The sequence below is a fragment of the Lottia gigantea genome (assembly GCF_000327385.1).
Source record: "Lottia gigantea unplaced genomic scaffold LOTGIsca_47, whole genome shotgun sequence".
Taxonomy (NCBI): Eukaryota; Metazoa; Mollusca; class Gastropoda; family Lottiidae; genus Lottia; species Lottia gigantea.
Window position 1 is genome coordinate 1,125,865 of NW_008709640.1, and position 72,089 is coordinate 1,197,953.

A 72,089-nucleotide genomic window follows, 5' to 3' on the forward strand; every position below is an offset into this window, starting at 1 on the left:
AGACCACTAACACATTTTACTTGCATACGAATTTAGTCTGTGGTATTTTTTGAAATCCTCTTTCTCCCTTGCTTTGGGGGTTTTTGGCAAGCTTTTTATTGGCTTATTTTGGGAATTTGGTTTCTATAAGTCATGATGGATGGATATTTCTAAAAATAGTCCTTTTGTGAGCAGTTTCAATTTGACCCGCTCAAGATTTTTATGGCCATGATATATTTCCAGAAATTAAGTAATGGCCAAGCTTTCATGTGACACATTGGAAAAATGTCAACGATATTTCTGGAAAAAGTAAAAGGTTGAATTTCTTGATTTAACATGAAAAGAGGTGACAAATAAATTAGTGGTTTGGGTCCACAGTGCTTACAAATACTAGAGGTCTCATGTTGGGATATCAGATATCAGAAGTAAATTAATTAATACAAATCATGTAGATCAGATCTCAAAATTAACACCAAGAAAATCAAAGACTGTACATATTGAAATTTCATCAGCAACTTAAATAGAAATAATATGCTAAGACTACTGCCAAAGTTTTCCTGATTGCAGACTGCCATTACACCACATTACCATGTATATGTCCAAACTAGAACAATACAGAATTTTAAAGCGCAAACTTATGGGTAACAGGTAAATGGATTGAATTAAGCAGCAAAAGTTTTATTCTTTCCCTTTCAATAATAAACTCTGCACTAATCTACTTCCATTTATTGAGATTTATTTTGATACAATTGTCTAAAAAGTTAACTATACCTCTTTACTATACCTCAAATAAATAGGCACTTTTAGTTGATGTCCTAGATGTATAAAAAAAAATTGGCAATCATACTGTTAAAGCTTCCATTTTAACTATCAGTTTCCATGACTAGATATTAGATAATGCAATGAAATGATGAAGGCAAATAACAGTTCCTTATTCTATTCTAAATAATACACAAAATGAGACAAAAATTCAGTAAAATTCTCTGTATCTGTGTATGTGTATGTGGTTCCGTCATCTAACTTAACGAAAGTGACAATATGATAACAATGAATGATATGCTTTTTCCAAAATAAATAAATATACAGTAGTCATCTTAAATGATTTAAATTTCAGTAATTTGTATCACCTTCTAGAATGAAAATCTGGCTTACAGTTAGCTAACAATTATATAAATATACAGTCAGTGACAACAGTTGAACTCTACTAGTTTATTGTTAATAATGATGACAACCTTTAAACTGTTTATGCTTTTGCCTGCACTTGTTTAACAAATTGTAGACAAATTAGACATCGGATTTTCGTTTTGAAAAGTGATATGGATGGTAAGATTAAGCTATATCAGTTGCAATAAATATTTAGATGAGTATATCTTTTTAAAAGTTAATATAAATGGAGATCAATGAAGCCCATTTCCCAGTGAATGTTGATCTTTTACCCAATAAGTGATGACAATAGGATAAAAACACATTTTAAAACCAAATTTTCTCACACCACTAATCCAGCCAATGTCTCGACCATAATATCACAGTAACATCGTGTAACTTCATTTGAAGCAGGCTCCCACTTTCTACCATAACATTCTATAAGTTCCAATAAGGTACACCTGACTCTTGGTGGAGTTCTGAATAAAAATAAATAGAATTATATGAGGTCTGATCCTATATATAACATACAAATAGCTGAATTAAAAGATATCAAACTATTCCTTATAAAACCACAATATTTTTATTTCACTAGTGTAAAGTCAAAGTCGTTATCAAAATAGATCCTTAAGTCATTATATACAGTGAACCAAATCTTATTTGATCTATCTTAAATTTATTAATATTCTATACAAAAAATTGCGTCAGTACTTAGAGTTCACTTACTTTTCCATGACAATTTTCCTTCTGACTAGATCAAGAAAATCTGTCATTTTATCTGGTTCAATGGATTCTATTAATTTACCAACTGATTGCAACTGAAATTATATTATATCAATCTTCCACCATCTATATACTATGTATGCATGATTTTATAAAAGTCATGCTATAATTTCATAGAAACAATAGATATTAAAAGTTATATCAGAATGGTGCAAATAGAAACTATGATGTGACTGTATTTCAATTTCTCTTCGTAACTGATGTTCAACACTGGCTTTTAAGATATCAAATATCAAAACTTTCATATTAGATGTCTTTGTGTGGTAATTTGGGAAGAATGAATTAATTTTATAAAGCTATTAAGGGGAAATAAGTAGTGTTCACCTGTAACGAAATGCACTCAAATTCATCATCATCACATTTCTCATTTTCTGTATCTAGAACTAACTCACAAGTCTCTAATATTGGTCCTATTAAAGGCTTTATTGGTTCCCTATTACCCAATCTCACATTGCAGAATATCTGACATAAAAATGTAAAAAATCCTAGAAATCGACTAGTAGATTCAGCCCTTATCTCATTTTTCACTGAAAATATATAAGAGTAAAATATAAATGGCTTGTGTAAGAAATAATGCCAACAAGGTCAAAAAAAAACCATATTGTTATAAATACCACAACAAGAACCATGAATTATTATTTTTACATTGAAAAATTGTCATAATGTTAATAACATTCAAACAGCAAACAGTCAGAGACAGAATTTTTTTCCATAAGAAAGCAAGGATTCCTAACTGACAAAGAACACTCAACCCTTTAAAAAAAAGGCCATTTATTTGCTACGTATCTAGTAAGCTTAAGTAATAAATATTCACTGGCTTATAATTAAGAATAGTTCATAAAACTCTGTCACTTCAGCGCCAGAGTCAGAAAACGGGGGTTTCTGCTTAAAGTTTTCTCACCTTTAAAATCAGCTTGGACAAGACCCAATAAACTGGATCTAAATTTAACGCCATCAGCTTCTAAATTGGACATTTTTTGAGCAACAAATGATCCAGATTCTGCCAGCTCTCTATCTTTCAAACATTTCTCATAAATAATTTTAGCTAAACGAGCGATATCTTCACCACTCTTACATATCTCTTCTGATATTCTAGTGAGATCTTTGAGCTGTTTTTCATCAATATCTAATGATAAATTGGCTACAACTTCTTCTATATCAGATACAGAATTGTTCCTGCCTCGAAAGTCCTGAAATCATAATATTATACAAACGTAAATAGAGTGTTAATAAGAAGGAATAAGATTAGAAGACATTATTTAACAAAAACACCTATATCTAAGTTTATAGTCTGTGTATGAAAAAGAAAAGAGCAGTTGGTTGAAACAGAAGTCTGGAAGATAAGATCATAAATTGTGATTCAAACCTAGATGGACTTCAGTCTTCAGCTGCCGACAAAATTTGTCAAATGTGACAAAATCTTAGTGAGACAGTGATAGTGTGTTAATCTAAGTGAAATTAGCTTTGTCAAACCTTATATTTCTAAATTAACACAAATCATATACACTTGAATTACTTTTTGAAAATTTAATTGAATGCTTTTTTGAAACAGGAATGATTCCTTTGATAGTGGTCAATTTAACTATGTGCAGTGCAGATCAGATTCAAACAGATGTAGAGTGTGACATCACGGTGTTGGAAGGCTATATCACCTTCAATTCGCAGTTTTCCATATATTTTAAGAATCAATAAATTGAACTACCTTCTTGTTCGCAGCTGTTTCACCTGCTCCTCCAGAAATATGGTTTAAAATCTCAGAATTAAGCACCAATCCCCGTCCCCTACCTCTACCACGACCGGCCATGTTTGTTTTTGATGTTAACGTCCAGAAGAGTTATCTTTTCTTTAATCCGAAATCATCTACGTTAAAAGTTAAATACTGGTTAGGCTTCAGATTTTCAGCGAAGCTTGCAGGTTGTCAATTTGAACTAGAACCACTGGCTTCAAGAACGACTTTTTCACGACATGTTGAAATTTGACGATTTTTCGATGAAGGTTTTTATAGTTATTGCCATAAACTTTCATAGAGTTATATAGAGAACTATAATTATTGCCTTTAACTTAAAGATAGATTTTCTTGACCTTTCTTGATTGGTCACTCATTGGAATTCTGCAGGTAATTCTCCTCTGATATAGCTAATTATGAATTACTTATGCACATGTGAGACAAACTGGTATATATTGGTACCTCTATATACTTTCTATTCATAAAAGTATTAGTATTTTCTTTTGCATAAATGAAAATAAGGGAACCCATCTTTAAAAAAATGACTTTTAGCAGGTACTGTACTCTCTACTCTTAGTATCCCGTTGATTATCGATTTTAGCCAGTCCCTTGTGCTAATCCTAATAAAGTGGTTATTATTATCATTATTAATAAAGAGCATAATATTATTATAATTCTCAGCGTTATATTTCGGATTACCAATAAATAGCGGGGAGGCAACTCTTCCAACTATTCTAATCAGAGTAACTTCCCTTTTCAAGATTTAAGCGGAAGAAGAAATATTTAGCGAATCGCCCAATAGAAAGTTTCAAACAGAATAGTCACAGTTTTTGAATTGGTCGCCATTGATATTTGTGTTTACACAAATTCCCGGCATTTTTATTCAACTACTGGGTAATTATTATAAGTTTTTTTTATGCTTTCTGCTTAATGGCCTAGCCTGGAATAGAATACTGCTGGGAAATCTGTCGAATCTGATAAGTGAAAGAAAGGAATTCGAGAAGGTCAAAACATGATGAATGAATGAATTTGAAAACGAAATAAAGATTTTGAAATCATTCTACATCTAATGTTTTAATAGATATATTGTGCTCTTTCGACAGGTTACATTATATACAACTTGATTTCAGATCAGCTACATTAGGCCTAGAGGCTCAGTGAGGTAAAAACCTGAGCTTTCAGAGGGGTCTAGCCCAGCATGGGTCATTCTTCCTATTTTTCATCGGTCATTGCATCTTCATTTGCCCAAATAGGTGCAGGAACAGAAGATATTTCATTTTCACATTGTTATATTAATTTTAAAGGATGACATAAATGTATTATTAGGTTACACTACAGACTCTTGATGTTCTGTCGATATTGATAAGGGGCAATAGGCTTAGGAAGAAAGTACCGTCATTGGCTGGCGTCAACAATTTCCAACTATTCATTATTAGTACAACTTAGTTATACTGATATTTCAGAAATATAACGTGCAAAACTGCCCACTTGGCTATGAATATGAAATTTATTGAAATCAAAATATAGATGAAAACATTTTACAAAATGTTATAAAGAATGAAGAATGTGTGAATAAGGTTATATGACAACTTGTCCAAAGTACAACACACAGACCAAGATCAATGATATAATGAGATATTTGAAACAATATTGAAAGAGAAGAATATTTCTGATTACTTAATTAGTAAACCAATTACCCTCTGATTGTCATTCATTGTTCAATCTGAATCTGTTAATTTATAGCATTTTTCCTATTACTAATCCCATTTAGTAATTCAATATGATGAAAAAAAATTGGGGTCTTATCACAGCAGATATATCTATGATTTTTTAGGTTAATGTAATCCAAATAATAGTCGTTAGTTGGCCTTACTGATGATCCAGATCTGATAAGTCAGTTATGTTATAATTTCAGAAATTTTGGAATTTAAAAAGCCAAGACCATGGAACCAAAGAGAGTATTAAAGCCAGTGAACACAAGTTCAAGCTCTATGGATACTATGGTGAAAAAAGATCACACACATTCTACATCCAGTGAGTGTGATAATGAAAACAATCCTGGACCAAGGTGAGATCTTGTGACTTTTTTCATGTAGTAGATCACAGATGACGCTGTTAATGAAATACTTATGTTTCAAAGAATCTTTAGTCAAATAGCATGGCTGTGTTTTGAAGTAAGTTTAAAAAAAGTAATTTCTGACAGATGTAAAATTCTTTGTAGATCTGTATGGAGTTTGGAAGATTTTGATATTGGTAAACCACTAGGTAAAGGTAAATTTGGTAATGTGTATTTAGCTCGAGAGAAGAAGAGTAAATATATAGTAGCTTTAAAAGTAAGTTAAGATTTGTTTTGGTTCACAAGTCATACTCTGAGAAAGAGAGAAATATACACATACAATAACCAAATATTAGGAATGGATATGCTCACTATGTACATAAAAGGTTATTGTTATTGTAGCTCATATATGGAAAGGTTCATGTTGGTCGCTTTTTGTCATATTCATTGATAAAAGAACATCACTCTTCTTAACCTGTCATGTGTTTGTAGGTATTGTTTAAATCTCAGTTACAAAAAGCCAGTGTTGAACATCAGCTACGAAGAGAAATTGAAATACAGTCACATTTACGGTTTGTAGATAATTACCTATTAATATTTTTACTGAATGAAAAACATTTTAGCCTGTCTTGGTTTTATTTCCTCTTCAATTCCAATTCAAGTTTGATTAAGGTTAATACGGTTTATCATTCACATTATTTTGTTAAATTAATTGCGAGAAATTGGAACATAAGATTCTAATTTCAAAAGATGATTTATAAATGAAATTTAGACCTATAAGCTGTAAAGCGAGTATGGGTATATCACTATGAAATCATGATACAATGAAAAGAGCTTGCTTTAGCATACTAAAATCATACTACTAGAGGTGTATTATTTTATTATGAATATTGTTATTTCAGTCATCCCAATATTCTACGACTGTTTGGTTATTTTCATGATAAAACCAGAGTATATCTCATATTAGAATATGCACCTAAAGGAGAATTATACAAAGAATTACAGAAAAATGTCCGCTTTGATGAGAAAAGGTCTTCTAATGTAAGTAAGAATGTTTGATTTAAAAAAAAAGGTTGGTAACACAATCAATTTCTGGTTTTCACATAATGTTTGGAAGGAAATAGGACTAAATCATCCTAAAAAGGTGTTGTAGTGAAGTATTACTTGCATAATATACGAAACACCTGAAGTCCACAATTTCGATTGCCTTTTCTGGACAGTCTACACAGTTTATATTGTTTACTTGGAATGTTTATTGCTATATAGATAAGCTTGTAGTTATATAGGATTAAGCTATTACAAGGTTATTTTATTTTTCAGTATGTACGACAGTTAGCAGAAGCATTAATGTATTGTCACAGTAAACGTGTTATACATAGAGATATTAAACCAGAAAATTTGTTACTCAGTTTACGTGGTGATCTCAAAATAGCTGATTTTGGTTGGTCAGTTCATGCCCCATCATCAAGGTAAACATGATATTCTTCATTCTTAAACTTCTGTTTCTGAACTTGCTGACTTTTATCTAGACAAAGGTTGAATCCCAGCATAGGTGACAAATACACTGCAGATTTTTTAAATTAGTTTTAGCTTGTTAGTGATTCAGGTCGGAGTGGCTGACATTGAAAAAGCATGTAGTTATTCAGAACAATAAACTAAGACCCTTATGCTAAAGGCTTTGCATGTTTAAAGATCCCTCGACAGTTGAATCAAAAAAGAATTGGCTAATGCCACTGTCTGGACAAAATTTCCATCATTGCACACTGCCTGGCATTGGCTGTAGCCCAATTAGGTGCAGAAAAGGAGAGCATAGAACTCATTAATTTCTTTCTGTTTTAACTATATGATAACCATTTTGTTTTTCAGACGACAAACATTATGCGGCACCTTGGATTATCTGCCCCCAGAGATGGTAGAAGGTAAAATGCACAATGAAAAAGTTGATCTCTGGAGTCTGGGTATATTGTGCTATGAGTTTTTGGTTGGAAAACCCCCATTTGAAGCTGATGGTCACTCAGAAACATATCGAAGAATTAGTATGGTGGAATATACATTCCCTAATCATGTATCAGAAGGAGCTAGGTCTCTCATATCTTCAGTAAGTCATGGTTTTGTCTACTGTCGCCTGTGACAGCATGAGATATTCCAAGCACAATTTACACAGTAAATTGAAACATAAGATAAAAATCAAAATACATCATTTTATTCATCGAATCGCCATGACATCCAATAAAAAGTTGGAACAGAGTTCAGAACGCAATCCAACTGTGAAGAAAAAAATAACAGGTTCAGACAGAATTCAAAATGGAGAAGGGAAAATTTTGAATCTGGTTCCCTGCCGTTGATTGATGCCCTAATTGGGAACAAACAGAACTCTCCAATCAAGCACCTCCCTTGTTTTTCATTAGGCCTTGGTTGATGTGCACAGAATAATATATTGTCATTTATTTCATCAAAGTTTATTGCAAGCAATGTTGTAGACGAAAAAAGTTATACTGTACTGGTGGCTTATGATCTTCATTTAAACAGAGCTTCACAGACGATTAAAATAACTCTCTTTTTTTATCTTTTCAGTTGTTGCGTCATGATCCAAATAAAAGACTACCGTTGGCTGAAGTGTTAAGACATCCATGGATTACTGAAAACTCTATGATGGGTAGAACACCAGCTATGTCAACTTCTTCATGATTTACTCATATCTAACTCATGGCAATTTAATGTGATTCAAGAAAAAAAATAACTGACTGTTGTTATAGTTGACAATCATTTCAGAATCGGACAGGATTTTGACTATTTTCAAAAAAACAGTGATTCATGCATTATTTATATATCTATACTTTCTTGATCTTCACAATTTCAAGCTCTTACAAAGTTCGTCTTTATATCTTAACTCAAGTCAACTTTCTTGTGTCAGGAAAGTTTGTAAATGCAACCATTTGATTGGCTATATTATTTGCATACAATCCAATCAGAGGCCTCAACAGAAAGTCTGTAAACAATAACCCAAAATGGTTAGTCTTTATTTCAAAGACATTGAATGTCTTTATTTGCTTGGTTACAATTCAATCAAATCGCTGAATCCCATGATACAAGAAAGATAAAAGGTGAAGTTTGTAATAGCCTGACATTGTGAAGATGAAGATTATGAATTTAAAGGCATGCTAACCATAATATATATATATATGTTCTAAAATAGGTTAGGGTTAGGCATGTGAAGAAAGAAAATATTTTGCTGTCAAATTTTCTATTTTTTAACACATAATCTAAAGAAATAATAAAAAAAATTTTGATACTCTGAAATGAGTCGTGTATCTTAGTTTATGTAATATTTTGTTAGTACCTAAAATTTTTAAGAACTCGCTTCTCATTTTTTTTTCAAGCATTTCAAATTGATCTAGATTCTTGTGATAATTCTCTTGAAGTTTTGAGGATCTGATGAAAAAAAAAAAACAGTTTTCAATCATTAACATGTAAATAAACGTACTGCCTTCTATAAATATTTTTAACCTCTATTATATATGTATATTTACAAGATGTATCATAATCTGAATAGTGCTTTTCATTTTTTAGGTCTTTCTTCATTTCCTTATATTTCATTCCATTTTTGGTCATGGCTTACTCTAGCTCTTGTTTTTCGAATTTTTGAGCAAAAATCTTTGTGCACATCTAACAAAACATTATGTTTAGATTGTTTAACATAGTAACAAACTTAAATGGATTGTAAAGAGGTTTACTAAAATATTGTCTTTATTGATGACACTGATAGCATCAATTTGCACTATCAGACATCTGTGGTTATTGCAATTCCATTTAAACGAGTTTCTATTCTACAAAAGCCTATTTTAAGTGAAATTGCTGGAACCACAGATGTCTGATTGAAAATTGGAATGGTGCAAATTGATGATATCAGTGTCCCTAATACACATAAAAACTTTAGAAAACCTCTTTACAATCCCTTTAAATTACTAAATATTCTACCTCACAAAGAAGTGCACCATTTGTTTGTGCTTTGAATCTCCCAATACATGCAGAAATATCTTTACTAATTCTTCAATTACTTTATAGTCTTCTGAGTTAAATAGTAAATTTTTAGTTTCACATTTGAGAATAATAATTTTTACCTCAGTGTTTCTGTAGCTCGATTCTAAATGTAAATTAATAAAGAGGTTTTTTTCTATTATATTTTCAAAAAAATGTAATAATAGTTCTATATGTATATTATATAAATGTAAATAGATTATATTTTGAATTGTGCTCATCAAGATTAAATATTTCTTGGTTTTATTTTGACTTGTTACTATGAATGGAGTTTTACGTCCTACTTTTCTGCACCTTGTGGGTAACGCCATGCAATGAGGGTCCTATCTGAACGACTAGACGCTTTTCCATGTCAGCCCCTTACCTGCATCAGTGACTGGCTTGAAAAATTCAAAGGTATTATCTTGACCTATCCCAGGATTAAACCCTGGACATTCAGATTAGCGAGCAAGCTTCTAACTCACTGAGCCACCGCAGCTCCCTCTATCTCAAATTAAAAGATGGAGATAATACCTTCAGTTTTCTCAACCTAGTTCCCCCCTTGTCCGTGATGCAGGCTTACAAACTGAGGCTCATGTACTACTGGCTGTGAATGTGCTCACTGTGGTCTGTCTTCATCAGGTTGAAAAAAAAACTTCATTCATTTCATTTAACTTCAAAGCATTCAATTGTCACCTTATGCAGGCCACAAGTTTGTCTATCCCAGAAAGACTGGGTGGTAATCCATGTAGCCACTACTGACCAGGTCAAAAACCTGCACCTGGATCAATCCTAGGAAGACGGGGGCTGATTTATTCTCACGCGGATGACAAGTACAAGTAGTCAGGTAATGATATAGCAGCCAATCAGGCATGACAGAAAGACTCAATATTTGCTGGCGTGCAATCCAATCAAATTGCTGTATTCAATACAAGAAAGGCAGCAAATGGAGTTAAGTCACTAACTAGCTTCTTAAATGAGAACAAAATAACCAGAATATTTTTAAATGATTTATACAGATGAATAAGCAGATGATAATAAATGAATACAACTAAAATATTTCACAGTAACAAATTTAAACAGCAAAATCAAGGATCTTTTTCTTGTATTGTCGCCTTTGAATTATCAAATTTTTCTTTTTTCCATGAACCTGAGCACACATCTGTGAAATATGTTGTATCATAAGACTTCTTCATAATAATAGTTTGGATTTCTGACATTATACAAGTACAAGGTGAACACTGTACAGAATAAAGTCAAATCAAAATATTTTAATTTGTTACATGTTATATATTATGAAATGAGTCAAATGAGATGTAACACATGTTGTAGTTGGATAGGTTTTTTTTTCATAACACAACAAATGTCCCCAAAGAAATATGCAGATGATCCTACTTGGGAATATGTCCCTGTGGTTGAAAACCTACGTTTTTAATTAGATACTACCACATATAATTATTTTACATGGATACAATATATGTTTTTTTTTTGGTACATTAATTGACACATTTTGACTTCACTCATCAGTCTAGCACTTATAAATTTGGATATCACTTGTTTCAACGACGTTTTTTCTTTTTATCCTTCGAGTGGCCATGCGAATGTCCGTGGGAATCACTTCTTTTACGTTTTTTCTCTGGTCTGTATCTCTCTACTACTGGCTCTTGGTCTTTTTCCAAATCAGCTGCAAAGGAAATATAGTTGTCTTTCAATTGATTTTCTAAATTTTGACGGTGAGCTGTGAAAACTATTACTGTTTAGCTAAGCTAAAAAAAATAACAGTTTCTAAGACTCAGTGACCATTGGTCAAACTGATAACGAACCTGTCACCTGAAGCTAGGAATGCAACATTTATACATACCTTTTCTTGCTTCTTCTTCTAATTCATCCCAGTCTTTACCACTTTCTTCACTTGATCCCATTTCTTCTGATTCTACAAGAAACATGCAGGTAATGAATTACCAATATTCAGTTAAAAAAAACCAGAAACTATATTAATATTTTGAAGTTAATTTTAGTTAGTATTTTAATGTCAATAAAGGTTTAATCCTTGTTCAGTTTTTAAACTGTTAAACGAATCTATGGTACATGCTCCCTGCTGAAAGCCAGGGGCAAAGTAAATTTGAGCAATTCACATTTTAAGTAGATGAACTAAACTTTGTTAATCTATCATTATGTCGAAAAAATTAATGAGATACAAACCTGAATCTTCTTCCTCTTCCCAATCACTTTCTGCTTCTTCACTATCTTCCGAACTTTCTTCTTCAGAGTCTATATCACTTGGTTCAAACGCACCATCATCTTCATCAGAATCATCGTCATTTCCTCCTTCAGCCTGTTGTAAATAAACACTTGTGTCATGTAAAATAGACTCTGACTGGGACTATTTCATGAACGCTTAAAGGAGCTTTCTTTTTTTTTTTACTGTGTATTAGGACAATTGATAGTATCGATTGGTACCATTCCTATTTTCAGCCAGATGTTTGTGGGTCTAGGCATGATGTAGCTATCGTAAAGGACCTTAAACATTATTAGCAGCTTTGTTTATAGGGATCTTTAAAACATGAAAAGGCCACTTACAGAAACCATAGACATCTGATGGAAAATTGGAATGATGCAAATTGATGCTTTCAGTGTACCCAATACACATAAAAATTTAGAAAACCCTTTCAAAATCCGTTGAAGACTATTTCAAATTAGATCTATCACTAACATCGATTTTAAATTTAGCACAGATTGCTGTATTTCATGAAATAAAATTTATGTATTTCATGTATAAAACTATAAATCATTTTAGAATACATACATCACTTTCTGGATCTAAGAAAGTCCAGCCACCATTATCAAAAAATCCTTCAGGATCATCAGTAATAGTCTTCATGATCTTGGTCCAATTTAAACTCTGTACACCTTCTGTATAGCGAATATCACATGAACTGAAATTAAATCAATAGGATATTAGTAACACACTGATAATGAGGTGAATGCGGATTTAATCCCCCCGATGTTGTTTTCAGCTAGTGTTGTGTATCGTCCATCATGCCAAGATACAATACGTATCACATTATGGAGTAATGGAATAAAATTTTATCTTCAGAGTGTCAATATCTATTAATTTATAACTGTGATAGAAGTGGTTAATGTCCACTGTCTTAAAAATAGTTTCCAAAAATTTCACGCAATTTTTGAAAAATGCGATTCTATTTACCAACTTATATAAATCCCCACCCTTTTATTGAAGTAGAGGTATCTTCAAGTTTCGATACACAATATCTTAATACGATTCGTCAAACGTGGCATTTGGTATCGCCATACTTTGATTCACCAATATATCATGGTAGCACTAATCACAGCTTAGCTCAAGTCCACAAATTGATTGAAAATCAAACTGTTCCATATTCTAACTTACTTTAACCATTCTTTCACATGATCTAAAACTTGCATTGGAATAGAATTAATCATGGCTGTCTTTTTACTGTAATCTTTAAATACAAATATCATATCGAAATTCTTCAGTTGAAATGAAACTCTCTCAAAATGTATCATTTCTACAGAATCCAGGGTTACTACAAATGGAGGCTGAAATAAATTAGGACAAAACTTGATAAATTTGTTGAATGAAAATCGCATAATTCCTTCAAAAATACTTTCTGTTCTTAAAAATCTCTTTTCTCATATATGAAAGTCTCAAGAAAAGGTGAAAACCATTACTGATTAGCTTAGCTTAAAATTCCTGTATCTGGGATTAAGGTACAATTGATCAAATCGATGGTGAACCTGAAGCAGTAAATTCATGACTCTCAAATGAAAAACTCCTTACCCATTCTGTAAAATTGACAATACAACCACTAGTGGGCTGTAGAAACACTGTACTTCTGAACGGAGCTCCGTGGAATCCAAGTTCTCGGAATGGAGAGTCGAACTCTATTTCTTGTTTTGTTAACGACTCAACTTTCTCACAGAAATTCTTAAAGGCAGACTTCAATCTTTGTCTAAGTTCCCTTTCAGCCTGAAAACATTAATACATGATATATAGAAGCTGCCTTAGACTGTATACTGTAGTTACCAATACCTAACTACTGAGGGTGATAAAGACGATCAATGAAGCAAAATAAAAGGAAAACTTTACTGGATAGTTTCTATATACGTAGATTACCAGCTCAATTGATTCTATGAGAGGCAATTACATGTAATCAACAGAATAAGATGGGGTTTTATTATAGCTGAGAAAGCAAATATCAATGCTAGTTAGATCCACTGGGGTCTCTCAACAATTTAACAAAGATGAAATCCAGATTTAAAGAAATACTGCATTGGATAATAAAAAAAATTTCAAATTGATCTTAATTAGTTGACCGGAATACTAGAATCATCCAAAGTTTAGTTTTTGAGAATATAGACCTGGATTAATAGTATGATCTGAATTAATTTAATCAACAATACCTGTTCAGCATGTAAATCATCTCTATCATGCATGTGTTGATGTTTACCTAAATCTGTAGTTATTTCACCAACTTCAGTATAAAACTGTACGTCTATATGTTTCTTCTTACCAAATAATATAGCATTCTAGAATAAAGAGGATTATTCTTCACACTGTGACCAATAACAGTACATCTTTAAGAATCAAATTAACTGAGTGGAGTTAACCCATTGAGCTCATGAAGAAGGTAAAAGCCATGCAGTGCGCAATGAGGGAAATTTTGCCCAGCTGAAGCATTAACCTATTTTTTGTCTGTGTCAACTTGTTAAGAGATCTTTAATCTTTAGCACAAGGGATCTCGGTTTATAATCCCATACGAAAGACATAAAACCTGAAGGTTTTATCTTGACCTATGCCGAGAAAAAATGCTGGACCTGCAGGTTAGCGAGCAAGGGTCATTTTCACTGAGCCACATATACATAAATATATATGATGAGAAATGTCCGTTAACAAACCTTTAAATGAAAATGTAACAATATAATCATTTCTTTATCACAAGGTTGAAAGAAAGCATGTTTCACATTATTATATAAAATATCTACTTTATCTCCCCGCACAGACGTGAATCGGAAACCTGAAAAATACAGTGTTATCAAATTACCATTGCTAATAGATTCAAGAGATGTCATCCTATTGTTTTGGCGGAACTTTATATGTCAGGGGATTGAATACAACAGAGAAAGCAAGTCACTAGAACATTCTTTGAGATCATTGAGTCTTTAAGTTTCTGCTGCCAAAACATGACATAGACATAAAACCATTTCAAACTTATGATGGGTGCAAATTATATAACTTTTTGTTAATATTCTCAGGCACAAGTAAACGATTTTTGGCGCCATTGGGTCTAAATCTGGTAATATATAAGATTTAAAGAAGCTATTTTATAGAACAGTCAGAGATACATAGCATATCTTAAAATCTTCATATATATAACTGTGTATTTACCATTAGTATGTGCCTCTAGTGCTCCAGATATACGTTTAGACACTATATTAGGTCTTATATATAAATCTTTCAACTTGGGATTACCACGATTAGGGTTGACTATCAGAGTATCTTGTTTAACTATACCCTAAAATATCAAAGAATTGATCAGTTATTGAAAAGTTGAAATTGATGTTTTTTTGATGGTTCGGTCTGAAATGTAAATAAATATCCCATAATGATAATGATGTCTCATAATAATGTCCCATATTGATAATATTCAATAATAATAATGTCTCATAACAATAATGTCCTATAATAAAGTCTCATATTAATAATGTCCAATAATAATGTCTCATAATCATTTCTCTGATATTAGATTTATGACTATTAATAATAAAGTCTCATATTAATAATGTCCAATAAAGAACCTCTAAATAACATTCAATCATCACAGTTGATGAATTGAGGGAATGTTTTTTACCTCCTTTTCTTTCTCTTCAGCTTCTCGTGTTTTGAATTTTTTCTGAACTTCTTTTATCAGACGGAAAGCTGTGTTTAAATTTGATGAAGGTGCAGATAACTCTCCTGGTTCTTTAGTATTAGAACTTCTGTATGTACTAGAAAATATATTAAATAGCATACATCAGTTGTAGAAGTTGAAAGGCAAAAAGTTATATTTGTATTGTATGTCAAACTTTTAGTTCCCTGATCAAAGTGAAGTAAATTGTGGTCTTTAACCTTACAGTAGTGGACAATTTTTACAGGATAACATTAACCTACTCCTGATCTATTTCCAGTTGTAGGATATTTTTAATAAACAAGGACCTATGCTGGTAAATTGGTTCTATACTGTGTCTCATCCAAAGCCAAAGACACTTTTCCAATGTCAGAATCTCTAAAATATTGGACTGAAAAGTGATGATTTTAACTGAGAATCGTCTTCAACAAGCTACTTACATTTCTTTGAGAAAGTTCATATCAGCATTAGGTAGATTATTACCATCTTTACCGAGAGTTGCTCCAGGGTGGAAGAAATTAATACGTAGATAGGTATAATCTCCTTCTACAGACTGACTGATATTCTACAATATACAAAATAACACCATGTTAACTCCTAAACCTAGGTATCTTATCTCAGTCGACGTATGAAAGTCTAGTGACATAGCAGACATCTTTCCACAATATTCTAGTGGATCCAGGAAGATCGATGCTAGAGGTTTCATTAAGGACCAGCTAATAGACAGAATTCTTGTGAACTTAGAGGCAAGCTACCTTACAAGGTTTATCTCTGAACAATAAGCAGAAGTAACTAGGTAAGAGTAGTATAAATAAATATCTGAACAAAATGAAAGTTTACCTTGATAGTGGCTATATGAAAAGGTGAAGCTGATCCAAACACAGGTAAGATAATAGTTTCATATCTTTTATCTATAAAAGAAAATAGAATAACATACTAATTTATTCTGACAATACAATACAACCGTCTGCTTGCTATTTAGAATATGCATATGTTTTCTGCCCTTATAAAATTTGAGTTTATATAAAATAGACGATTACTGAAAATTTGGCGTTAACTGTACCAATTTTTCAGAGAATAATTCTGAGGAATATATCCTTCTACAAAAAACGTTAATAAAACCTACCAACATATATCTGTAAGTCCCTAACTTCAGGTTCATTGGGGAAATTGGAAGGATTTTTATAAGAGGTATTTGATTTACGAACTCTGAAATATACAAAAGCATGATTTAAAATCTGATGAAATTCAATAAAACAGATATGAGTTTTGGTTTAACAAAAACCACGTTAGTTTTTACTAGTTTTATTTCAACCGTTGTAATTTACAGTGTGTTTGTGTGCGTAAAACTTATACTCACTTTTTATCATCTGAATCTGTTTTCTGTCCTCTATATCTTTCTCTAGCTTCTTCATTCATTCTCAAAGCCAATTCTTTCTGATGTTCTTGACGCTTCTCTTCAGTAGATAATTCAGTCTAAAATAAACAGATTTTACAATTTTATACAAGATAAGAAACCTTCACTTGAATCAGATGGGCTTTTATCCAGTCAAATTAAAATTAGACCAAACTTTTGATTCATTTTTTTTAATTTTTATTTTAGCCACTTTAGTTAGGGTCTTAAGACAGGCCTATTAAATATTCATCAATATATTATATTGCCAATCCCTGTGTTGGAGAGGATGGAAATTTGATATGAAACGTGTTCTGAACTCTCTTGTATTATTAACGTCAAATTGATTTCATGAATTCTGAACGTGCAGAACTCCTCTTGGAAGAAAAAATGGCCAAAAGAAAACTATAGTACCCTTGTTCTGGTATCAAGCACAGCATTACGTTTACCACGACCATATATTTCAGTATTTGGTTTGGATGGAGAAACTTCTTCTTCCTCATCCTCTTCTTCTTCATCTTCATCATCTTTCAGGAAGATTCCAATATGTTTCACTTTCTTCTTCAGATTAGTAAGAATAGAAGCAGCAGCATTCTGCAAAATAATTCATATATAAAGTAATGGGATAATGATGGGCAATATCATTCAGTTTGCAATGAGGAAAATTCTTCATAAAATGTTGCATTAACCCTAGAACCTATTCTTTTTTAATGTAACTGTTGAGGGATCAAGCTCAACTTGAAGCACATGACACATTATGTCCAATCCAGGGCTAGCTTTTTTCCCATGTCTCAGAGAGGTTGAAGTCAGTCATCTATGATAAATATAAAGCCATGAATAAACATACCTCATTGACAAGTACAGTATCACCAATAAACAAAGCATAATTCTTCTTAGGAGATTCATTGATATCTTTCGCTACTAAACCACTTACTCCAACATTAACATTGAATACCATACCTAAATCATATAAAATTCTTCACTAATCTTAACCTTATAAATCTACTGTTCTTCTACTTCCAAATCAATGAATATAAACTAACTCTAGGTTACATAAGTCAGGTTGTTTCTTTAAGATAAAACAAACAAAACAGATCATTGAATCATCAACTTACCCTTTTTAGCAGGAGCATTAGTTTTAGCTGAGATAAGTAATGATCCTTCTCTGAATTCAATACCCATGGCAAAACCAAATGATTTGGTGAGATTATCAACTAAACCTGGTCTTTCTTTTTTAACTTTATTATAACCAGCACTATATACTTCACTTAACTTGGTACCTGTAATAAACAAATTATATTGAGCTTGTATTTCAAGTCAGCCATCTTGTTTCTTCCCAGTTCCACAGACGTGATATTGTGACAAGATAAGGCCAGACATCATGTTGTTTATATGGGATTCAACAAAGCTAGTATTTATATTCAAACGATTTCTTGACCTTCCAGTTTTGGCTTTTCACATTTCATGTAAAAGGTAATTTATATACTATAGTGCAAGACATGTCTTGATCAGCATCTGAAATTAAGATGTGTTACATGACTGACTAAGTTCTATCTTTTAGTTCTAACAGATAATACACACTGATAACACTTTTCACAAATCTTACACAAAGTTACATATTTCTTCTAAAGCAAAGTACAGAAGAAGCTGATGGATAAACGGAAAGGCCAAACATCAGGATATTTTTTTTCTCAGCAAGAAATGCAGAGGATCATTTACTTATATAACATCCAGAAAACAGCTTTAAGTCACTCTGAGCTTAAAAAGTGGAAAATTTGCCCTCCTTACCATGTTGTAATTTGGCTATGATCTCCTCTTCAACTAATGTAAGAAATTCATAATCTTTCTGAATCTGTTCTGATGGGTCAACTAATAATGTTCGAACTATGTTTGAACAATATGATTTATATCTAGCACCCATAGCACAAACTATCGCCCCAAAATGTAGGTATTTTTCGTCACTGAAAAGCAGAAGTGCTTGAAAATAAATTGGCAATAAAATTATTATATGAGCCGCAGCAATGTTATAGATTTAGCTATAAAAGCATTGTCTGATCAAACTCTGAAAATGCTCAGTTATAATTTCATTTTGTAGTAAAATGTACGAAAATGTAGTAGGCTCACAAAAGGTTCCAAATTCGACAACTATAAAATACATTGGCGAGGGCATAATCAGATGGAATAATGCATACTAACCTAACAGTACTAAATTTCAAACTATAATTTCCACCACTCTGTATTATAGCAGGATAACACATATCTAATTGTGAACTATCAACACCTGTTACATATTTCTTATTCTGTAAGGCCTGTTCTACACCATCAGCAAGCTTAGAATGTTTCACTTTCTGTAATAAGAACAATCATAATTCACACAAGGGATCTTTAACATATACAGCCTGTAGCAAATGGGGCCTCGCTTAAATGTCATTCAGACTGGAAGCTTATTTCATGTCAGCTATTAACGGCATCATTGACAAGGGGGAAATAATGGTCAAAATATCCAAAGATATTATCTAGACCTATGCCAGAAATGAAGACTGGACCATCAGGTCAGAGAGCAAGGGGTCTTAACTCACTTGGCCATAGTTTGAAAGTAATTACCTTTTCAGCATCAATAATTTCCATAATTTGTTCTTTTAGGTATTTATTAAATACATCACAAGTAACTTGACAAGCACGCTGTATAGTTTTCTGTTCTGTTTCTTCTTTTGATGCCATGATGTAGGCAAAAGCTGTAGAAACATCAACTTTCTCAAACTCTCCATCTTTCAATGCAGCTCTCCAACTATCTAGAAATTCTCCAGGAAATTTATCTTTAACAAACTCTCCATAGCATTTCCCCTATAATACATAACACAGTTGTAAAACAGATGTTCAGTCAATCTCTTACTATAGTAAAGAACAGAACTTTTCATTGGTTGAATATTAAATGAACCTGACCAGTAGATACATAACAATTTGGTCAGATCATGGATGGCAGGTGGAAAATAACACAAAGTGAAATATCTGAGATTGTATTCAGATTGAAACTTATCATGAAAACTTGTACCTTTTTACTTCCTTTTATAGCATCTACCAATGTTTTGAAATTAGCTTGGTCTTTATCAGCCTGTAAAGACAAATAAAACATTAGGGCTGTAACATTTTCAATATTGACAAAATATGAACTTTGCTATACATTGCTAGAATTCACCAAATTTTAATGTGTAGCAAAATTCATACAAGTGACCTTCATTCTACTTTCACAATTTGATATGGACATCACATTTGCAGCACTTGTATTTATCAGTCTGTGCTCCTGAATTGAATGGATTACAGAGATCAAATACAATCACTGACAATCCATTTAAAAAGAGAAATAAACAAATCTAAAGAGGTATACCTTATCTCTTGTTAGTAATTTGATACTTGGTACACCTTGATCGCCATCTTTATTATTGACTTGTTTCAAAAAGTCTATTTTCTTCTTACTTGCTAGTATATAAATACCATTTTCACATAGTACCATAATAGTATCGGTCAGTTCATAACCAAATAACCAAGTCTATTTGAAGAAAAAAAACAATATCATACAGTACCTGGCTTCTAGCAGAACATTTTGCATTATTACTTATGCCTAAGAAAATTATATGAAGATCCTCCTTTGTATTGGCCATTGTTTCTAATCAGAATCACACACAATCTGTCATTATCAAAATGTCTGTCAATTATATCCTTTGCTTGCTTGCTTTCAAAGTTATGCTTTGGCAAAAACACCAATCTTATTTCTAGTAACCAAGTAGTTGCTAAAGAGAAACTTTGAAAAAAGGTATTTGAAAGGCATATACATCACATAAACATAACTCAAGCAAAATAGTGTAAGCTCACCTGTAAAGATGTAGATTTAGAATAAACCACATCCTCATCCACTCCAACAGAAGTAACCAAGGCATCCATTTTAGCCAACCCATCATCACCAGATGCTTTCTACAAAAAAAAATATAAAATCGAACTTCTCAAACTTAAGCAATATATTCATCAGCGGACTTACCTCTATTATCTGAAAAATCCATAAAATTTAGTAATTATCCATAAAACTAATTAATAAATGATTTAAAGTGGCTCTGTTATATACTTATGACAATCGACCTATGACACCAGGTAAGTCCACTGATGAATATATACTCTTATAAGTTTGAGAAGTGAAATTTTAGGAGCATTCTAAGAGATGGAATCTCTTTAAATGGGTTCTGTCTACTATTACTTTCAGATAGTTTCTTACTAAACTATAAATCTAGACTTAAAAACCTGAAGTGTTAATGAGATCTTGCGATAAATTTCAAGAAGGAAATTAGTATCAGACCCTAGCTAGGAATAAAGCCTATAATGAGAGCTGAAATAGCTTGGACTAGGTCTTTGAGTTTATAATAATAAGTTAATTAAATGAAAATTCATGATCAGTACCTAGCAAATGTCAAATTAATTCAATTCAAGTGACATTTGATTTGACCGGTAACCATTGTGTATAAGTATTACATAGTAATGTAATTTGTGATTAAATAATGACTTCTTATTTACAACTTGATTTCTATAGATTACCATTAATATGTTGCTTAAAATAGGATCATGTTGCTAAACCATGTCAATGACCAATCCATGCTTGCTTTGCATGTTGATATTATTCCTTATATTCATTTGTTGACATAGATCTAGATAGACACCATGGTTATAAAAAACCTGAAAATTTACATCTTGTTACTTACAGCCCACGAGGAATAAACTCTCTTTATACGCCGCAAAAATGCGTCTTTGTCAACGCGTAAATTCGACATTTTAGTTGTCTAATTAACAACTTTCAATGCCGAAGTTACTAAAAATTGAGATGGCGGGAGAGTCTGTCAAGTCACGTGCTTCCGGTCAGAATTTTTCTAAAAGAAATTTGATTGGTTTAAATTAGAAAATGGCTTCCACTGCAAATCCGATGGCAGTTTGTGTGGCAGTCATTGCTAAAGAGGTGATATTAGTTATTTCTTTGCCATAAATTTAGAGCAATTTGAGTGCCAATCCAGACTATAATCTCAGGTCGTTTTTAAAAGATCGCAATGGTTGATACTCGTTTTTTTTTTAGAGGGACATTCACTGAAAAAGTGAAGGACAATATTAGCATTAGGCTAAATATGTCCCTACTCCACCCAACAACTGAACAAGACCAAGTTACCCAACCAAGCAAGACAGACGACACCACCTCTAATGCACTACATTCTGTCAATTTTCTACTCTTAAAGTGTCAATAACTGTCTGAAGAAGCTTTTGATTATCAGAATGCAATGAAGATTTCATCGAATTCGAAAGAGAGTTCTAGAGTTAGCTTTAGTAGAGGTTTTAATAAGTCTTTCTCTTTAGACCTTAAGATCATCCATTCTGTTTCTCAATTTACTTTCATTCTATTACAGAACTATCCATTGTTTATCAAGACAATACCCACAGAAAACGAATTAAAATTCTATTACACTGTACATACTTCCCTTGACGTTGTTGAAGAAAAAATAAGCTCTGTTGGAAAGACATCTACAGAAGTTAGGGAATTATATCTTGGTTTATTATATCCTACTGAAGATTATAAAGTGTATCCTTTATTAGCTCGATAATTAAGAATTCAATCAATCAGGAATTAAGTTAATTATCACCACTGGTAATTAGGATTATAATATTAATTGATTGATTGATCCACAGTCACTGTCTTGTATATATTTAATCAAATTTACAGTGACTTATCAACACAGTATATTTATGTGTAAAGATAGAAAAGCAATATAAAAACATTAGATTTATCCATACCAATTCTTATATATGAATTTGTATTATCCTCAGTGGTAAAAAATTTTCTGTACACAGGTACCGGTACTAGAAAATTTTGTTTCTATAAAAAACTTTAAAAAGAAATATTCAAGTGAACAAGTTTTATTTTTTCTTGACAATACTCAAGATATGGTTATGTAACAAATACTAAAGTAAAATTTGTACTAGTGGTTGAATCAAATAATGTTCTGAGAGATAATGATATACGAACTGTAAGTGATATTAAATGTTCAATAATTTAAGTATTTCAGGTTTGTAGGTAGAATTAATGGCATAAGGTGGGGTTAGAAAACCTCCCCCCTCTGTTGTACATCAAGAACTGCAGCCTTATTTAAAAGTGAAATTGAAACAATTGATGGGAATAATGCATATTTTCTTTCTTTCAGATGTTTAAAAAATTACACAATGCTTATGTAGATATGTTATGTAATCCCTTTTATACCCCTGGTGAAAATATTACATCAAAGTGAGTTTTAAAATTATTTTTCTGTACTGATTGTTATGTCTAATTATTAGTCATATAGAAAAAGAAAAATAGACTAATGAGTCTAAAACATAACAGTGCAGATGCATCACAACTATTTATATCAAACAATGCATTGATAATGTGAATTGAATGACGCCACTTTTCATTATGAAATATATACTTTCTTATGTAAAAAGTTCATTAGCTGCTACTAATGTTTCGCCAATATGTTGTATTGGCTTTATTTATAGATGTATCGTGCATTGTTAATTGTTGCATCCCTGAATCAATCCTCAAACCTTCATTACATGACTTAAATTTTGTCAATTTCTTTACAGGAATTTTGAGAATGTTGTAACATCTATGATGCAACAAGAATAGACTTGTTGTGTAGTACACTTTGACAATACATTTAAATTTACAATTATAATATAGTACTATAACAGTGGCCAATATGCATCGTAGAGGAGCTGGCCTTGGAGCCATTAAAAACAAAACTTTAGCTCAAGCTAAATACAGAGATAAAGGATCAGAGATAGCAGAAGATAAATTTTCTCAAATGACGCAACAGATGGAAATGTTTAAAACTAATTTGGAAGATTTCGCAAGAAAACATAAAGATGACATCAAGAAAGATCCAGAATTCCGTCTGCAATTTCAAGATATGTGTGCCTCTATAGGTGTCGATCCCTTAGCATCCAGTAAAGGTTTTTGGGCTGAAATGTTGGGAGTTGGAGATTTTTACTATGAATTAGCTATACAAATAGTGGAAGTTTGTATTGCCACAAGTCCAAAAAATGGAGGATTGATCAATATTGAGGAGTTACGTGATAAAGTTGAATGTGCTAGGGGACGTAACTCTCAAAGTATTAGTATTGATGATTTACTTCGTGCCATTAAAAAACTAAAAATACTTGGTAGTGGCTTCACTGTGATTAATATGGGTTCAACTTCTCTTGTTCAGTCCATTCCTGGTGAAATGAGTATGGATCATACAAAAATTTTACAACAGGCTCAGAAAAATGGGTTTATATCCCTAACGGACTTGACTCAGAATTTTAAATGGGAACCTGAGCGTGCTGCACGTGCATTAGAGTTTATGGTGAAACAAGGATTGGCCTGGGTGGATGACCAGGATTCAAGTGGTAGAAAATATTGGTTTCCTAGTTTATGCACTAATATTGGAAGATAGTCGATCATAATTTGGGAGATTTTGATAATTAAATATAGATTCCTCCAGCCAATTCTCACCTATAACACTAAAACTTTATAACTTATTTATTTGTATACAAATCAATTCAATTGGAATTCATACCTGTAACTAGTATTGTGTATGACAGCAATTTAGTATAATCCAGGGCATATTAAGTTTGTGGGAGTCCAGTAATTATACAGTGAAGACGCTATGCAAAGTGAATCAGAACCTCTTTTCATGAGTACTATGTATAGTATTTCTCTGCAATATAATAGAAATGTGAAAACATTAGCTTAGGTGATGATTAAATTTCAATAGCTCCATCCCTCCATGAATTGTGATTTAAATTCTCTATGTTCTTATTAATTTTTTTTTTGTAATTTCAAAATGCATTGATATGATAGTTAGCTACATGATCTTGAAAATAGATTGTGTTGGAGGAATAAAGCATTATTAGTTTTCAGAAATGTGCTTTTAATGTGTCATTATTTTGCCTTCAGTAATGCTCTCTTGAATGTCATTCTTGTGTATTTTTTTTATCATATTATGAAAATATTAAACCATAAGGTTGTTGCTTAGGCTTATGCGCTTTATGATAAGGGTACACAAATAGTCTTTGTCGGTCATGGAATCTTGAGTAAAATCGACCATGTGCCTGTGATTCCACGACAAGATTATTGCATTTGCCGACAGGATGTATAAAATCAAACCAGTTTGATATTCGTCGCACAGACAGAGCATCATCATCCAATTAGATTCATTTTTCTTTCAATTGCATGATTATCGACAGTGGAAAATGACCGACTGGAGATCTTTTGTCTCATTGTGTGCCTGCAGCCAGTTAGTGACAAAAATCGCCAACCATGACGGTTTGTGTGCCCTCACCTTTATTGATTATAACTTATTTATGATTTTAAGTTCTAAATTATGTTCTTGTAAATGCTAATGTAATAATAATTGTTGCTACATAAGATTATTCATACTGATTGACTTCTATGATTGTACATCCAGATTTGCACACAATTTGTCAGTCATTTCTTGATATTTCAGTGATCAAACTTGGAAGAGGCTTTACACAATTTGTCAAGTGATAGTAATATTGCGACTTGAATAGCTCTCAAGTGGATAATTCGGTTACTTAGTCACAATTTAACATTAAGCATTTAACACATCGGTTTACCAATGAAACATTTTGGATCCATAGCATTTGTTTAGCTTGTAGAGCTGAATCCATAGACATTATCACAGGATAATATTAATATAGATGCAGCAAACCGGTACTATTACAGGATACGTTGCAGAGCGCTAGCTAGACCGTTTGATACGACAGGTCATTTACAATTGTGGCCCATGAATAAACTGAAGGAAACACTAAATTTGTATTCATCTTTATTCACAGCATATATAACAATTTACACATAAAATTATATACAAGTAATTATTGGTTGTTACAATAACAAACCCAAATAACAATAACAAATGTTGACATTTACAGAGGTTCTTTTGGTCAATAAGTGCTAACTATTAACAGTTTTCAACAAATATCTACAATAAATGACAAAACTTTAATTTGATAATGAAAAGCTGAACTTAACATTTTCACAACCAATAAATTATCTAATTTCATTGAGCATTTAACCAATAATAGACAATTGTACTGGTGGAACAGATTAATATCTCAGAAAGTATTGAAAAAACCCTAAAAATGACCATATAGCTTATTTTCATTGTAAGTTTTATGCAAACGTAATCTTAAACTATTAAAACAGTGGTTTTCATTATCACAAGTATAAAACAGAATAATTTCATTCTCGATACAACAACTTTCATATTTTGAGCAAAAAAATACCATTCACTTCACCTAATGATCTAAAAAATAAATTACTACATTTTCAATTCGTATCTATTTTAAAATTTCATTCACTCCCATTACTCAATATTGTATTTCATCCATTCACAATATACGTGTTGCAATCTATTTTTCATCATTGACTTGCATAGAAATGCACCACACACTACTGACACAACAATTATTGCAAATCACTTTTCTGGTAGCTGAAGCCAGTGAGATACAGTAGTATGTAGTAAATTGCAGGAATTGATCAAAACATACAAATCAACAAAACATTAAAACATAAGTTATTAACAAATGTTAAAGTAAATTGTTTCCATATACGATATTTCAATTTATTGTAAACAGAACATATATTATACCACACATGCAAATAATATTTTACTGAAATTTATTGAGAGAAAATCTTTTACTGCATTCAATCAAATTTAGAATGTAAGAGTTTTATGTAAGACTCAAAATTACCCAATTTCATGCACAATGTCATCTTAATGTAAATCTATTATGAACTTAGCCTTATACCTTGACTGCAATAGTCAGAAATTTGTAAATGCAGCAATTTGATTGATTGTAAGCTAATGAATACAGTAAATCAGAGGCCTCAACAGAAAGTTTGTCATTCTGTCTAGGGCTCTCATTGGCTGTATTCGCTGGAGTACAATTTAATCAAACGATACAAGAATAGTGGCTATTGTAGTCAAGGTATACGACAAAGTTTGTAACATTGTGAAGATGGTACACTGGAGAAAGAATAACTAGCAATAAAGTTGATATTGGAATGCTAGGTAGTTGGAATATTATTCAGATAGTAGTTTACAAGGCAATGCTGACAATTAAGAACATAATATGTGTTCTCATAAATACTTGCTTTGTACAATATAACATACAAAATTATACAATATCGGAAATAAATTGATAACTTTTGGTTATATATTGGAGACCATAATATGAAATGTGATTGAACATATATCCAAATCATGAAAGGTTACATTTCATACTTTTTAGACACAAATACCATATAAAAAAAAAAATATACAAAAAAATAATACAAAAATTATAAACGACAAAGCGCTAATACTTGTTATTGTTACTTGGTGTAAAGAAATATCAGCTGTAAACATAATTTAAGTAGAAATCATGCATCTCATTCACAAAAAGGCATGGAAATTGGACAAGTGGGAGGCGCATGCAAAAATTCTTCAAGCCAACATACACTATCTATCTGTAGTACTTTTCAAAATGAATAAGTCACTTTCTTCCCTATTGCAGTAAAAATTGCTAGAAACAGCACAATGGATGGTGTTATTATATAGTTTGTGTAGGTTTAACAGCACTCTGGATCATACCATACAAAAATATATATTGAGACAGTCATGTTAAAGGAACAATACTCAAGAATATTGTTTACTTCAATCCCTTATCAAATACTTAGTTTGTATAAAACATGCGAATGCTCATAATAAAACCTTACATTTAGATTGCTAATTTTGTAAGTGGGTACATTCTAAAGAAAATCTCAAACAGTAATATATTAATATACTAGACATAGTGGACTAGAAAGGCCAGTAAGTTATATTGAATGACATAAAATAATGATAAAAAGTTATTGGGTGGGCTAGTTAATATGGGTGATAGTTACATGGCAAGGATGATTGATAATATATTCTTAGCACTTAATTTATTTCACAGGTAAAATGATAGTTCTATCACAAGCCAGTGTTAAAATTGAAATTCAGCTGTAGCCATATCAATAGCCCATCGGAACTTTTCTCGTTGAGTTTTATTATAGATCTTCTCAATTGGTACATCAAACTTCTTACACCTTAAATACATAACATACATTTCATTACCTCATATCCTGTTTAATATGCCATGATAAAGTGATATGTAGACATCATGTTTATTATGCCAAGATAAAATGATATGTTGACATAGTGTTTATCATGTCATGATGCAGTGATATGTAAACATCATGTTTATTGTGCCATGATTTAGTGATATATTGACATGTTTAATATGCCATGATGAAGTGATATGTTGACATGTTTATTATGCCATGATGAAGTGATATGTCGACATGTTTATTATGCCATGATTTAGTGATATGTTGACATCATGTTTATTATGCCATGATGAAGTGATATGTTGACATAGTGTTTATCATGCCATACAAACAATCCTGATCGAAAAAGCAGAAAAAAGTTGGTCAACTTACCAGGCTACGGAAATTCTAGGATCTAAATAATTCAATTTGGACGTACCCAAGGCAATATCTTTATTTTCATCCTACAATATAGATATAATAATTCATATATAAATGATTCTCATATTTAATATATAAAAACTGTCCGAATTTGCTCCATTTGTCATAAATTGTCCAAACATTAAATTAAGCTTAAAAACTAATGCAATGATGGATAGAATTAAACCATCTTCACTTTTGGAAACAGTTTATCAAAAAAAAGACCTACTCTATCAGTGGCAGCAACTTCCAATTTCTGTAGTTGTTCTTCTAATCTTTCTAATATTTTCTTCTTTCTATCAAGGTTACTAAAAGAAGATCAATTATTGATTAATTTTACTTTGTGTGTTTCTACCCCTGCTTGTGCTATTGAACACAGACAATATGTTCTTTACCAGGCAAGCTGCGTATTTTAGAACTGGACCAGATTTGTCTCTATTTAGAATTGTTTTAAAAAGATTTCTATATGATTACCTTCTGTTTTTTTCTGATTTACTCTGTTTATAATCAACTTTAGCATCTTTAACATTTCTCTTAGCTTCTTGTATTGTTTTCTTCTTATCCTCAATCTGTAATACATGTCATTGGTCAATTTCAAAATCCTATATCAAATTTTGTACACCTTCATCAAAATCATTGTGCTATCTCCTTTCAGTCTTATTCAGAAAAATTTCATGATTTAATCCTAAATAGTATGTCACCTTGTATTTTGATTTTTATAAATTTTATTCATGATTCATTTAACTTTATTTCTTCAATACATAGCTGAAGACCATCACAAGTTCCATATCTTTAAAATAGTCCCAAGGGGGAATATCATAAAAAGCAAATTATGGCTCATTACCTTAGTCATCATGTTCTGCATTGACTTAGCAAATGTCTTGGGTACAGCCCGTTGATGGTTACATAGTACAGCTACAGCTCTGTTGGCTCTGTTGTAAGAGAGAATCTTCGAGGCTACAGGATCATCAGCTAAAAAAAATATATACCATTTCATATTAATCAGTATAAATTTCTTCCATTTGAAAAATCTATTGCTTCAGGTTTGAAAGATTCAGTATTATTTTTTGCACAATACAGGTCTCTTTTTCTATATAAAAGTCACGATAGAATTATTACAAAGAGTATAAAAACTACAAACTTACGGTCAGTAAGTAGATTGAGTTGTTCCTGTAATGTTCTGGATGCATTATATGTCCTAAAAACTTTAGCTGTTAATCCTTCCATTAAATCATGTAAATGTTTATTCAATATGGTTGTCTGAAACACAAAATCAAAAATTGTTGATAAATAGAACTAGCCATATATTGTTCTTAAAATATAACACTATACAGGTGGTAGTGAGTTAGGTTGCGATTAGGTGCCATGGGTTTAAATCCTCAAGGTCAAAAACATTCTATCATGGCCAGTGCTTCCTTGAATAAGCCTCTTTCCCCATTTTAAAAGCACTAAATCTTGACAGCTATGTACCAGGCACAAATATGCTAATCAAAATTGACAAAAAAATGGGGACATCAAAATCAACTTACATTGAGTCTATCAAAGAGATCATCTGATGGTTGTTTATTTTGTGTAAACAACTCAAGGTTTTTAAACACACGTTTTTCTACTGGTATAGCATTAGTATATCTGATGGAATCTTTACCCAGGAAATCAAACTCAACAACGTAAGGTTTACTATCTTTTTCTTCATATAGTTTGGTATGTTCAACTCTTAGAGAACAACAACCTACAGTATCAGCTGTTTCACCTTCTTCTTTCTCGTTACCAGCTCTTAATGCCAACTGTTATACAAATCAATATAGTATAAAATATTGGCAACATGTTTCAGTTTCTCTTTTAATTTTTCATTATAAACCAGCATAAGAATTTAAGCGAGATCAAATATACTACTAATAAGACGTCAAGAGTTTCTGAAGAGACCTTCAGATGAACTGGCAACATAAATAACCCCCGATTTACTTAATGAACTCTTCTGAACACTGTGGACTATCAATAGAGAAATACATAGGTGTAAAGTTCATTATAGAACGAGGGGGTGTGAAATAGATGATTGTCAAACTACATACCTTATCAATAAAGTATAAAGCTACAGCTCTCTGTCGAATTCTCATTTCTTTAGATTTAAAATCTTCATGATAATTGGCACGGATCTTATCAACACATTTATGTAGTTTTCTAGCCACCTCATACTTTGCCCAATCTTTTTCTCCCTGTAAATGTCGATCTTTAGTTAGAAATATCAAGAAACATCAGAATTTCACATGGGGTATCTGGCACAGCTTGGCGATATTGTGCACCAAAGTTACAAATTACTAAACACTTGCCCAGTGTCAGTCAGCAACCTTTGGTATTTCCAAACTAAAACCAGGAACTTTTCTATGACATTCAGAATTCAACACAGATATTACCAAAGGAATCATATGATGTAAATTTAACAGATTATGAGTCCACAAATTTCAAAAATATTTCTTACCTTGAGTTTTGATGCTGCATTTAACATAATATATTTAGTTTGTCCCTGAATATTTTCATTCCAACTAGCTAACCATGTCACCTAAAATAAAACAAATTTTGCATCATATTTTAAGACTCCAGACAACATCATGCACTGTGCAAGGAGGGAAATTTTGTTTGGACAGCCACATAAGACCAATGCTGGATTGCGACCTGTCAATGGATATTTAACATGCATAAAAAAATGTCAGTATGGTAAATGATAATGTTACCTGATTGTCATGTCTAACTTCTTTCCATTTATGACCCTTTGGTGCTTCAGGAATCTCAGAATCTCTAAATTAACAAATGATTATATTACATTACAAAGTCTATAAGAGTGGGTTTTGATCAACCATGCAACTGACAAAATCTGTGTGCAACTGCACTTTCAGTAACTGCTAGCACATTTTCTAATTAGACGGCCTTTTACAGAGATAATTTATTTTGATCATGAAATAAGAATAATAAAAATTTCTTACTTTCCACAATTAATAATAATATCTTCGGCTTGAACACGTCGTTTCAACATGCCTTGTTTAGGATGTTCTCCACGACCTCGGAATAAACCAGGAGGTTCAATACGGAAATTACCAATCTTTTCTTTATGTCCATCAATAATACAGAAACCATATTCTTTAGTGATTGCTTCATTGGCCTCTTTTATTTCCTAGAAAAGTTTTATAATAAATATACAGCTATTATTCTTGGAGTTCGGAACAGTGGTTATAATACATCTTTTCTTTTATTTTCATTACTCACTAGTGAATTTCTGGCGGATTAAAGAGATGCAAATCAGATCAAGGACCAAGAGACCAGCATTAACTCGTTATTCAGCTATGCCCTCTGGAAACTTTTGACATTGGATTCAATAAATTTTAGAGCTATATAATTATCATTACCTTTTTCTGATCTTTACTCATGGCCTTCCTTTCCTCTGATTTCATTTTAAAATATTCACAAATTTCTTTAAAATTACATTTCTTTAAATCAGTAATAACTTCTTTCTCCGCCTTAGTCATAACCTATTTTTAAAAGAACAAAATTATTTCCAGAAATATATAATTTGTCACTAATCTAATTGTGATACCTAAGGTGAAATAGTGAAACAGAAAGCACACATGGTTTGAAATATTTAAGTACTTGAGCCATTTTTTTTTTCTTTGGTGATAATGGGAGTTCATAGGCTATATAAGCTGTATCCAAAACAGATTATGTCAATTCAAATGTAAACAATGCAATGAGGAAAGTAAACCAGTTTTACCTTTTTCCAATCTCTAAAGAAATTGGTGTTAAAAGCATCTTTAGTAGTATAGTCATGGTCCAACATTTTACCATAAAATGTGGCAACTTCTTCTGTTTCTTCTGCTAATTTCATCTGTTTACCTGTAAATGACAAGAAGTTGATATTGCTTTATATAAGAAGAAATAAAAGCAAATAGAAAGTCATTTTGACAACGGGCTGTAGAACGTCATTTCCTTAGTTTAACAAAGAAACAGTGGTTGTGATCTCTAATTTTGGTCAGCGTGCAGAGATTAGTGACCTTGACTAAATCATCTTCCCTCAATAATCCAGTCAGCACAGCACTTTTCAAGGCCTGAATAAAGGTACACTTACCATCATAATAAAATTTAACATTATCTGGTAGAGGTTCATATGGAGGGGCAAATACTGGTCCTTTATGTTCTAATGTCTTCCATTTGACACCATCATCTTTCTTTTCTTCTTCCCACCTATGGGAAAATTCACAAATTCATATCTTATTTTATGATCGTACAAAGCATGAAGAATTCTATTACCATGTACTAAAAAGGCTTGCAACTGCTGGCAAGTTTGATGAAGAATCTATGCTTTTCATATCAAGCAAAATCAAATTGGCAACCAAAATGTAACTTACCACTTCCAAACTTCTCTTTCTTCTTCCTTTTCTTTTTTGACTCTTTTCTTGGGAGATGATTCTGTACCTGAGCTTGCTGAACCTTTCTTATCTGATCCTTTCTTTTCTTTCTTCACCTCTTTCTTGGCCTTCTTAGCTTTACTAACTGGTTTAAAATCCTCATCTTCAGACTCTAAACTTTTCCTTTTTTTACTTGCTTTATCTTCTTTTTTAACTTTCTTTACCTTATCCACCCTGAAATTATAATCATTGTTAATCTGATACTTACTCCTCTAAGTCCTTTTGTCAATTTTCTCAAATTCTGAAAGTGGAACTATGAACCACTTTATGGCACATTTTGAAATATTTACATTGTAGTCAAAAAGCTTATTGTTTTTCTGAAGCTACGCTGCAAGTCACAATCCCTCTTTAAAGTATTCCATCCTGACCAAAGTATGTTGAATTCTCATAAGGTATTTCATTTTAGGTTGGAAAAAAAACTTGTTTTTACCTTGAGGACAATGGCTCATCATCACTCGATTCCTCCATTTTTCTCTTATTTACAGGTTTAACTCGACAAGACTGAAATATAATAAACATAAATTGCGATTGACAGTTCAGATAGTCATTAAATGATAAATTAACCTTTTCATTGCCAAATCTTATCTTTACAGATCAAATATCAAAACAGACACATAAGGAAACAAAAGAGAAACTTACCAAAGGTGCATCATCTTCATCATCACTAGCAGCTTCTCTTTTGACTCTAGGTGATGATACAGGTGATTTGATTGGAGAACTATCAGGTTTCATCTTCACAGGACTAGCTTGTACTTTTTCTTCTTTTATTTTGACAGGAGAATCCTTTTTTTCTTCCTTAACTTTAATCTCGGACGAATCTTTCTTCTCCTTCAACTTGTCTTTATCATCTCGATGTCGATCTTTATCCTCGCGATGTCGATCTTTATCCTTAGAACTTGAACTATCCTTGTGACGGTCCTTGTCCTTGCTACGATGTTTATCTTTAGAAGAGCTATCTTTGTGTCTATCTGATGAAGAAGAGCTTTTATGACTCCCATCTTTAGACCGCTCTTTGTCTTTATCTCTATGCTTGTCAGAAGATGAACTAGAGCTATGTTTATGTTTATCACTAGAAGAAGAGCTATGTTTGTGACTGGAGGAACTTGAGCTATGTTTGGAACTACTGTGCTTATCACTGGAGCTGCTAAACTTTTCCTTGTCACTGGAACTTTTATGTTTGTCACTAGAAGAGCTGTGTTTAGATGAACTGCTACTGCCATCCTTGTGTTTAGAACTAGATGAACTATGTTTCGAAGAGGAGCTAGATGATTTGTGACCATCTTTACTACTGCTACTACTGTGTCCATCTCTATGTTTACTGGATGAACCTCCCTCTCTATGTTTTGAGCTTGAAGATGATGAATGGTGTTTGGAGCTTGACGAAGAACTGTGGGATTTCTCAGATTTAACATGGTTTGATGAACCTTCAGTATGGTTACTCAGGCCATTGGTTGAACCATTTGTTAATGGTTTGTCTGGAGATTTAGCACCTAATTCCCCTAAAATATAAAAATTTACATTAAGCTATTTAATCGAATGTTTCTTTGAGTATCAAGAGTTGAGTATCAAGAGAGGTCACAGAGAGGCACTTTTAGGTGTCAGCCTTTTTTCCTAATTTTTATATGTTAAAATTCATTGTTGGCACAAGATAGTTAGACAGCATTTAAACAATTTTTTAAGCTGTTTCAAGCTTTCACTATCCATTATCAAATTTTACAAGATAAAATTGGTAATATAGATGTTATAAGCAACTTTTTTACTCTGAAGTTTAGAGAAACCAGCAAAAATAGTTATTTTTCTCAATTCCTTAAATTATCATATTGCCATTTTTACATATTAAACAACTTAAAAAATATAAATTTAAATAAATTGCTTATCATTTATTATATTTTTTTCACCTAAAAAAAACCACCAGTATTCTACAGTGATAAATCTGCCATATAAAAAATGACCTCAGACATAACAAAAATGGTAAACAAGTCAATGACCTCAGTTATTTAAATATGGTAATTTCTTCAGGTCATGTGATCACTCCAGTCACCGGCTCAAATTTAGAATCTTCTATTTATTATAGCATTCAAAATAAAAAAGAACAGCTAACCTCTATAACGCAATCATGTGCAATATACTTTAAGAAAGGTCCCGAGATAAATTTAACAACAATTTCCATTTAATTACAGAGAGTATTTTGCAAATTTATAAGGCGTACACGTGTTTTTTCAGCACTTTTCCTTTGGAGAAATCTCGGTAACTGACCGACAGAGGCGCCACCACGTGGTGTACCAACAGAAACCTTGCTCTATTTTATGACATAAAAATATCGGCATTCTCACTTTAATTCGATAGTTCTAAGAAAATTACCTTTCAATTTGAATAGATATGAGAATTGATCTTAGAATTAGTTTGATCAAGAAAGAATACTATCTTTTTCGACGTAGATTGTGAGAAAATTGACGAATTTCAAGTCATAAATTTTCTCCATATTTTTCGAAGTCCATGAGTTAGAAATCGTCTTCGACTCGAATTTACCCACCTGTATCTCCCGATCCAATGTCCCCACCGACTACCTGAAATTAAAAGTATATTCAAAAATATATTTATAATCGATTGAATGATTTTACTTCACTTTCGCCTTCAAACATGGCGTAAAAACTCGCGGACAAAGATGCTGTGTTCAGCACTTTTCTGTTTGACTTAGAAAAATTTTGCGGCCATCTTGACTTAGCCGCCAGAGATGGCTTTGTCTGGTGTTCAATTTTCCTCTCTCTAGAGAAATACACATTGGGCGAATAAAACCAAGTTTCATGTGAAAAGTTTCTATACGTATGTCTGACTTACCTTAGTAGGTGAAACAGGCTGTTCGTCCACTTGGTCTTCCATTTCATAAATGAATTTCACACAAAGTTTCGACTAGAAATGGCGGAGTGAAGAACTATCGCCGTGTGCGTCTAAGTCCCAATTTTGTGTTAATGCGCATGCGTGAGTTTGATAATCGACAAGTTAGATTTCAATCTGTGATTGTCAACATGGGTAAACAAAAGGCAGGGAGAAATAACCTATGTTCATTTCTGCTGGACAGTCTCCCATTGTTTTCTCAACAATTCAACACATATTGATATATATTAGCATATGACACGTTTCTACCTTTAATTAAAATTAAAGCGGATTAGGCTAGTCCTATTATAGGACCAGACATTCTTAGGCTAACCATAAGGCCGACATAGGCCTACCCTACAAGACAAGTTTAAAAGGTTATCGGATAACGGTAGCCTACACTTCACATGCTACATGGGCCAATGCCTACTTTGTATATAGATAGGCTTTATGTCTAAGTAAACGGAAATACATGAAATGATATTTCAAATTGATAACTTTTTTGTTCTGAACTGGCTATTCGGGCCTGTAGGCTACCTCTTGGGCCTATTTAAAACTATTCATATGTAATTTTTTTTTGCCCATGAAAATGCTGGGTAAGCGCTGGATTATCGGTAGATTTATTATCAGTTGAGCTGTTAAAGTGAAATTTATCTCCAAGCGAATGCTCGAGCGACTGTTAGGGTCCATGTGAAAATACTATCTTGATTGGATTTCCATCTGTTGGAAATATAAGAATTTTGTGGGCCTATAAAGGTCAATTATTGGTAGGATAGTATGGCTATGATATTCTCTAAAATCATTGGTGGGTTAGTATGATATATTCAATAAAATCATTGGGATATACTTCCTCATGTGAAAAGTTCAATAGCTGCTACCAATATTTCGTCAATATGTTGTTACGGATTTCGGGTTTCGTTTTGTGGTTCGGATCGTTAGTATTTGGTTTATTTATTAGTATGACATTAATTCAATAAAATAGGTTGGTATGATATTCAATATAATCATTAGTTCAGTTTGATATTCAATAAAATCGTTGTTAGTTTATTATGATATTCAATAAAATCATTGGTAGGTTAGTAGGTTTGATATTCTATAAAATCGCTGGGAAGCTAGTATGATATTCTATAAAATCGCATGATATTTTAAGATTATGGTAAGTTGATATATCATTCGATAAAATCGTCGATTATGATACTCAATAAAATTGCTGGTAGGTTAGTTTGATATTCTATAAAATCGTTGGTAGGTTAGTTTGATATTCTATAAAATCGTTGGTAGGTTAGTTTGATATTCTATAAAATCGTTGGTAGGTTAGTATGATATTCTATAAAATCGTTGGTAGGTTAGTTTGATATTCTATAAAATCGTTGGTAGGTAAGTTTGATATTCTATATAATCGTTGGTAGGTTAGTTTGATATTCTATAAACTCGTTGGTAGGTTAGTTTGCTATTCTATAAAATAGTTGGTAGGTTAGTTTGCTATTCTATAAAATCGTTGGTAGGTTAGTTTGATATTATATAAAATCGTTGGTAGGTTAGTTTGCTATTCTATAAAATCGTTGGTAGGTTAGTTTGATATTTTATAAAATCGTTGGTAGGTTAGTTTGATATTCTATATAATCGTTGGTAGGTTAGTATGATATTCCATAAAATCGTTGGTAGGTTAGTTTGCTATTCTATAAAATCGTTGGTAGGTTAGTTTGATATTCTATAAAATCGTTGGTAGGTTAGTTTAATATTCTATAAAATCGTTGTTGAGTAAGTAGGATATTCTACTTCATTGTAAGGATAGTATGATATTCAATAAAATCATTGGTAGTTTAAAATTTAGTATGATATTCAATTAAATCGATGTTAGTTTTAGTATGATATTCGATAAAATTGGTAGGTTCTGGTAGATTTTATAAAATCGTTGTTAAATCATTGGTAGGTTCTTTAAAATCGTTGTTAAATCATTGGTAGGTTCTATAAAATCGTTGGTAGGTTAGTTTGATATTCTATAAAATCGTTGGTAGGTAAGTTTGATATTCTATAAAATCGTTGGTAGGTTAGTTTGCTATTCTATAAAATCGTTGGTAGGTTAGTTTGATATTCTATAAAATCGTTGGTAGGTTAGTTTGATATTCTATAAAATCGTTGTTGAGTAAGTAGGATATTCTACTTCATCGTAAGGATAGTATGATATTCAATAAAATCATTGGTAGTTTAAAATTTAGTATGATATTCAATTAAATCGATGTTAGTTTTAGTATGATATTCGATAAAATTGGTAGGTTCTGGTAGATTTTATAAAATCGTTGTTAAATCATTGGTAGGTTCTTTAAAATCGTTGTTAAATCATTGGTAGGTTCTATAAAATCGTTGTAAATATTCAATAACTTCTTTGGTATGTTGTAGATTTGATATTCTATAAAATCGTTGGTAGGTTAGAATGATATTTAATAAAAATCGTTGATTGGTTAGTATGATATTCCATAAAATCTTTGGTAGGTAATCATGACAATCATCAAAATCGTTGGTAGGTTAGTCTGATATTCGAAAGAACATTGGTAGGTTGGAATGATATTCAATAAAATCGTCGATAGGTTAGTATGATATTCAATAAAATCGTTTCACTATATTGATGGACATGCGAGAAAAAAGCCTTTGGTTACAGTCTTGATTGTTTGGTGATTTCTGATCAGGCGATGTTTTTAACAGACAAAGTGATTTATTTGTTATGCCCTTAGCCTAATGCTCAAAACTGCGCATGCAGTTTTCAATAGGGGTATCACGGCGCTACCAACCAACCCTATAGTTTACCAGATCACAGCCTTTGCCTATCTATAAATCACAGTCTTGGATAGGTGTTCGATATCAGGTTCAGATACAAAGACCACTTCCATCGTTAGGCTACTGTGAATCTTGTCAATCAAGTAGCTCAAAGCCCTGTGTGCTCTTGTGTTATGTACAAGTACAAGTTCAGGGGCGTACCCCCTGAAAATGGTAGGCCCCATGTTGTTAGATTTTGGGTGAGGTTTGCATAATTCCTTTTATAGCGGTGTATTTTTTAGTAATTGTCTAAAATGGATCAATCGACCCCTAGTACAATCTAATAAATTACATCCGTTGTGTGCTTTAATACATTAATTTATGTTTGCCATCCGTTTTACCAAGCATACCCTAGTTTCAGAGACGTGAATTTTTTTTAGCTGAGCGTATCAGTAGGCTATAATATTATAAATCCAAAATTATTCGGGTTTGAAAGTTAAAATGACGACTCGTCTTTTCTTGAGTTTCTGCCATTATATTATAAAAAGGTACTTTTGAAGAATTATGCGATTTCGCGCAGTTCTAGTATTTACATATATTATATATATTATTTTTCGGGAAATAAATGAAATTTTCATGTAGGCTAATGAAATATTCTAAGTTTCAATATAATATAGCGCTATTTATAATCGGTCGATTGATGGCAGGCTAAGTTGAGAACGAATACTTGGTAGTAATATCCAGAAATAGAAGATAAAGATGAATGAATTTAATGGTTGTAGTCAGAAAACTTGGTTATCTCCCTTTGACTAGTGTTTTTCTTCGGGAGATAAAAATTGTGGAGGCGTGATTTATTTTTAGCCACAACATTGGCACGTTGACACAGACGAAGAACTGTCATTTTTAGATCTTTCTTCAAGTTTTATCCCCAAAAACCTTAAGAATCACCGTAAGTAGACTTTTATATAGTAGTATTTGCATATACCGAGACGAATGTCTCAGCCAGGTGTAGAATTGTCCTATTTTAATGTCGTTCTTACTCATTCAACTTGACAGCCGTTTCCTCTCGACCTAATCCAATCTCATATTCTTACTTTCCTACACAATCAGTAATCACTGATCGAAATATTTAGCCTACTGATCTCTATAATAAATCATCTGCTCACTAGGCACAGAATTGAATTTTGTTTATTACAAAATAAGAAGCATTCCAATAAAGAGTGGTTGTCATTAAACAGGCTTTGGCAAAGTTCAATTGGCAGTGTGGGTTTGGCTTTACCTCACCTCTGCATTGCTCATGACTCTTATACCTCTCCTCTGTTCCCACTTCCCTTCCTTTTGCCTAGCACTGCATTTTCCTGAAATATCTACTCTACTGCTAACCCTCCAACTCATCTGGCCACTACTAATCACAGCATTGAATTTTTTTTGTTACATTTAAGTATTTTAAGTACCGTACCGTATTCCTAGTTATTCATGTTTCACAATCATTGGTAGGCTATTGACTTTATTTTGGTACCAGATCTGAACATTGTGTTTTATCAAGCAGACCAATGTAGGCCTTACACAAATATGGAGGTTGAATGTCCACATTACAATGTTGAAGTGCGATATTGATAGTACCCTTGATCTAAAACGAAAGCTAACTATTTATTATGTGACAATAATTTGATGTCATTTCAGATAAATGAAAAATAAATATACAAGTTTTATGGTGTAGAACTTGCATTTCCAAAATGGCTTCAGTTCGTTTCACTGTTACAAAAGCTGGGGATGAAGAGAGTGGAAAGCTAGCTGGATCTGGCCAGAGTTACGGGTCCATGCCTTATGATGAGAATCAGGCAAACAACAGTGGTAAGTTCATACCTTTCATTGTCAACAATTTACTAATCAAGTACGGTACCGGTAATCTTATCACAATAATACTTGAATATAACATTGCATCGTATTTTGATTTTCAGTAGGCCAAAGCTTACAAAAATCAATTAATTTACAATTTAAACAATTTACACAAAAGTTGTTCATGACAACAATTTATCTTATCAATGAACATGAATATAACATTGCATTGTATTTTGATTTTCAGTACAATATCCACTTATAACTTCTTGTACTACTTACACAAAAAGCCAAAGCTTTTCATGATAACTTACCAGTCATTTTCTATGACAACAATTTATAGTTAATTAATGTCTTTAATAGCTATGATTGATTTTATGTTGATTTTTAGCACAAAGAATTCTTAAAAAATTCTCACACAACTTAAACAAAAATTAAAAGTAGTTTATGATTTACTAATTGAGTAATCTCACAAATAAACTTAATTGTTTAATATAAAGCTTACTCATCCACAATATAATCGACATTACACAACTGATGCAACGAGTTAAAAGTTGTTCTAGGATGCACATTCCCTAGATTTATTGAACATGCACTACATTTACACATCAATGCACCATCAGAGACAATGTATTTTGACAATTAACTCTTTCAAATGCTTTCATATACTGCATTTAAAAGGATAGATTCCATTTATCCCATTAATATAATGACTAATTTTACAATGGTCTAAACTAGGCCAGAAACCAATTGATGAACCTCAATTCTGTCATTTTCATCCATGAATTGCCCTGGATAATAATGATTGTGATATATCAGCATGATTATTTATTAACTCCCTTTGTCAAAAAATGATCCGTTTCATCCATTATTTTAAAAATTGTATCATGATATGAGTTTAGAAATATAACTTTCATGTTAAATTTAAACCTGGAAAAGGCTTTAGCAAATCTTTGTGAATACAAGTCGTTAATTGCAGATGGTTTGGTATCATATTTTGGCTATATTTTTGCAGAAAATGTTTATTATGTGTATCGGGGACACTGATAGCATCAATTTGCACCATTCCAATTTTTAATCCGAAAATTCCTTTGGGTTTTTCAATTCCACTAAAACTAACGCGCTACCGGAAGCTACTTTTAATATATATGCAGTTCCCCTCTAGTGATGTCATAAAAAGTTTTAGTGGAATTGCAAGAACCACAGAGGTCGGACATGCAAATTGAAGCGTCCCTGATTCACATAAAAAGTTTATAAAACCTCTTTACAATCCCTTTGAGTTATTATTAAATTTCTTCTACTATCTTTTTTCTTACTTATTCAAAACAGTGAATCATGATTTATTATTGCCATAAATCATATTGTTAGATGAGTATCGTTTTGCAGCTATAGTCTATGGTCAAAAACCTTAGAGAGTATTAACTTATTTTGATAAGACACACTATACAATGCTCATTATATAGTGACATAACAAAATACTTCATACCACACCCATATCAATGTCTCAATGATAAATACATGTATGCATATAGAGAGGGCCTTTCACAAAATATTTATTGTCAGAGCTACCTCTCTTAAATGATTTGTGTATTTATCACAGTTTGATTTCCTCTTTTAACCAGTCGCAAGTTTATTCAGTTGCTGTATTTGTTTCTCCTGAGAGTCTATGAGTAGGCGATTGGAATGAAGAACTGTGAATAAATATGGTGTGATAATGAGAAATAAGATGATACTGTGATAATATTCCCATTACTGAATGTATGATATAGATTGGTAGAATACTGATCACCAATTCCCTATCTCATGTTCTTTACCAGTATTAGAATTATCATCTCACTGTTTATTAGGGTGATAGTCCAGGACAACAAATTCAGCATAACATAATTCTTTTTAAACACCAATAAATTGGCATTTTGGATTACTGCTAATTTACTCTTGCAGGAAAATAATATTTTTTTTAAATTTAATACTAACATGTAGTCTTTCAAATTGGCAATTTTTAGATTGCTTTGGATATTAACTTGGATTTTATCCTTTCATAAACATGCGAATTGTTAAGAAAGCTTATTTTAAACTTAATAAGAATCCTTGGCTTGATATGTTCTATTAAGCTATATTTAAATGCTAGTAGCACAAATGAATTGGTGTTTCTCATGTAAAAAGAGTAAATGACTGAGTTATCAGTGTACAGAATATAATAAGTAATGACAGTGATTTGATAATGGTTATTATCTATATTGCTTATTATTATCTTCTGGCTTTAGATATCAGTTAATTTAATATACTTCTACTTGACATGACTGGGGTTCAGGATGGATTCTTGATTTTCCTTGTAAAAAAATATATAATAGTTAATTTCATGCATTTCAACAGGTAAATGTTCAATAATTGTGCAATATATTATATATATTATGTACCACAGTATTCAAACTTAATTTGACTTTTTTTATTTCTATATCAGAGATTATAAGAGCTTTTATATACTGTATAAAAGGCACAAACTTAAAGGAATTGTAAAGAGGTTTGTGTATTGCGAACACTGATATCATCAATTTGCACCATTCCATTTTCAATCAGACATCTGTGGTTCCTGTAATTCTACTAAAACTAAATGTTTGAATGTCACTAATTGCAAAATATGCTTTATCCCACAGGGCCCTTTGCAATTAATGACCTCATTAAACACTTAGTTTTAGTGGTTTGCAGGAACCACAGACGTCTGACTGAAAATTGGAATAGTGTAAATTGATGCTATCAGTGTCCCCAATGCACATGAATAATTTAGAAAACCTCTTAACAGTCCATTATAAGATGTATAATACAGTAAATGTGAAAGATTTATATGACAAGAATGTAATAGTTTAATTTTATTTATTTTATAACAAAGTAATAAAAGAAGAGATTAATATGTGGCAAGACATTAAATACCCATAATTTTAATGGCAGAAGAAAGGATTGAAATGAAAATGTTATGGAAGCCTGTTGCATACAATCAGATCTTCCTTTTCCAAACCCAGTCTCTCTGACCCACATCATGGCCAATGGACACCGGCTTCACAATATATGCCATATATAGACATAAGGTTTAGAAATAAAAAGTGAAATACATAATTTGAGGTATTTTTGAAGCAATAACCCCTCAAAATGTTGCACCTATCCCTTTGATACATAAAGTGCATCATTTATAGAAGTTTATGCCTCCTGAAAATAAGATCTTTTATAATTTATGGTGATATTAACCTGGTGCCATTTGAAATGATGAGGATAAAGTGGGCTTTAAGGAATTTGAAAGTCTTTGAAAGTTAATGTAAATCTATTAAGTTTAAAAGGAAACATTGTTTATGATGGAAGATGTAGGAAGACTATCAAAATTGATGTTTGATTTATTTGCAGATTAAAGTAAATGATGCAATAGAATTGAACTATAAACATTTTTCAGGAACCTTACTTTTTATATGCCCACATGAAATGGGAGGCGTATATTGTCGTCACCCATGTCCGTCTGTCCACAATTGCTCGTAAACACTCTAGAAAGCACAATTCTGGACTGATTTTGACGGTATTATTGTTTGTTATCACCCAAAGATGAACCCTATTAAAAAACAGAAAAATATTTAATATCAGTTATTGCCCTTTGTTCTTGAAAATGTGTTCAATTTTTAGCCCATAAACACTCTTGTAGGCACAATTCTTTATAGATTTTGACGAAACTTGGTAATATTATACACTATCACTCCAAAAAGTTCAACTGAAGGTTGAATATTTCATACTGTACTGCCAAATATTTATATTTAAAATCAAAGCTGCCAGTGGTCATATATTACCTTGCCTAGCAAGCTATCTTATAAAGTGGGTGTATACATCAGCTTCAAAATAACAAGAAGAGTTAAAAACATTTCTCCCTTTGGTACTAAAATTTTAGAAAACATTTTTGGTTTTTCCATTGAGGTAAATAGAGGTGAATATCGTTGTTTAATGAACTCAGTTTGCTTATATCTTTTTCATATGTAGAGTTACTTTCAAATTTTGTCATTTAATTTATACTCTGTTTTGAACTTAATAGTATGTAATTTCAAAATACATAGGAAAATCAACACATACTTCCAGTATAAGCAAACTTTCACGCATCTATATCGTGATTGCTAAGATATTTAGTTCCAAAGAAAATGATGTATGGTAAATTTAATAGGGATATAAAAGAAAACTAAGATATTGATTTTTGAGATCAGATATAATGCTTCTGACAAGTCTGTTTGAAATCCATTTTTCATTGCTTGAAATTTCTGTTTTGGTCATGCCTTTTACAGTTCCAAATATATATCATGCATCATAATCAATTTTTACGATGGGAGCTTTGATAAGATTTAGATGGAAGAGTCAATAAACTCCTATGTATCAATATTTTGATATATTGCCAATCTTCCTTTTTTTTTTTATCTTAGAGAGCTATTGACTGTTCTACTGTGTCACCTGATTTATCCTTGTATAATGTTCATGTCTATACATATTATTTCTGTCATTAATCTTAGATGGACATTTTAGACATGGTGTGGAAATATTGGAAATAGAAATGGTGTTTTAAGTTATCTTTAACGTATTCAGCACATTTAAGGCTTTGGTTTATTATTCAATCTGGACAACTGGATACCATATCAGCCCATCTGACCTGTATCACTGAAAGGGAAAAACTAGGTTGAATTATCCGAATGTTTATCTTGAGCAATGCTAGTATTGAACCCTGTACCTTTATGTTAGTGAGCAAATGTATATCTGATTGAGCCACTGTGACTCCTTGTGGTATATGAAGAAAGAACTTCTATATACTGAAGTCAAAGTAATTTAAGACTTCAGTGATGGTATCTCTGGAAAGTAATTCTAAAAATTTCACTTGGAAAAGGACCTGTTGTAGAATAAGGAAAAAAATTGATTCTCAAGCAGGAAGGAATTACTGTTAAAGATAAAAAAAAATTGTAATTTCTTTTTAAGTCTAGCTTTTGTTGAATTACATTATTTATATATAATCTCCATCGCCTTTGGCGATCTCTTTGAATTTAAAGATGGTCTTGTATTAAAAGCAATACCCCTTTTTGGTAATCCAACTTTAAAAGCATTAGTGACAGTACTGGATTGTTGGAATCATAGTTATTGATATAATTTAATTTAGTAATGTCAGTAATTACTTGTAATGTTATTTGAAATATTGAACTATTTGTAGGATAGTTTTTTATTGATCTGTTATCATATTCTATTGATATTTAGTGGTCTTTAGCTAACATTAAGATATTTATAGCTAGATACAGACTATATACTGTGTGATGGTAGATTTACTGTGTTTTCTGAAAAACCAACCAACAGACAAGTCTGTCAGAACTGTTGATCTTGTTGAACTTGACAGTTGCGTCTGTTTAGGTTCAAATGCTTTGAAGTCTTTCATATACAGAGCAGCAGCCAGGAGCAGTTTGGTCGAATGAACACCAACTGTGGAGTGCCAGATCATGTAGAGAATGATAGGGCATATAATGAACCTCGAAAAGCTTCATTTGGCTGGCCAGACACCCAAAATAGTCTTCAATCTTTTTGCTAGGTCAAAAACATTTAACTTTGTTTCAAGTGATACACTTGAAACAAAGTTAAATGTTTTTGACACATCTAGAGAGTGCAGAATGGTCAATGCCAGACTAATTACCCACTGAATTATGCCCACAAGTCACGTAAAAAAATGTTGACACAACCCAGTGATGTGGCCAAATTGACATCCACGATTACCATGATACCATGTTCATTTGACCAGACGTCACCTTTTACATGGAAAATATCACTTTTGTGCAGTATTTTAAGGACTGAAAACTGCTGTTGCTTCAAGAAGTTCAAGTAGTGATAGTAACTTGGAACATTTCTGCTATGGGTAGTGGTTGGCTTATAAAAGTAGCAGACTCATGTCTGAATATGGAATATGAAATGGAAATAACCTAGTATTTTCTAAGCCTCACTGAATATTATCCTATTGAAACTGTTTCTAAGATTTCCCAATGTCAAACAGTCTATCACCTTTTCGTTGTTGATTTCCATTTCGTTCAAAGGTTTAATTTGTTCTTTAGAAAAGGCCAAAGAAAGAAGAAAAACAAGTATTGTCTAGATCTATATTTAAACTGGGAAAAAATTAAATCACAAATTGAATATCGATTGGTTTTATTAGAGAAAAAAGGAAGAAGTTAGTATCTTCTTTAAGTCTATGTATGAGTCATTTACTGATCCTATTACACGAAGAAGCCTTATAAAAAAGTACTCTGTAAAATATCAGTATTGATTAAAATAAGGCTTTCATTGCTTTCATCTGAGATAAACCTCAACAAACATGTTATTAATTTAGAATTTATAGGTCCTAAAGAGTTCCATGCTTTTTTCCATCTTTTATGATATTTGTTTTTGTAGTAAAAAAAAAAATGGGCATTCATCCCGAGCTTTATTGCTGTATGACGCTCTGAAGATTTACAAATTATAAAGGCACCTTGAGATGTAGTTGTCTAAATTTTTGCTTTCCATGCTGTTGGCTGTAAATTTCATCTAACTGTATTGCTTCTTATCATTTTTAAGAATGCAAATATGGGAAATGTAATTATAAATACACTGGTGGAAGTGGTCATCTAGAATTCAGCTGTTAGCAACAAAGAATTTAAATATGATGATATTGTTAGCCCAGCTATGCCTTACTTTTTCGTCTGTCTAAAATCCAATGCCTTATTATGGTCTTTGGAGAAATGAGATAGAAAAGTTTATAGCAACTCTTTCAACAGACACCAAGATAACTGCCCAGCAACTATATCCTGTCACCCCTGTCAGCTGGTTTACTGTGCACACTAACGCAGCATATACCCCAGCAGATGGTATACCGGCCGTTACTAAGTGACGTCATACAGTTTTACTTTTATTACTTGGAGTTAAGGGTATATAACGTTGCATTTACACGCAGGGTTTAAAGGGTTAACAAAGACTTGAGTTTGATATGGTTTACCAGCCGCGAATTCACCCATTAGTCATGTTGAAAGATATCCACATTTGAAAAAAAGAAAAACAAAGATAAAAGACTATATTATTTTATAATAAAATGAAATTGATATGTTTAGATAAAATATTAAAAACATTTTAAAATTATTGGTAAATGATGGAGTAGGAGGTATAATCTGAACAAAAATACTTGAGGGAAAATGAAAGTAACAAGGCTTAAGACTTGTTCTGTATTGACAACACTTAAACTGTCTCAACATGAAAATTACTGCTTGTTTTTATACTTGGAATGGTTCCTGTATGTGCAATTATGTTTGATTATACTGGTAAAAGGTCCATGATAAATCATGTGTACTATCTGTATAAAAATGAGAATTATTTACATGAAAAAGAATTAAAAGAAATATTATTTACAGATAAGAATTATAAAAATACATCTCTAAAACGCAACAGTGTTATTGGAATGTTTTCAAATGAATTAAGAAATATTACAGATGAGCAATTTTTCTCATAACTACTTGGTAGAACAAGCAATTTCTAATGTACTTTGGACGAAGTTAAAATTGATATATCTAATGTTGCAGAAGGCAAGTGTACATAACCATAAGAAGTGTAACAAAACTGATAGCCAGTAATGAAGCTGAACTGGTCATTTGACCAGTACGATCTGGTGTAGGTTCTGCTGAATACTCCAGTGTCATAGTATCAGAACCATCGCCTTGGGTGTTAACAGCTAAACATGTGTATTCTCCAAAATCTGTTGTTGCAACACCATATATGGTCAGAACACTGGTCACTTTATTCAGTGCACCAACAATTGTCCGTACTTCAATGTAATTGGTGGATTCTATAGGTACATTATCTCTGGACCATGATACATAAGGCTCTGGATTCGCTTCTACATTACAAACCAAACTTTTCACAAAACCTACTGCTTGTCGTACATTTTTATTCTCAGCTTTGACAATAGGTTGGTGCGTGACAGTAACAACAATTCTTCTTTCATCATGACCAGCTTCGTTATCAGCAAGACAAATATATACTCCGGCATTTTCAGGTTTAATTTGTAGAATGGGCATATTGAATTCTCTCAATTCTTGACCTCCTGTTGGTAATAACTCTCCTGCCAAACGACGCCATTTTACTACAGGAAAGGGTCTACCAGTAGCATTACATCGAAGCATGATATCATCACCTTGTTTTGCTACTATATCACTGCTGGTTTGTAAATCAGCTATTTGAGGTTTCTCAATAACTCTTAAGTACTCAAAGTCTTTTTCGTAATTTAAAAATCCCGTCTGGACTCGACATATGTATTTTCCTTCATCTGTTACTTGAGCATTTTGAATACGCAGTCTCCATGATGTAGGTGATGGCTGATCTATACTGTATTTAAAAGGATCTGTTTTAACAGCTGTAGCACTAGAAATAGCAACTGTAGAATTTGTTAACTCAGCTTGCCACTGGACATCATTGCCTGTTGGTTTATTTTGAACTGTACATCTCAACTGGGCATCTCTATCTTTCTCCACTATAATCTGATTATACAGTTCATTTATGAGAGGATCTGTTTCTGTTATTTCCACAATTGGGTCATCACCAAATACAGATAATAAGGCACATGTAAACACAAATAATGTTTTCCAAAACATGCTGTCACTGTTTTACCAACAAATGATCCTAAAATATCTGAATATTACAGTCTTTTACTTGTATTTTGAATGAAAATCATCTCAAACTAAACACCTTTCTACCTGTGCAATTAGTCCGCCATGACAGTTTTATAAATAGCTTACTTTTGACTCACTATGACACACAGTTGAATGCTCTATTTCTATTGGCTAATATGTCACATTCCTATGAAAGGACTTTCTTGATTGGTTAAATTTCCCTTATCTTACCTGTCCTCTATCCACTCAGGTATATAACAATAGTCCAGATCAATCAGCAGTAAGCTGGGATTGATTGTCACTGTTATCAAGTCATATCTAATCAATTTACTCTCTTAACTTAGCTTTAATGGCTTTTAATCAAATTTTTTGTTGAATTATAATCAGTTTAATGTCTGATGAATTTGTTAAGCTTGGTTATTCAAAGGTCATGCTTCAAAATTAAAACTTTTAGTAACTTTTTAGATAATAGGAAAAAACAACTAGTGAATGATATTTGGTAGTGTGAAATTTTGTTTTTCCACTAATTCTAAATATTTCTTTGAATATTAACCAAAGACTTAACCTAAAGAGGGAAGTTTTTATTGAAATTACTGTCAAGACTTGTGACTTGAAATAGCATTTAATGCTTGTTAAGGTAAAAAAACACAAGAAACAATTGAATAACATTCCGAACTTCAGATTTTTGTATAAAACTGTCTAAAAGTAAAATAAATATCTAAATTAATTATAACAACATTTATTTTAAGATTAGTCATGCATTAGTAATTTTCTTAACTTTTGTGCCTTGTTTTAGCATGAATGTTTACTTTATGACCTAGGCCAGTGCTTTTATGAGACAATGTTCTCATCAAACACAGTCTTAACAAATGACATTTCTAATATTTGCTTATAGTTTTAATTTAGGTCTACTAAATATAGTGTCCTTTTTTTTTCGTAATATTGACAATTACAAGTACAGACAATACCCAAGAAAGTTGATAAATTGCAATAAAGAGTTATCTACCTTTAATACCTTGTCTCACTTCAGCATTGAACTTCTGCAGCTTTTGAATTTTCTCTTATCATGTATGGCTTATGTAAAGTAAGGATCAAATGCTGAGCTTGAAATAGCAACAGAAGGAACAAATCCTGGTTGGATTTCTATGATCTTGGTTGAATTATATTGTTGTCACTTACTTAAGCCTTACCCTAATCTGTGAGACAAAATCTAACTGTTATACTTACATCATTTATTATTTCTCTCATGAAGAACATTAAATTGAAAAATAAGAATCATATACAGTCAAGTAACCTAATTTCGTGCTAACCTATTTTTCATGCATTTCCGGAAAGGATTAATAATTTACAATTGCGACCTTGTGTGAACTCCGCTACACGAAAAAGGGTGATGCATTCTGCCGCTGTTGCCGAGTTGGTTGCTCATGAAATATGGGTCAAAGTGAAGGATTCATAAAGAAAATCGAAATAAACTGATTTTAATTATTTTGTAGAATATCTGAGGAAACATCTAAGACATAAAAAAGAAATTTCATTTTTTTAACTTTGTGGAAATTTGGTGTTGAATCGTTATATCCACGAAAATAGGTTACACCACTGTATCATTTAGTACTTTAGTACTTTTTGTTTACTTTCTCACCACTGTGATATAAATATTTAGATATAATCACATTTATATGCTGCTGTCCTGATGAAACTTCCCTCATTGCACACTGCATGGTGTTGTTCACCTTAATTAACCCAAAAAAGAAGGATGTAAAATTCCATTCATTTTATTTCATTTGTTACACGATAGTAATGATGAAATTATTCTTTTGAAAATTAAGTGAAAATTTAGTTTATCAGTTGTACGAGCATAATAGTGAATTATCCTTAGAAAGGTCACCTTAAATGACCTTGAATGTTATCTCAACAACTGCATGTTGAAGTGAAAAATTATTTGGAATCAAATTACCATTATCCTTGATTTTAATCTGATTAGACCTAACACCGTCTTGAACAATATTTAAAATAAACATTTCACCACACGTCACACCTTCATTTATCAAGTGAAAAAACTTCATGTTATATGTATAGTAATGAATGATATAAATAGGATTAGAATTTTAATGCATATTATATTATATTGTTAATTCATTTCATTAATAGTTATGAAGATACATGATTTTTGTTTGATTTATAAAAGTAAAAGATATCGGAAAGAGGATTTCTAAATTTTTTATGTGTATCAGGGACACTGATAGTATCGATTTTCACCATTCCAATTTTCAATCAGACATCTGTGGTTCTTGCGATTCCACTAAAACTAAGCGTTCTATAACGTCACTGTCCCAAATATTACTATTGATATATATCAGTGTGATATACTTAAAAAGTTTTGAAAATCTCATTACAATACCTTAAGGTTCGAAAAGTGTGGTCATCACTATCACTTTGAAAAAACTTAATTGAATGAATCAGTTTGATATAAGGATTCAATGTAATGTTAATACTTGTTGATATTGACTACTGCCAAGTCTTTCCAGTTCACTTTTTACCTAGGCTAGTATAACGAATGGCTAACATCTGTTCATAGCACCTGGTATGCTGTGTATTTTTCTTTGATTTGGTCGGAACTTACTGGACAGTTCTGACATGGTTTTCTAGGACTTAAATACTAGGGTGAAAATAAGAAAATATATTAAGAATTAAGAATTTCTATCTGTGAAGTCTGTTCATGATATTGGAATAATTTTTCTCTCTTGAGTTCCGAGAAGAAAATCTTACGTCCTAATTTTTCTACAGAAAGTTCCACTTTGTTCATTATTCTGAGGTCTGGTGTTAGAATTTAAAACTTTTTTTCTCTGTTTCCATTTTGAAATATTGATTTTCAAGTGAATTCGCAATGCTGTGAAAGCGAAAGAGTATATTATATAATTGGTATGAAAGTAGTGGTAGAGTTAAAGATAGAACTCAGTAAAGATAGTGTTACTATAGCGTTACCAGTGTGGTAGAGTGGAAGATGAAGTGTTATCTGTGTTAATTTCATCATATATCTACTTATTGCTCATATTTCAACCGACTAGGAAATTTAAAATATGCAAAGAACTTCTAAGGTACAGCACTTTTTGATTGCTTGATCAAATGACATTCGATGGATTTTGTTTAAAGATTGATTAATTATGCTAGTAATTAGAGTCTTGGGAGAGAGTGTATTTGATTTCTATGTGCGACATTCAATATATTGCTATAAGGTGAGCCAACCAGTTGAATAAAATGAGATCACTGGCTAAGTCTGTACCTGTTTTTCTACTATTATTTAGAATTTCTATGGTGTTAACTTTGACTGTCCTTGGTATATAATGAGAATATTGTGTATAGTGATATCAAGGTTGATTTGCTTGTTATTTTCTACTTATGTATTTTGGCATGTGTGAATTTATATTGCTTTCAAATTGTTCACGTGTTAGGTAAGTCTGCTAGATTTGTCAAGTTGAAAGCTTGCAGATATTTCAATTCGATTATGTAGGAACTTGTCTTAGAATTTATATTTTCATCGTTCAAAGTTTTGTTGAAAGGTAAGAAGGTATGATGTGTTACATAAGAAGGAATTATCAGAGTTGAGATGTTATGTGAAATTTTCCCTGACTCAAGAGTGGTTATCAGAAGGAATTGTCTTTAGAGTTGAGTTGGTATATGAAATTATTCCCTCATCAGTGTTTATGACTAGTATTTAGTACAGTGTGTTTATCATAAGTTTCTTATAAGGATGTAACTGTAACCTAGCTTTGAGGAAAGATTCTTTTCTAGTGTGGTTAGTTCTGTAAGGAGCAAGTCTAATGACATGAGTTTATATGATGAAGGATTTGCATGATAAGAGACAATAAACATCAATCTAATGATGCAGTATCATGATTTATACTATGTTATTGTTTACAAACCCTGGTCCACTTTGCCCCATACAGTTTTAGATTGCGATTTCTTTTTAACTGTCTAGCTGTGCAGACGGGTTCTGTATTGAATGCCTGATCATTTTCCGATTGAACATTGACTTAATTTAATGTAACAATTAAGAAGCATTTTTACGAAAATTCTGTCTAGTGTTTAGATCAGAGTTTTGCCTAGTGTTAAATTCAACATTCTGCCTCGCGTGGCAATCATTGCTTAAACTAGCATTCTGCCTTAGATTGTTTTGATAAGTGTAGTGCAAAGTGCTCAAGCTAGCAGTTCTTTCTAGATTTCTTCCTAGTGTTTAAACTAGCATTCTGTCTTGTGATCAGATTAGTGTTCTACCCAGTGATTATAGTAGTATTCTGCCTTGTGATCAGATTAGTATTCTGTCTTGTGATCAGATTAGTGTTCTTCCTAGCGTTCAAACTTGCATTCTGTCTTTTGATCAGATTAAGTTCAGTTCAATTTTATATTCTGCCTCATGTTCAGCTTTGGTAAGTGTTCAGTCTTGTCAATGCTTATAAGTATATTAGACTATTTATACTACTTTTTTTAATTAAGTTTTACCTTTTTTTGATAGAAGTTATTTTTACACATGAAAGTTAGTTGTGACAAGGAAATTAGTATTAGTTAAGGAAATAAATGTATAATTTTTTTTTTACAAAGATTTGTAAGGACATGAGAAAGAGGACAATTTCAGTAATATGTGAAATAAAGATGACATTGTCTTTTAACTATGAATTTGACTAGTAATTGAAACAGTGTCATATCTATGAATGTGAATTTCAATATTTTAGGAAATGAGGTTTTACTGTTTTCAAGTTTGCTGAGAAGCTTAAAGGGATTGTAAAGAGGTTTTCTAAAAATTTGTATGTATATGTATCAATTTGCACTATTTGAATTTTCAATCACAGGTCTGTGGTTCCTGCAATTTTACTAAAACTAAGTGCTTGATGATGTCACTTATTGCAATTATATGCTTTATCACATGAGGCCATTCGAGATAAGTGACATCATCAAACATTAAGTTTTAGTGGAATTGCAGGAACCACAGACGTCTAATTGGGATGGGGCAAATTGATGATATCAGTGTCCAAGATATACATAAGAATTTAGAAAACCTCTTTAGATTCCCTGTCAGACTGCATGCAGTTGATACATATTGATGGTTATTTTGCACAGGTTTAAAAAAATTTCCAGAATTGTGCAGCTTCATTGGAACTTCCTTCTTCAGATGATGTTTTGTGGATATACAATATTACTTTATTTGGACACTTTTAAAGTGTAATGTTTACTAGTAATGTTGAAATTTTATTACTCTGACAATTTAACAGGAATGACAAGCAATTACTTGAAAATTGGAAAAGACTTTGATAATAATTAAGTTAAGATTTCACTCCTCTATTAAACTTGATAAAACTGTTACTTGAATGGAAATTACCGTAATAAAAAAGATTGAGTAGACAATATTTATGTCCTAGTTTAAGCTTTGTTTCAACTTTAACAAATAAATTCAGCATTTAAGATAAAATTGAACATAAATTGTTTTAAAGAGAATGTTTTCTACATAACAGTGTTTGAGATAACCAACCAGTAAAAGAAAAACTGGAAAAAAGTGACAGTTGTGAAAGTTCACTGTATTTTATGTATTTTGGATCTTACCAATTTCCAGATGTTGAAAATTCAGTTTTCTATGTTGGCATCAGGGAAATAAACTTACAGTAGGAGATTGTAAAGGGCTATGGAATAATTCATAAGTTTTCACTGTGATTGCTGATTATTAATCAATTTTACATCAATAGAAAAGTTCTAAAGCAGCCCTCAACTTTCCTTCTCCAATTTATGAAATTATTTAAATTTATTGAAAGGGATCATTGATATACTCTTTACTCATATAGTGCCAAAGTAATTAGAAAACGATTTAGAAATTGATTAATTATTAATTAGGCACCAATTTCCTTCCAAGTTATTTGATCTTTGATTCTGTATGGAAACATTTTCTCCAATAGTAATCAAGAATTTGTACAGTTCCACAATCTGAACTAGCCATAACTGTACTTATATCCACATCAAATCAATAACTAACACATAAATATATAACTAATTTACCAATCCATCAATTTTCAAGAGAACTATCTGATAATGATATCACAAGTTTTATGATTCTTCCTGACTAATTTCCCATGTCTGAGAAAATTACCTTTCATACATGATCAATACTTTTGACAATATCCCATCAAAAACTTGAGTCATTCTGATTAGATGTTGTGCTGATTATATATATTCAAAATTATTTTCTGTTCAGGAGGTCATTTCAGTCATTACTTTATTGAAATTTATTATTGCAATGTATCATTTCGGATTTCGTGTGGCTCACTTATGTGGTACTGGGTATTGTCAATGTTGTCTAACCATTCCTGTTAGTTTCTGTTTTTTCATTGCTGTCACTATTTCATTGAAATGTATCATTTGTATTTCATGTGGCACCGGGTTTGGTTAACCATTCTTGATTGTTGAACTGGATAAGCTTGTCTTCCATGTAGTTCAAATCATGGAAGCAGTGGTCTTCAAGTGAAGTCATTTCTATAAATAATCTGGTATCCCACTTTGATAGATCTAAATTTGTTTGGTTTGTTTAACTGTTGTCTGAAGAGCTTTTCTGAAACCATTTATGATACACATCAGACTATTTTACTGTGTAATGTAAAGCTAGTTATAGGATATTTAATCATGTGGTTCAGACGGTAACTATTATTAGATGTAAAACTATTTGTGTCCCCTTCAACTCCACAAAGCAAAGAAGAAGTTATTGGCTTGGTGATCTTAAAGATGGGTTTCCCTATTTTCATTTATGAAAATGAAAATGCTAATACTTATATGAATAGAAAGTAGAGATCTTCAAATGACTTGGGAAAATACCAGTTTGTTATTAGCTAAATTAGAAGAGAATTACCATCAGAATTGCAATGAGTGACCGATCAAGAAAGGTCAAAAAGTCTTCTTTTTTTATCCAGACTGTACATACACTCAAATTTATGATTGGTTGAAACTAATTATACGCAATAAGAACAAAATGGTATAATTAAGAATACATGATAATTCATTAGTTTGCTTAATTTGACACTTAAAAAATAAGGAAACCCATCTTAAACGATTAAGAAGCATTTTGTATGATTACTAACTGATGCAGTTAAAAGTCAGTAAGTTTTAGACCAGTGGTGTCTTTAACTAAAAATAGACGTATGATCAGATCTGAGCGTGTAATTTATCTATTAAGGTTATTTTAATTCCGTGCTGCTATCTCAATTTGGCATCTTCAATTAGAATAAAGTATCTTTTGATGAATGAATTTTTCATATGCGATCAATATTTCACTGGAATTTTTTATTTGGAGCTGTTAAGTGTAGTTTTATATGTGTACAGATGTGGTCTATTAAATTTTTTATCATCTTACAGCCACTGTTTGATAAAAGTTTCTATGGTTATTTATATGCAAATAGTTTAGACCGTGTACAGTTTACAGAACTTCTACTGATAGTTAAATCCTTAATTTGAGCCAAGAAATATCTCCAGTTGTCTAAACATAAGAACTTTCATGTCAAAACCAACACCTTAGCTTCCAAATCTAAGATTTTTTTTCCCTCATTCCTTCACACACGAAGCAGATCATGCTTACTTTTTAGAAACACCTGATGGTACTTGTTTGAGGAGTTCAATACTATACAAATATTCTCCCGATTTTTTCATACTTTGGACAAGATTTTTGGTTAATGGATTTGTTTTGCTAGTACGAATTTTATTTTTATGCTCTAAAAAAAAGGTGTAGACTGTTCATTTGATGTTCTTAATTGTACCCTAATGAGCACAAATGACTTGGCTTGGCTATAATTATAGTAATATATAGTATTTTAATTATACCATGTGTTTCATAGAAAGTCTTATCAATGTGTCTTAATGTGTTTCAGTATATGTGAATGTTTCCAGTCACTCCAATTATATCCAGTGAGTAAGATGTCTGATAGATCATTCATTTATTTATTGTTCAAGGTTCACAGAGTTCTTTAACTAAAGTAGCATCATTAATGCTTATTTCTCAATATCTATTAAAACAGAATGTACTCTTCTTTTTCTCTGTCAGATAAGCTTATGTAAGATTTTCCGTCTGCATGGATACTTGTTAGGAGCACCTGATGGTTGTGTGCGATTGATTGTTTTGACGATGTTGTCTATTCCTTTAACATTTTTTTAATTAATAATGATATGATTTATATTGATGTCTACACAGTAATTTGATAGATTTTGGCAAATGCACTCTCATGTGTTTCTAAATATGTTTGCATGGTTACTGGTTAAGAACACCTGATGGTCATGTACAACTGATTGTTTCAACCAACTTGTTTTTAACTTTGAAAAGTGATACAGCTAATAATGAAATGATTTATATCGATTTCTACACAGTAATTTGATAGATTTTGTTAAATGCACTCTCATGTTTTCCTAGATATGTTTGTATGGCTACTGGTTAAGAACACCTGATGGTAATACACGATTGATTATTATGACTTGTTTTTTTTTTCATTGAAAGTGATACAGCTAATTATGCCATGATTATATTGATTTCTGCAGTAATTTGATAGATTATGATTTGTTCCTAATTAATGATGATAACTAAAAAAGAGTGATATAGGTCTACAATTTCTGTAGATCAAAAGATATTTTTTCTTTGGTAAAATGTAAGCAAGTTAGATCTTAGATAAATTGTAGAATCTTGAGATTAATGCTTCGTTGGATATGGTCTGTGAAAATAGTGTTTACATCTTCTCATAAGACAGAAACTTGTTCATATAGATGGTGACTATACTGGCAATATTCAAGAGTTTATAACTAAGGGGCAACAAAGTAATGTTAGTGGCTTCTTGTTCATTACTTTCCAAATTTGTAATTACCAGAGAAACACAATATTGAGTGGAAATTCACAACATTTACCCTGTACACACAGTAATTACAAGAGAATTGAATGGAGCATATTGTTGAATGAAGACATAAGATATTGTCAAGATGCATCACAATGAGATTACACAAAATGTGCATTTTTGGCTCGACTCAAATTATGATGAAAAAACTGTTTATTTTGTTTGGTTAGGTTTCAGATTACTGTCACAAAGTATGATTCAATAAAAAACCAGAAATTTGAAGTAAATATATAGAGATAATTGTAATACTTGTACTTTTATTACAGAATAATATCATTCAACAAATAAATTCTGTCTGCATTGAAATGATTTATAAGCTGGGGATTACAGTTCTAAATCAAAATACAACTGGATGAATTAAACTTTTGCATGAAAACTGTTAACCCTTACAACCCTTGCGGTTGGTTTACTGGCCATACACTAACGCAATATATACCAGAGAAGACAGCCGTTACTAAGTGACGCCATACAATGTTAACGTTATATGCTGTTACTTAGAATATACTTGGAGTTCAGGGTATATGACGTTTTATTTCATTTACACCCAGGGTGCAAAGTTTTAAATTACCAGTCTAATGCTACTTTGGCGAAGCAATGAAATGATTTGTTTGATGCCTTCCTAGTTTATTGCAACTTGGCACCCTTTCAAAGAAATGACACAGGTAAACACAATAATTTGTTTTTGCTCATCAAACATGATGTCAACTTGACAAATCAGAACTGACATCAGGTGTTCCAGAAGGGTATTGTCATTGTCATGCTCTTCACTCTGCGATTTTCTGGTATTGACGTACTTTTCAGTTGTCATTCCAATGTACTTGCTGGAGGCAAGTTGATAGTTAGTTGTAGAAATAATATTTTCTACATTAAATTATTGTTTATGACAGACTCCAGTGCTGAAGGCTCTAAATTCTTTGGTAATATTTCTGTGATAATAATTAAGTTCTATGTTTGTGACCTTATTAGGTGGAATATAGGTTGTTGGATATGTCTGAAACAGTCAAGGATTAAAATCAAAATGGTGCAGATTGACGTTATTTAAGAGTTCTGCTATTTGAATCTTTTGTGTAAAAATTGAAAACCAAAACACAGTCCTAGAGTAGGCATATACTGATGGATTCTTGAATAGGGATTTTGACATAAACAGATTTTTCTAAATTTTTACAAAACTTCATTTAAGGGATTGTATTTAAAGAGGTTTTCTAAATGAATGTGTGTGTATCAGGAACACTGATAGCATCGATTTGCACCATCCCAATTTTAATCAGCCATTTCTGGTTCTTGTAATTTCACTTTAACTATGTGTTTTATGAGGTTACTACCACAGATGGTCTTTGTATATCAGCTTAAGTGATAGTGATGTCATAAAACATTTACTTTCAGTGGAATTACAAGAACCACAGACATCTGACTGAAAATTGGAAGGATGGATATTGATGTTATCAGTGTCCCAAATACATATAATAAGTTTTTTACAGTTGCATTTATTGAAAATTAAACGGTGTTATGGATTGAAATCTTCTGATTCTAATCAACTTCTTTGTGTGAAGAGCTCTCTAAATTACCTAGATCAGATAAATATTGGGTTTATCATCATCCCAAAGGATGTCTGAAATATTTTTATAAGTCTTTTCTTTTGACTCAATAATAAAAGATACACTTTACTTCTGACTTTTTTGTATAAAAAATGTAATGAATTGCTTCCAAGATTTTGTGGATGTTTTAGATTTTTCACGTTTCTCTCAAATCATGTATTCCATACAAGTTGCTTATCAGTATATGGTTACTGAGTTTGTAGATAGAATTGATTTTACCAATTGTACAATTCACAGCCAATTTCACTTGCTGCTTCTCTCATTTGTAAGAAAATTCACAATTTCTCTTGATTTTCTGCCAAATTTACATTTTTCAAAGCTTTTTTCCAAGGTCGTTTTAAGGTGACTTTTGGTACCTTGCATGATACATGTAGACATTGGAGTTACCATGAATAGTTGCTGACTCAATCAGCTATATGGAATTTTAATTTGCATAATTACTATTTATTTAATTAGTAATAATAAACTTGGAATAACTTGTAGCTATTTAGATTGTTTGAGGAGTAAATCACAGGCCCTTCATGAACTTCTTTCATGACTCTTTCATAAATTTCTTTAATGAAAGGGTATATCATGAACCTTTGACGAATTTCTTTTATAGACCTGATGATTTTCTTTGCAAACTGTCTTCTAACTTTGAACTTTTGAAGGTGCCAAGTTTCTTAAAGGGACATTTTTGTAGCTTGTAATAATATCATGCCATTATAAAGCCAAATAGCAAAACTAAATCAAACTGCTTATTTAGCAATTAGTACCATACTCTTAGTTTTTAATTAACCCTATTAAAAATTCAGTGTGATCATGAAGATACATAGATATAAATAGCACACTTTAGAAATATTTTCAGGTATAATTTATTGACGTTTTTCAAAATGAAAACTTTTTACAAAAAAGCGGAATACCCCTTTAACATTAATGTGTTAATCTTTAAATTCAACTGTCAGATTAGCTTTCTGATGTTTGTTGTTGATTTTAACTTAAATTATGTGTTGAAATGATTAAGAAAACCTGTACGTTTTTTATCACATGATTTGAATCAGCTGACATCATCTTCACCTGTAAACCAAGTATATTTGACGTAAATCGTCAGTGTTCACGTCAAATTTCAAACTGTAAGATAATAAGGATATCAACCTCACGGTACATATTTGAGTTGTGAAGATTTGGAGGTGTAGTAATATTATAGTAGACTTCCTTTTATCAGCTGACTTGTCAATTTTACTATCATATACTCTTCAGTGTGGAGGTATTCTTTGTGAGGTCTGGTCTATTTCAGTATTAGTAGGCATTGAAACTTTGTGTGTTCATTTAAACTCCTATTGTGGTGTTTGTAATTGGTCTTGTTCTGTTATGTTGACACTGTGTCTGGTGTTGAGAAAAAGATTACGTCTGCTTACAATTATTAGAAATTTGGATGCAAAGCAGAATGTGTTTTCAACTGACTAAGTTAACTATTTAGTGTTCATTTCGTTTCCAACATGTGGTCATTGCACAATCTCATCAATTGTTCAGTGACATCATGTGTTCAGAAGTGCTGGTATAAATCGGCAATGATTTAGTAATATTGATAGGTACCGGTATTTGAATGTGCAAAAAATTATTATTTTTTAAGTTGCAACAGGAAAGTTTTGTTGTATATAAATATGATGTCATTGTGAATTGATATAACAATATATTTGCAATCTTGTTGTAAAATATGGTTATAGGTTATTTACAAAGTGAAATAATTTCTGTAATTCTTTTGGTTGTAAATAATGTAGTGATGACCAATTACAAAGTGATACCAAGTGTCTGGAAAGGTCTGCATGTATTTGCAATCTTGTATTTTTAACGGTGCCCTCACACTATAGCGATTATCAGTTGCATCTGCTTGAGAATAATGAAAGTGGTCATGAGTTCTGAAAACTACTCACAACTCAGTTTCATGAGAGTTGCGATGGATACATATGACTGCTGTTCTTATCAGCAACCATAGGCAGCTGGTGAGGGTCTCTTAAGTTTGTAAATAAAAGAAATTTGTACAATATATTGGCAAGAGTGAATTGTTCATCAAACTTTGAAGTATAGTTAACATAGTTATGGTGACATTGAAAGTTATTACTAAATGACATCAGCTGTTGGGAATAGTATGCAACATTTTGTAATCATGGTTATGAAGAGAATGTAGATATTAGTTGTGTATTCATATAGAAAATTGTTTTATTGAAACAAACTGTACAATCAATTCATCATTTAACCAGAACGTTCTAGAATTCTGATATTTAGATTGTCACTAATAAAATCTTACTTTAGAAATAAACCTAGTGGAACCACAATAAAAGATAGACAGATAGTGTAGAGAAATTGGCTTTTAGTGTCATTTTCTGTCGGCACTGATCGTTCATTTCATTCAGGAATTGCATTCACTGTGGAACTAAACCATAATTATGTTTATATAGGATATTTGTTGGACATGACATTGAGTATGGATAAATATATCAGGTAATGAGTTATATAAATAGAAAATAGTATCAGTACAGTTGAGTGAGAGTTGAATTTTGAAAATATAGCTGATGATGAAGTATGTAGATCAATATCCAATGTATTATAAAGTTTTTTACTATTATGTGACTATGGTGGATGTCAATGAATAATTTTGTTTAGTTACACCAATAATGTATACTATCAAGATTTATTAGCTTGGCAGAGAATTGTCAAATGCTTTTAAGGTTTAACCAAAATGAAAGTCCACTTATGGCTGTAATGATTTCTAGACGATCATTTTATTAATATTCAAGTACATTGGTTGTATATTGTCTATATTTGAGCTGATTGCCTTTATTATTATCTGTCTTTGTTGTTGTCTGATAGTCTGATAAGCTTTGTTATTCTTCTAATAACTCAACATCTTTTCTTTATGATATGACAGGGATAATTCTTATATCAGTACAAAAAAGTCCTGAATTTTTTTATGGAAATTGAAGTGACATGTTTCTTTAAAAGTAGAATAGAAACGGAAATAACATTTTTAAGGGCAGTAAGGTGGAGTTCAGTTAAGTAAGTTAATGAATCTACTGGACTCAATGGTAACAAATCTTTGTAGACTCTGTATCTGTATCTGTATTGGACTTGTATCTGTAGAGGACTTGTATCTTGCAATTAGAGAACTATTATATAGCAAAATACTTGTATCTTGCAAAGGACTTGTATCTAATATGAATCTGGCAATGAGAGGACTTGTATCTGGCAATTGAGGATTTGTATTAAGAAGGGGACTTTTCCTGGTATTTAAAGGATTTGTATCTAACATGGAAATTGTATCTGGCAATAAGACAACTTCCAACATGCAATTAGAGGACATGTATCTAGCAGTATCTAGAATGGTACTTACATATGGTTATGGATGAGTTTCTAGCAAAGGACTTGTATCTGTAGTAAGAAATGGTATTTATTCTATGATAATGTATTAACTTGGCTCCACAATTCTGATGAACTGAATATGGTTACTATTTAATTTGTATGATTTACTGATTGTAATTGTCCATTAGGAATATTCTCTCTAGACACTGAAGTTTAAGACTCTATAAAGACACTTTAAGCAATGAGTTATGATACATCTCAGACATTGAAATGTTCAGCTCAATTTCTTTAATCGTAAAAATATTGGTCTGGATATATATTTAATTTTATTCAATTAATTCAAAATCTTTGAGTTGGAACTGTTTGATATTTACAGAAGATATTTACAGGTTGAATAGATAGTATGTTATATAATACTGCATGTAATAAAAACTGATAGAAAAATGCTTATTTCTGAATTTTGGCAGACTTACTAACTCAATGTGTGGTACTAATCTCTCTAGTCTATGTTGATTGTGAAGATTTTCTCACTGTGCGAACTAAAATTAAGTGAATATTAAAAAACTTAGTTCCAGGTTTATTATAGCCTTGTTTTCTCAAGTATTTGCCAAAATCAATAGATTTTAAATAATGGCATTTTTGTGGTGCTGTTAAAAAGTTATTATTCAAGCAACATCTTTAGAGATCTTTAGGATGTAAAGTCAATATTTTATGGGAATCAGAGTTGACTAACTTTATTGCTTCTGAAACGAAATCAAAATAAGAATTTCTGATGGAAGTTGTGTAGAAGTGAAAGAGTTATATAATGGATTTAAATTCAATTTTATTTCGTGGTCTGCAGTGAACAATTTAGCTTATAATAATGTAAGGAGATGGTATTGTGTACAGAAAAGTTGTTAATGTATTTCAGTGAAATTCAGTAAATCTCATTGAGAATTTGTTTTGCAAAACAGCTTATTTGAAGGTTAACCAAATTGCTTGGAAACATCAGTTCAAAAAAGATAATCAATGATTATTTTTTTCAGAAAACACTTCTTATATCAGAGATTTTAGTTCATGCAAACTATAAATGTAAATTTTGTCATATATGCATTAAGAAGTTTATATTCAGAAAATGTTAAAAATGATGTTTATGGAGTAATATTTGAATATTTGAATTTTTGAAGATAATTGATATGATAACAGTAAATAAAGGGGTCAGATAACAGACAGATAACAGATTGTTCTAGCAGTATGATATCCCACAAAGGTCATCATTCAAGGTTAAATTTATTCAGGATATATTTGAATTGAATATTAGAAATTTAAATCTCAGCTGATGTATGTAAAACAGTTTTTATTCTATGATTCTTTGGTTTTGTTGTTTGACTAAAACATCTGTGATTACAATAGTTTAGTTGTGTCTGCAAGTGACAGCTTTCATAATCTTAGTTTAAGTAATCACCCATGGACCTGTATAGGAATCTTGAGGAGTGTTGAGGGAATGTACATTAGAAACTGTTTATTAGAAGTAAATTTATTTTCAGTGTTAGAAAAGAATGTTCTATATTGAGATGAACAATTTGTGTTTCATGTTGATATCTACGTTTTGTTCAAAATGTGAACAAGGGCTTGCTCTTAGAACTTAAATTTTAAGAATGGTTGATGTTTGGTTGTCTTTTTGCAAAAAATTATTGGAAGTGTTTGAATTGAAACACTTTTGAATTATGCTTTATAAAAGAGTCATTGAAACACTTTTGAATTATGCTTGTTAAAGTAGTAATTGAAACACTTTTGAATTATGCTTTATGAAAGAGTCATTGAAACACTTTTGAATTATGCTTGATTAAGGAGTCATTGAAACACTTTTGAATTATGCTTGATAAAAGAGTCATTGAAACCCGTTTGAATTATGCTTGATAAAAGAGTCATTGAAACACTTTTGAATTATGCTTGATAAAAGAGTCATTGAAACCCGTTTGAATTATGCTTGATAAAAGAGTCATTGAAACACTTTTGAATTATGCTTTATGAAAGAGTCATTGAAACACTTTTGAATTATGCTTGATTAAGGAGTCATTGAAACACTTTTGAATTATGCTTGATAAAAGAGTCATTGAAACACTTTTGAATTATGCTTGATAAAAGAGTCATTGAAACACTTTTGAATTATGCTTGATAAAAGAGTCATTGAAACCCGTTTGAATTATGCTTGATAAAAGAGTCATTGAAACACTTTTGAATTATGCTTGATGAAAGAGTCTTTGAAACACTTTTGAATTATGCTTGTTAAAGTAGTAATTGAAACACTTTTTGAATTATGCTTGTTAAAGTAGTAATTGAAACACTTTTGAATTATGCTTTATGAAAGAGTCATTGAAACACTTTTGAATTATGCTTTATGAAAGAGTCATTGAAACACTTTTTGAATTATGCTTGATAAAAGAGTCATTGAAACACTTTTTGAATTATGCTTGACAAAAGAGTCATTGAAACACTTTTTGAATTATGCTTGACAAAAGAGTCATTGAAACACTTTTGAATTATGTTTGATACAATGCTGATAGTACATGAAATATGTTTGAAGTATGCTTTTGGGGTTCAAAACAAGCTAATAGGTTTTAAAAAGGGCAGTAACTATTGACAATAACAATTCCAAGGTATCCAAATTTCATAAATTTTGATAGGTTAGTTGTATGGTTCAGGTATATTTTAGTATTATTATCAGTAAGGTTAGATATGAAAGATAAAACAGGTTTCATTTCTGAATGTCCCCATTTTAATTTGTCGTACTTTGACCTCTTGTGATCTATGTCTGTTGAATTGATTTATTGAATGATTCAATTTGATATGTAATGAATGAAACAACAGCTGCCTATCTGCCTGATGAGTTCATCTCATTGTCTCATTTATATAATATTACCTATGTGAACTCTCTGAAAGGGATGTCAGTAGTAATATATTCAAACTTTGAAATTCAATTTCAGTGTGTCCAAAGGAAGAGATTTAGTTGAAAATGTGGATCTATAAAGTTGAATGGTAGAACAGTGATATATTACTATTCTCTTATGGTCTATTGTTTGACAATATTTACTTACCTCTTGTATCTTTACAGCTTTGGTTTTAATTCAAAACTTTTGACAGGGACTTTTTCATCTGGTGACAAGTTGAAAAGCCTGTAAATAGTCATTTTGTCACATTTTGACTTGAACTTCAAAGTAAAAGTGTATAATACTTTAGTTAAAATCTTTTTGCTCCATATTATTCTGGCTGAATGAGATAACTACATTCCCATGTGATCACATTCAGATATATTTATGCAATTATACATACATTAGTAATGTTTGTGCCATTATGACAAGCCACAACGAAAGTGTGTAAGAAATAATAATTAAATGTTTTCTTGACTTAAAAGATAGAAGTTATAAATAGTTTCATGTGGTTTTTACAATTTGCTCAGTATATGATCACAACTAAAATTTTGTCTTATTGTGGAATAATGTGATAATTTGATGTGATTATCTTATCCCAACTAGGATTACGTGTGTGTGATCTATATGTGATTATTATTCCGATGTGATTATTCATCTGTGATTTGTCTGTGTATATCCTGTGGAATATAAACGGATATCATAATGTCTGATTTTAAAGCAGAACTAGAAGGTAAGTTGACAATTTATTTTCCGAAGAATGTCCATTGAATTTAATCAATGTCAAACCATGGCAATTTTTTTTTCATAGTCCAAAAATGGATCCTAGTGTAAAGGATACCTTTCTGTAGTAATGAATGCAGATAAATTATTATAGCTGATTCCAAAAGATTTATCAAAAGCCTAAAATATAATACATTTGACCTCATTTAACTTTCAGAAATTAGATTAACACAATGTCACATACAGGTGAATGTATTAGTTTCTGTGGTTTGACTATAATGACTAGTACTGACTAGTACTAAGTACAGATAGATTATTTCAATGGTCATTCTTTTTAAAAATATCTTAAGAAAGCATTGTTTGGACGTTTCATTCAAACTAAGAACATAATTGCATCTTAAGTTGAGAAAAAAACGTCATGGAGTTTTAATTATTGAGTTCGCAAGAAAAATGTTACCACTTGGTAGAAAAAAAATATTGAATCGTGAATGTCAAAGAAGAAGGAGGCAAAAACTTGAAGGTTTTAATAATTGTTTGAAGGGAAAAAGTTGCATATATTTTGAGACTTGTCATTTTTGATTATCCTTTTTCATTTCTGTTTCATAATTATTGTTAGAAGTGTTAATTAAAAATGATAAAAAAGCTTCAATATTCCGGCATAAAAAATTAAAGACAAAAATCTTGAATATTTGGTAAAAGGTTTTCTTTTTCTATTTCAGAGGCTGAACCACTAAATCCTTCTCATAGATCAGAACCTAGTCCAGAACATGTGTCAAATGATGTCAAAAGCAACAATGCTTCCCCAACCTCACCAGTATCTCCTCCATCACCACCAGCTACACCAGCTACACCATCTACACCATCATCACCTGCATCTGATGGTCCTCCAGAAATAATTATTACAGCAGTCAATGGTGATAATACTGCTGCCTACAATAAAAGTGGTGATCCAACCAAGTCTCGATTTACTGTTACTACTGGAGTTGATAAACCTGGTATAATAAAGTTTTTATTTTGTTTTATTTTTATATTGTCCAATTTGAAATTTTTGAAAACATAATTCACTACCAATATATCACTTTATGAGGTATTACTATAAATATTTGTATAATGCAGATTGTTTGTTCCAAGTCACGGTACCTATATTTTGTACAAGAGTAAATCTATATGTTCAACTACCCAAAAGAAACAAGGTGTCTATTTAGATCACAAAAATCTCATAATTACATTTTGTACTTTTGAAAAGCTAAAGATTTTCTTTTAGTTTCAGTCTTTTAAGATAACTCAATTTGTGCCAGATTTTCTTGACATCAGTAAAGGAAAGTCTGATATTGTGATGCATTAATTCGAAGAAAAAAATCAATTGGAATTCAACCATGTTTAATTTCCTGTTAAAGATTTCTAAAAGTTGATTAAATTGATAGATTTGTGTAGATTAATAAGATGAGTAGAAATGATATTTAAAAGATAAACTGTTAATGAATATGTTTTTAATTCATCGGAAATTTATTTTCGGAAATTGTTCAGCATAATTTCCGTATCAGTTTGAATCTTACAAAATACCATTTTAGTCCTAAATAGATCTTCATAATCTCATAAAACAAACACTTTTGACCAATCGTACGTTTGTCTCAGAAACGGGAAATTTTTAGCTAAGCCAATCAGTAACAGTGTTCACAGCTCACCGTCCAACTTTGAGCCTTCAGATACATGTGTGTCTAGAATTATCATCGTTTGAAAGTTAAAATGATGACTCATCTTAACTTGAGATTCTGCCAATTAGAAAAAGAAAGTGAAATTTCTAGTTTGAAGTATATTCGAAGGAATAATGCCATTTTCGTGCAATTATAGTAGTTCTGAATTTTTTTTAAACATGTGTCACTGTCAGCAGCATGCTATGAGCTCTTTTCAATTAGATATGAATCATGGGTATTAGTATTGTAGCACAGTCTCATAGTCTCATTTACCAGCTGAGAAAGATCAATTTCTGATTTGCGTGGTGCTGAAATTAAGTTGATCACCTGGTGTACTGAGCATTAAATAATTGAATTCTTCAACTTGTTGCTATTATATTTTATCTCTGTGTTTAATATGATAAACTATATTGCTTATGCTTATTGGCATTTTTTGCATAGCAATTCATAAATAAATTTAATGTTCTTTCATTTAACATTTAAACATATTTTGTTATAGATGGAATGATGTTTTCCATTTGCATATAGCACATTGTCATGCAGGTGGCTTTCTGAATAAGTATGCACTTTAATTTGAAATTACAGAATTTCAGTTTTACAAAAAAACATTCATGATTCATCTACTTATGTCATAACTTCTCTTAGACACAAACTGAATCATTCATTTCAAATAAATCTCTATAGTAAAATAATTTGCTTAACTGTTTTAATGGTTGATTTGATAAAACTGTATTGACTAAACTATATCATGCCTCTCTGGAATACGACAGTTTCGTTTTCTTATTTTAACATTCAGTTATCTTAAACTGTAATTGAATCACACTTCTACTCAATTCAATAGAAGGTAGGAGCCTATTAATTCAAGTATTACTTTGCCAATATTTGCCCCCTAAAGACTTGAGATTGCCATTATGTATCCACAGTCAAGTCATTTCAAGATAATGAAGCAAGGATTAGAAATTGAGATTGAGAGTTTAGGGCTATCTGTTATCAACTATTGTATTTGAATTTTGTTCCATCAAAGTATTGAAGGATGGGTATTCTTCTTATCTGAATTAGATTATAATCCAAGCAATATTTGAGAAATGACAACTTGACATTTTTTTTATTGTGTACAATTTGATTGTTCAATGATTTAGACCATCTTTAGTACAAGAGCTGGGTATAGATTACCAATTGAGATTGATTATCGACAGCATGCTAAATGTTTTAATTAAACCTTGTTAATACGAAACAAAAAGTATTTCCAAACTTTTAATTCCATGAGTCATTTTTGTGTCACAGAAGTATATTGTTATTTGATCGGTTATAGATATTATGACTTGTGTATAGGTACACAGGAGAAAATGTAACTTTGACATTTAAACCATTATGATGAAGTTCATTAATCGATAACCGTAATTAAAAATTCTCACTAAGATTTCCTGGAATTGATTCCAAAGTTCGGATTCTGGCAACTAAACTATTGTTGGTTGAAGAACATTAACCCCAAGAAATTTTTACACATGCTGATAAAGAAATCTAGTATATAAACATCAAAAAATGTGTATTTATGTCAAAACAATTATCCCATTTGGCAAAATAACATCCGAGTGTTTTATTCAGACATTGCTGTGCATGATTATTATTTTTACTCAAAATTACTGAAACTTGATACACTAAAGAAGTGTGCCAATGTTTAGTTTATATAACTCAGTGTTTTCAACAGGTGTAGAAAGTTTGATTGATGTCTGGTTTAATTCTGATAGAACTATTTTCATCAGAGTTCCATTGATTCCAGCCAGTGATTACCAAAACAGGTGTAAATTGGTCTCAATATTCCAGGATTTATCTTCTACATTTACACATTCACCAGGTTGTTGAGTTTATTTGAGATATCAGATTGTATGTGTGTTGGCACTGACTGCTTCTGCAAGATGCTTGATTTGATTAAGTCTGTATAGGAATTACCAAACAATAATGGTTGCATGTAATGGCGCCGTAAGTTGGGGGTACAGTGCAGGGGGATATTTGTTTTCTCACTTAATTCCTAAGAAATTTTGAAAAATATTTTCATACTTCTCGGCTACAAATATGTGTCTGAATGTATCAAATCAATTCTAATTTTCTAATTTTTCTTGTGAGAAGAACCCCTACCCTCAGTGCTTCCACATTTGAAATATCAACCCCAATAGTTGTCCACCCATTAAGTCAGTCTGCCCTGTATTTGTACCATAGTCCAAAAAAGCTTGGGCCACCACTGATTAATGGTATTCGGACCTTTTATCAGAATGAAATAAATACATTTATTATGTCTTGTCCAAGAAAGTAGTGGTCAGTGACCAATGATGTCAGTCACAGAGATGACATGGCTAAAGGATTCAAATCTGGAACACCAGACTGGACATTAGTAATCCCCTTCAGCAGTTGAAAACGGAGTAGTTGATTGCTGATAATAATATTATTATGGTAATATTTACCTCAATGCAGAGTGCACACAGCATTCAGGGGAAGAACAATGGGACATTAACTTTTATGATTCAGCTGTTTGAAAGAAACATAAGTGATAAAAAGTTGCAAGTTGATAATAAAAGGTGAAAATGTTATGTAACAAGTGTATAAGTAAACTTTTCTATACAGATAAAAAAAAGTATAAAAAATAAATGATATCAAATAGGAAACATCTGTATATAATACTTGGTATTTTTATAACCTATAATCCCACTAGTAAAAACTTCTACTAGTTTAGTGATGATAGTGTGAATGAAAGAAATTATAGAATGAATCTAAAGTTGTATGATGGTGTCTTGGTGCAGATTCAAGATTCTATTGAAGCTTTGTTCACACTGTTTTTAATTCAGTTATAACGAAGCCAGCGTGTTTATTGTCATGATGGACATGATGAATAGTTGAGATTATTACCAATCATGTCTGATAAGAGACCCTTTTTATCAATTATATCTGATACTACCAGTTAGACAAGAAGAGGTCTTTATTGCTACTCATTTTTGATTGGAGATCCTTGTCATTGCCAGTCATGACTCATAGGAAATCCTGTTTGCTGGTCGTGTCTAGTTAGATATCTGTTTGTTTGTCATGTCTGGTTGGATTTCCTGTTTGCCAGTCATGACTTATGGGATATCCTGTTTGCTAGTCATGTTTAGTTTGATTTCCTGTTTGCTAGTCGTGTCTAGTTGGATATCCTGATTGCCAGCCATGACTAATAGGATATTCTGTTTGCCAGTCATGTCAAGTTGGATATCCTGTTTGCTAGTCATGCCATGTTGGATGTCCTGTATGCTAGTCATGTCTAGTTGGATGTCCTATTTGCTAGTCATGTCTAGTTGGATATCCTGTTTGCTAGTCATGTCTAGTTGGATGTCCTATTTGCTAGTCATGTCTAGTTGGATATCCTGTTTGCTAGTCATGTCTGGTTGGATGTCCTGTTTGCTTGTCATGTAGAAACTGATAAATGATCTATAACACCAGTTATATTAAGTAGGCTATCATTTTAATCATGTCATTTGCATGAAATTATATTAAAAATTATTCAAACTCTAACTCATTCATGCGTTATTTGTTATCAATGCTATTTTTATTGGCAAACTAACTTTCCCTTGCTTTGAATATTATATAATATGCTTAACACTGTCTCTTGGCTTTTTAAGCAACTACTAGTACTAATAGTTGTATAATTCACTGTTATGGACAAATAATTAATTGTTTCTAGA

At 31.6% G+C, this 72,089-nt stretch overlaps 7 protein-coding genes across 7 annotated transcripts; 3 read left to right on the forward strand and 4 right to left on the reverse strand.

Moving 5' to 3' along the window:
• Nucleotides 1-1,465: 1,465 nt before the first annotated feature.
• On the reverse strand, nt 1,466-3,709 carry LOTGIDRAFT_234154 (hypothetical protein; the record flags this gene model as incomplete). The annotated part of the gene is made up of 5 exons (XM_009061310.1): nt 1,466-1,601; nt 1,849-1,940; nt 2,230-2,432; nt 2,807-3,095; nt 3,608-3,709. 5 exons carry the CDS (start codon nt 3,707-3,709, stop codon nt 1,466-1,468), a joined length of 822 nt encoding a protein of 273 aa, XP_009059558.1.
• Nucleotides 3,710-5,760: 2,051 nt separating this feature from the next.
• Nucleotides 5,761-8,375, forward strand: LOTGIDRAFT_124656 (hypothetical protein; the record flags this gene model as incomplete). Its single annotated transcript, XM_009061311.1, has 6 exons — nt 5,761-5,964; nt 6,180-6,259; nt 6,590-6,728; nt 7,008-7,156; nt 7,554-7,785; nt 8,262-8,375. 6 exons carry the CDS (start codon nt 5,761-5,763, stop codon nt 8,373-8,375), a joined length of 918 nt encoding a protein of 305 aa, XP_009059559.1.
• Nucleotides 8,376-11,530: 3,155 nt separating this feature from the next.
• LOTGIDRAFT_124718 (hypothetical protein) lies at nt 11,531-21,838 on the reverse strand (the record flags this gene model as incomplete). The annotated part of the gene is made up of 23 exons (XM_009061312.1): nt 11,531-11,637; nt 11,907-12,039; nt 12,511-12,640; nt 13,114-13,283; nt 13,525-13,713; nt 14,148-14,273; nt 14,643-14,761; nt 15,133-15,259; nt 15,596-15,731; nt 16,072-16,196; nt 16,472-16,542; nt 16,758-16,840; nt 16,992-17,107; nt 17,439-17,618; nt 17,872-17,984; nt 18,140-18,304; nt 18,813-18,985; nt 19,221-19,372; nt 19,629-19,868; nt 20,077-20,136; nt 20,410-20,571; nt 20,895-20,993; nt 21,770-21,838. 23 exons carry the CDS (start codon nt 21,836-21,838, stop codon nt 11,531-11,533), a joined length of 3,045 nt encoding a protein of 1,014 aa, XP_009059560.1.
• A 110-nt stretch (nt 21,839-21,948) lies between these two features.
• On the forward strand, nt 21,949-24,523 carry LOTGIDRAFT_234160 (hypothetical protein; the record flags this gene model as incomplete). Its single annotated transcript, XM_009061313.1, has 5 exons — nt 21,949-22,020; nt 22,460-22,632; nt 22,993-23,077; nt 23,252-23,331; nt 23,670-24,523. The coding sequence occupies exon 5, from the start codon at nt 23,786-23,788 to the stop codon at nt 24,521-24,523; it is 738 nt and encodes a 245-aa protein (XP_009059561.1). The 5' UTR covers nt 21,949-22,020; nt 22,460-22,632; nt 22,993-23,077; nt 23,252-23,331; nt 23,670-23,785.
• Nucleotides 24,524-27,475: 2,952 nt separating this feature from the next.
• Nucleotides 27,476-34,145, reverse strand: LOTGIDRAFT_192697 (hypothetical protein). The gene is made up of 16 exons (XM_009061314.1): nt 33,774-34,145; nt 33,015-33,232; nt 32,735-32,850; nt 32,381-32,502; nt 32,019-32,141; nt 31,599-31,786; nt 31,350-31,413; nt 31,097-31,177; nt 30,690-30,833; nt 30,150-30,404; nt 29,766-29,880; nt 29,465-29,592; nt 29,095-29,189; nt 28,850-28,928; nt 28,594-28,664; nt 27,476-28,200 (listed from the first exon to the last, which is right to left on the reverse strand). Exons 1-16 carry the CDS (start codon nt 33,804-33,806, stop codon nt 28,098-28,100), a joined length of 1,935 nt encoding a protein of 644 aa, XP_009059562.1. The 5' UTR covers nt 33,807-34,145; the 3' UTR covers nt 27,476-28,097.
• A 14,117-nt stretch (nt 34,146-48,262) lies between these two features.
• Nucleotides 48,263-49,114, reverse strand: LOTGIDRAFT_96129 (hypothetical protein; the record flags this gene model as incomplete). The annotated part of the gene is made up of 1 exon (XM_009061315.1): nt 48,263-49,114. A coding segment is annotated over one exon (852 nt), but the record flags the coding sequence as incomplete, so codon positions are not given.
• A 17,553-nt stretch (nt 49,115-66,667) lies between these two features.
• Nucleotides 66,668-67,890, forward strand: LOTGIDRAFT_164804 (hypothetical protein; the record flags this gene model as incomplete). Its single annotated transcript, XM_009061316.1, has 3 exons — nt 66,668-66,695; nt 67,405-67,680; nt 67,802-67,890. The coding sequence occupies 3 exons, from the start codon at nt 66,668-66,670 to the stop codon at nt 67,888-67,890; spliced, it is 393 nt and encodes a 130-aa protein (XP_009059564.1).
• Nucleotides 67,891-72,089: the final 4,199 nt, after the last annotated feature.

Bases quoted from the DNA above. Each gene is read 5' to 3' on its own strand.
- LOTGIDRAFT_192697 (XM_009061314.1), bottom strand. From the start codon at position 33,806: ATGAAACCTGATAGTTCTCCAATCAAATCACCT. The intron at 32,503-32,734 runs GTAAGTGTACCT...TGTCATTTACAG, and splicing joins TGTTAAATTTTATTATGATG to GTAAACAGATGAAATTAGCA. The intron at 29,190-29,464 runs GTAATGAGCCAT...CATGTATTACAG, and splicing joins TGCAGAACATGATGACTAAG to ATTGAGGATAAGAAGAAAAC.